Source organism: Arachis ipaensis, chromosome B02 (assembly GCF_000816755.2).
Source record: "Arachis ipaensis cultivar K30076 chromosome B02, Araip1.1, whole genome shotgun sequence".
Classification (NCBI taxonomy): Eukaryota; Viridiplantae; Streptophyta; class Magnoliopsida; order Fabales; family Fabaceae; genus Arachis; species Arachis ipaensis.
This window is the reverse complement of record NC_029786.2, coordinates 9,377,698-9,447,497: the sequence shown is the minus strand read 5'-3', so window position 1 is coordinate 9,447,497 and position 69,800 is coordinate 9,377,698. Positions and strand designations below refer to the sequence as shown.

General features: G+C 37.8%; 7 protein-coding genes and 1 long non-coding RNA gene across 17 annotated transcripts; 2 read left to right on the top strand and 6 right to left on the bottom strand.

Moving 5' to 3' along the window:
• On the bottom strand, window positions 13,634-16,416 carry LOC107624824. Of its 10 annotated transcripts, none has more exons than XR_001616975.2 (10): window positions 16,340-16,416; window positions 16,097-16,257; window positions 15,763-15,919; window positions 15,619-15,623; window positions 15,455-15,529; window positions 15,079-15,189; window positions 14,884-14,947; window positions 14,502-14,671; window positions 14,068-14,158; window positions 13,658-13,969 (listed from the first exon to the last, which is right to left on the bottom strand). It is a non-coding gene; the product is annotated as an uncharacterized LOC107624824 (long non-coding RNA). The 10 variants fall into 10 exon arrangements; XR_001616974.2 differs by having other exon boundaries at window positions 13,961-13,978; XR_002357044.1 differs by having other exon boundaries at window positions 13,634-13,969; window positions 14,068-14,671.
• On the bottom strand, window positions 20,399-23,470 carry LOC107626790. The gene is made up of 8 exons (XM_021116834.1): window positions 23,428-23,470; window positions 23,017-23,096; window positions 22,121-22,178; window positions 21,933-22,014; window positions 21,482-21,518; window positions 21,291-21,383; window positions 21,114-21,215; window positions 20,399-21,005 (listed from the first exon to the last, which is right to left on the bottom strand). Exons 1-8 carry the CDS (start codon window positions 23,468-23,470, stop codon window positions 20,529-20,531), a joined length of 972 nt encoding a protein of 323 aa, XP_020972493.1. The 3' UTR covers window positions 20,399-20,528.
• Window positions 27,764-28,611, bottom strand: LOC107626789 (uncharacterized mitochondrial protein AtMg00810-like). Its single transcript, XM_016329689.1, has 2 exons — window positions 28,508-28,611; window positions 27,764-28,403 (listed from the first exon to the last, which is right to left on the bottom strand). The coding sequence occupies exons 1-2, from the start codon at window positions 28,609-28,611 to the stop codon at window positions 27,764-27,766; spliced, it is 744 nt and encodes a 247-aa protein (XP_016185175.1).
• LOC107626788 lies at window positions 39,360-40,037 on the top strand. Its single transcript, XM_016329688.1, has one exon. It carries the CDS (start codon window positions 39,360-39,362, stop codon window positions 40,035-40,037), a length of 678 nt encoding a protein of 225 aa, XP_016185174.1.
• LOC107626787 (putative F-box protein At1g67623) lies at window positions 41,510-42,241 on the top strand. The gene has a single exon (XM_016329687.1). It carries the CDS (start codon window positions 41,510-41,512, stop codon window positions 42,239-42,241), a length of 732 nt encoding a protein of 243 aa, XP_016185173.1.
• Window positions 47,242-47,961, bottom strand: LOC107626786. The gene has a single exon (XM_016329686.1). It carries the CDS (start codon window positions 47,959-47,961, stop codon window positions 47,242-47,244), a length of 720 nt encoding a protein of 239 aa, XP_016185172.1.
• LOC107626785 lies at window positions 48,604-50,856 on the bottom strand. The gene is made up of 2 exons (XM_016329684.1): window positions 50,473-50,856; window positions 48,604-48,966 (listed from the first exon to the last, which is right to left on the bottom strand). Exons 1-2 carry the CDS (start codon window positions 50,854-50,856, stop codon window positions 48,604-48,606), a joined length of 747 nt encoding a protein of 248 aa, XP_016185170.1.
• LOC110267447 (protein FAR1-RELATED SEQUENCE 9-like) lies at window positions 55,317-56,662 on the bottom strand. The gene is made up of 2 exons (XM_021113029.1): window positions 55,677-56,662; window positions 55,317-55,590 (listed from the first exon to the last, which is right to left on the bottom strand). Exons 1-2 carry the CDS (start codon window positions 56,649-56,651, stop codon window positions 55,444-55,446), a joined length of 1,122 nt encoding a protein of 373 aa, XP_020968688.1. The 5' UTR covers window positions 56,652-56,662; the 3' UTR covers window positions 55,317-55,443.

Genomic DNA, 69,800 nt, shown 5'->3' with positions numbered 1-69,800 from the left:
CTCTATGTATATAAAAATATAATTAGATATTAGCATAAAAACTTATACTGATAGTTATAAAATTAACTCAAAATTAATTTTTTTTAAAAACAATTGAATCTTGATTTTAACTTTTAATCATAACATTAGCATTCTCTCTAAATTATATGTAATAAATATTTGAAAGAAGAGAAGTGAAAATATATATATTAGAAAGATAAGCAGTAAAAATTTAAATCTAAATAAAAATAAAAAATAAAAATGTGTATATAATAATATATTTTTTATGTGAATAATATTATGAAATTTTTTTAATTATATTTAATTATAAATTTAATATTTTTTATAATTTTATGAATTTATTTGAATTATATTATTTTATTAATTTTATTTATTTCTTTAGATAAAAAATGAAAATAGAGATAGAGAATGAGAAAGAAGAGAGAGAGAGAGAAAGATAATGAAGAAGAAGGAGAGAGAGAGTTTGCTAATTTTGGAGGAAAAGATTTTATTTTAATTGTAATGAAAGAAAATCTCGTCACACATTTTGATTTATCAAATTAGTAATATAAATTATAAGTTATATATAGAGTGTGAATGGTAAAGAAAAATAGAGGAGGGGAGAGAGGTAGATACTAGATAAGAGGGTGGATGAAGAGAGTTTATTAACTTTGGAGAGAAATATTTCATCTCAATTTAGTGTCAAGTGACATAGTTTAGTTGTTAAATTTGTAATATAATATAGTTATATTTTAGTTTCAACTTTAATTTAATTTTGTTCCGGCCGAACTCAATAAGGGTCGGAGGTCCATATTACGGACTATTGACCCGACGGGTCCATGACCCATGCATGAAAAGGTGACCCGCGCGCCACCTTGGCCCTCAATGAGGACCTGGATAGTTGGCCGAAGCTTTCAGAGAGGCGGGCCCACCTGAAGTACAAGGTATAAATGGGGAGGGACATATCCCTCCCTAGAAGTATGTCATCTTTATCCTAATTAACCGCCTCATCATACGGACACTAACTTTAGCATTGGAGTGTCCTTATAGGTGGCCCCACCCACCAATCCACCGACGAGCGGGACAACCTTGCTTCTACAGGAGCACATGCTCAGGTCCAGCTTCCCTCTCATTCACCTGTTGCTCTCGACTCGTCAACCATCTGATCCACCATTCTAGCGAGCAACCAAATATTGGTGCTGTCTGTGGGGACCTGACGCGGCTATAGAATTCTTCCCTCGTACGGATGAGGTATGAGAGGAGGGAGGAGCCTACTTGCGAAGCAGGATTTTCTGATAACATAATGAATACTGTTATGGATACTCAAAGAACAAAAGACAATGAAAAGGCAAGGTTAGACATAGCTGTACTTTTTAGGCGACCGGATTTGAATTTGGTGGAGGTACGTGAAGGTCATTGGGCAAAAGCCTAAGGGTAACTATGTCTTGACACTCTAACAACGAAAAAATATTTGTAAATGGGTACAAAAGTTGAAAATGTCAGATGGATATGTTTCAAATTTACAAAGGTGTGTCGATGTCAGGGGAGGAAAATTGTTTGGGATGAAAACTCATGATTGTCATGTATTTATGGAGTGTTTGCTTCCGTTAGCTTTCAAAGATTTGCCGGACCACGTGTGAAAACTGTTGACCGAAATAAGTCAATATTTTAGGGACCTTTGTTCATCTACTCTTCGGGTTAACGATCTTGTACAAATGGAAGCTAATGTTCCTGTTATTTTGTGCAAGTTAGAAAGAATTTTTCCTCCTGCTTTTTTTTGACGTAATGGAGCATCTACCAATTCATTTGGCATATGAGGCACGTGTTTGTGGACCAGCTCAGTATAGGTGGATGTATCTATTTGAGCGTAAAATAGGCACGTATAAGAGATCAGTGAACAGGCTACGCTTTTTTGCTGGGTGCCCTTTTATAAGAGAATAGGAAATACTATTGAGGCATCACTTCAAAAGTGTCTCCTTAGATATTTTAAATATCACTTATAAAGCATAACCGTATCTGAATAGCTATAGAGACACTTTTTACACCAAAGGAAACACTTTTAAAAAGTAACCCATTATGTTTTGAGTGCACTTCTAAAGCGTTGCCTAATCTATGTAAGACTACTAAATCCCTCAACACTTAGTAATTTTTTTTCATTTTCACCAAATACTATCACCAACACAAAATGTAACTTCAGAAGTGCTTCACTCGAGAACCCCAACTCGTCACCACCAACACTTCGTCACCTATCTCATCAAACCCCAAATACGTTCTGCCGTCGCACCATCCACTCGAGAACCATCGGTGTCGCCACTCCTCTTCCACACTCACTGCTCCTCTTCCCCACTCGACGCTAACCACTCGAGAGCCATCAATCGTCTTTGCAACGTGCTCACATCGGTCATCAGCATCGTCCTCTGATCCCGTCGCTCACCATCGTGGTGGAGAAGGTATGTATTTTCACCCCCATTTTGTTCTGAAATTTCAGAGGGTTAGGGTTCCGATTTTAAGGTTTTCAATTTGGGGGTTTGGGTATGTTGCGACGTGAGTGAACTCTCGTACCTTCATTTCTCCTTTTAAGAATTTTATTGTAACTTCTATGATGATTGATACTCTTGGTACCAAATGTTCAGAAACTAATGACGGGAGAAGACCATCATTAAGAGCTAAGATTGCAGGAAGTAATCACAAGAACAAGAACAAGAATAAAGCTAAGGTGGGGTTAGCAAGACGAAGCAATCACAAGAACAATTCTTTTGAAAAATGTTTCATCCATCTCAGGTAATGTTCCTGAAACCTAAACTAGAAGCTTTGTAAAAACAGAAACAAGCTTTCCTTTAAAGCTTTCGTGCCTTGGTGTGATATAAGATTTTTTGATAAATGCTCATAAATAAGACAGTTCTTCAAAATATTATATTCTTCATAAATGAGGTTAAATAACCAGCAACAGTAAGAACTGAAATGTGTCGGCTGTACAGATAGGGAAGAAGATTCTAACAAGCAAAGAGATTAAGATAATAATGCATTCTGTAGTAAAAACACTAAAGATACAATCGATAAACTGATGAAATTGAAAATAGACTGAAAATTAGGTAGCTGACTAGTAGATATGCATCAATGTGTTTCTCAAGATCAAATGTACTCTCCTTGTTTTCTCCTTTATCTTCACCATTTAGGACAATCTCTTTTAATTCAGCTAGTTCTTTGGCCACTGAATGGTTCTGTGAAAGATCATAATTCAAGATGAATAATATGAACTTAGCTATTCTTCAATTGGAACAAGGTTTGAAGGCTTATGCTTATATCTTGAGTGCTATCCATTTCTATAAACACGGCCTGCAGATTCCCATAGATTTCTGATTTGCTGGCTTTCTGCTTTAGGCTTTCTTTGGCACTTTTAACCATCTTTCTTCTTAGCAACTACAATTAAAAATTTTAATATCAAATCTCATATTCATTAATAAGACTTGCTGCTACCGATTCCAAATTCCAATACTCATTTACCTACCTATTTCTTGAGAACAGCCAGGCTCTTGGTGTGTAAGAGTAAAGAAAATTCCTTAGTGAACTAATAAAGCCACTAAATCAAACTTTGGGCCTTCTTAATTAGTAATAATAGGAGTATTTTTCACGCGGTTAATGAGATCAGTTTGAAATTATAAACCACCATGAGAAGCATGAGTTTCTTGCCAAACTTAAACCCTTCATAATTTAAATTTTTTTTTATCATTTTATTAGTTTGTATACCCAATTTTAGTTTTCTATATATCCAAATAATTACTATCTTTTTATTCTGCTTTACTCAATGTCTATTAAAGAGAACAAATATTGTACTACTTAATTTGATGTCACTCTATCTAAGAATGTATAAGTAGCAGTTGCGTGTGGGGTCCAGTACCTTAGAAGGAAGGAAGGTGGGATATGGGTCCATAGCTTTGGATCTTCAAACGTATATAAACAATTTGGGAGCTTCTAAGTTTCACCACCTTCCTTCACCAACCATAGTTAAAGCCTCTCAATCTAAAAAAAAATGGAAAAAGAAACAACTTTTCAAGTTTTGTTTTTAGTTTAAATATGTTGATAAGAGAAGAGAAAATGGAGAGTTTGGTAATGAGTGGGAAGAAGCTTTGTGTGATGGTGTTATATTTGTACTAGGTTCATGCAGTGACAGCTTCTGTTACATATGATCACAAAGCAATTGTTGTTAATGGATAGAGAAAGATTTTGTTTTCTGGTTCTATACACTACCCCAGAAGCACATCTCAAGTACTTTCTTTCTTAATTATGTTTTTCTTTTATTAATCATTCTTTTTAATTGTATGATGTCTTTGGGTTCTTTGTATGATGTCTTTTCCTCAACTTTTACTCAACGCGAAAATCCATGACGAGCACCCTATGTTGTGTTGTCAAACTCTCTCCCGGGATAATTTTACAGTTAATGCAAAATTCCGGTCGACTCTCCTCAACAAGAAGAAGTCGATTTGAGAGCTTGTCATGCCACTCTTATAGGTTATAATATGTTCGTCTCTCTTTTTAAAACATGTATTTGCGATGAGAAGATCAAAAGTTGAGAAAAAGTCCAAAATAGTTTTACCTTCGGCATTGATCACCCCAAAATCATGACCTCCGTGAATACTCCCATATCCAGTCACTTCTCTCCCAACATGGCCATTTAAATCTTCTCCTAAGAAAATTTTATCTCCCAAGTTCTTGACATCCACTACGTCCTTCTTCCACTGCTTATCCACAATTATTCCAACCCCATTCCTATTCTTCACCTTTCATGTATACCAAAGTTTGAAACCAGAAGTATCCAACTCCCTAGCCTTTGCACCAACCCATTTCATTTCTTGTAGGCACATAATGTTAATCTTTCTCCTTGTCATGGTGTCCACCACCTCCATGGACTTTCCTGTTAGAGTGCCTATGTTCCATGTCCCAAATCTCAACTTTCTGTCGCTTCGACCTTTACCTTTTACTTTGTGAACTAGCTTATTTACCCTCGTCCGTTCACGAAAATGAGAGAACCCTTGCTCATTTAACACTACATCCAGGCACCGATGCAGTGGCTCTTGCTTTGACACCGTACTCAAGCCATACGGCGCGTTGCTTCCGGGCAACGACCTAGCTTTTGCGCAATAATGTCTTTGATTCATGTCATGGGGTTCGGCTATATTTTTATGTTGGTTGCCGAAGACCTAACACAACCCTCCTCCTTTATCAGGGCTTGGGACCGGCTATGTACCGCAAGTGTAACATAGGCGGAGTTAGAAAAAGTAATTCACTTTCCAAAAAAAATTGCAGGGTTTTTATTCTTTCATTTGTAAAAGAACTGGAAAGAAATTAAAACTAATATACTTTTGCTTACAAAATATTTCAGTATTATTTCGAGGATAGGTACAACTTATTAGTTAAGTTCATCAAGGTAGTGCAGCAAGCTGGACTTTATGCTAATCTCCGAATTAGTCCCTACATATGTTCTGAATGGAACTTTGGGTAATGATCTTCATAATTTGGCTTATAATTCAATATAATATTAGGAGTGAAAGGAGATTATTCTAATGCTTATTGCTAAGTCAACACTTCTCTTACAAGGTAACTTTGCAGCCATCTTGAAGGCAATGTATTCTTTTAGTGTTGAATCAGAAAAGGAGTTGAGCTTTTCAAATGGTGATTTCATTGTTGTGCGAAAGGTTTGTTTTCTCAGTTAATGTCATTGTACTGTTATACTTTGTTTTCTTGTGAATATCCTCAAACATGCCAGGTGGCTAGCTACTAAATGAGTTTGGTATTCTCTTAGCGACTACATAATGAAATATAAATTATCCATTTCTCATTTTGTGAGATTAAATCTCTACTATTGTCAACAATTGCTTCCTACTACTTTCATAATGAAATTTGTTTTAGTAAATGAATTTAAATCTCTCACTTATGCTAATTTAATGGGATTATTAGTGATTACACTTAGTTACTTCCTTCACTTGAATTTAGTTACTGTTAAGAGATTAACTTGATATCATTTTAGAACATTGTCAAGCATGGGTTTAGAAGATGAGCTTTATCACAAAGGAAGAGTTATCACATTGTTAAGAGCTTTTATTCAACTGATGTACACTTTTATTTATTAGATAGTTCTGATTCATGAGTTTTTATTCAATTCTATAATTATCTATTATTCAATAATTAGTTTTTTGGTTTGAGTGTTTAAGTATTTAAGTATTAGATTTTGATATCATTATGAATAAAAATTATATGTTTTGTTTCTGAATATCACTTGTGGCAATGGCTTCTCAGCTTTCCGAGGCAAAGGAATGAGATTGGGCCTTTATGAATAGGGGACGCTGGAATCAGTTGCGCTCAATGGGAAAAGCCAAGAATTTGCTTCAATATATGTTCAATTCGGTCATGCTAGGTGCTCTATTTGATGTCAACAGTTTTTTCTCTGATATCAAAAGATTTATGACTTTTATTAGAAGATAATTATGTAGGATACAATATTTTAGTTTTTCGTAGTTTATTAGTAGTAAATTCTAAATGGTCTAATGTATATTTTGATATGGACATGCTTAATTTAGTGTGAGATGTATAAATACAACAATGAGGAACTTAAGGCTACACTTATATAGAGTAGCTATGGTATACAATGTGGCTACGCTTTACAGGTGATGCAGTAGCGTTGAAAAGTCTAGCCTATTCTGGTAAAAATGGAAGCTGAAAGCGTAGCCTTTGGTCCTGGATAGCATTACTTGAAAAGCGCACCTTATTCCCAAACGCCAAAAGCGTAGCCTTTGGTGCAGAAAAGCGTAGCCTTTGAGAATAGGAAACGGCCGAATAGGCATCTCCCACTAAAGCATCTCCGTAGCCCGAAAAGCGTAGCCTTCGCCTAAGGCATCATTTTTTTTCACTTTTGGCTACACTTTTCAAGTGTACCTGAATGAGTATTTTTCTTGTAGTGCAATTTTCCCACAAAGGGTTTACTAACCGAATCTAAGAGGTTATAGAATCTCTTAGCATCTCGATTTGGTTCCTCCACTGCTGGTTACATGTACATGTGAAACTCAAGTTGCAAAGTATCAACAACCATCTCATGATAACGATCAAAATTTTCTTTCCATGTAACACCACCTAATGCAGAGCTACTTTCAATGTCTTCATCTATCCTAATCTGATTCTCTGTGGTTATCTCCTCTCCATGCTCTGTCCAAACCCAATAATTAGGTTTAAACCCATAAGTATATAGATCAATCTTAATATTGATCAACTGTTTAAATTTTTCACATTGACATCTGGCACATGGACACCTAACTAAACCTCCTCTGAGAAATTTATGAGTTCTAGTACACACATCTACAAATTCATTTACTCCTTTAACAAAACTGGGCTTAAGACCTCGCCTTTGGTCATACGTTCTATCATACATCCAACTTCGGTTCTAGTTTTTCATTATTAATGATTTTAATTTCCTACATATCAAATGGATAATAATATTCAATTTTTTATTTTTTATTCAACGAGAAACCACAACAAATAAAAGTCTTTTCATAAATATAATTTATACTTTCACCATGAATAGTTTACCCTACCAAAGACAAAGATAAATAAATAACAAAGTAGAAGGTTAAACCTTAAATAATTTCTCTGGGAGTCTTAAACTCTACCAATACTTGAGATACTGTAAATGGATGCCACTGTAACTTTGATAATACTTGTGACTATATGTTAACCCTACCAAAAAATATATATATATAGGCACACCAACACTAAAAACAATACATAAAAATCTTATCATAAAAATCTTATAGTTTGCAAAATATAAAATTAATTTCTTAAACTCAATAGAAAAATAGCTAAACAAATACAATAGTATCTATTGAATCTAGTATATACTAAAATCAATCAATAATATAAATATATATATTAAAAATAAATTAAACTATAAATATACTTAATTTTATAAGAATACAACTTATTACTAATGGATAAGAAATTAAGAGAAAAAAAAACTAATTTAATTTCATATTACATGAAGACTGAAGACTGTGTGCGTAAAACAAAGTTGATTTTAATGATTAAAATGAAACTTCTATAACATGCATTGTACAATGATTTGAAGAAGCAAGAATCCAAAGCCTGATTTAAAGAAATGTGAATCCATAGCCTAATATTAACACATATTAGTGCTTTGGTAATAAGAAATTGTAGTAACAGTAATAACAAGACATTGTATTCATCAGGTTTATTATATAATTTATATTGCAGCATTATTATAGTACTAATGAACTAAGAAACCAAGATGGATACCTTTCTTTGTTTGAACATAGAGAAAGCAAACCAGAAAATAACAGATCCTAAAAATCCAATTAAAATATCACCAGTTTCAGAATTATTAGAGGCTGCCTTTGTAAGCAATGCCTTGTAAACAACATAAGGAGAGAAAAAAAACAAACAAAAAAATATTAATATTGAAATGCTATTAATAAAAAAGAACAGCATAAGTTAAGGAATTGACAGAAAAAAATCATGCTGTGTATGAGAGAGAGAAAAAAAATAGGTGATTTGAAATTATTTTCCCACTACAAGAAAAACACCCATTCAGGTACACTTGAAAAGTGTAGCCAAAAGTGAAAAAAAATGATGCCTTAGGCTACGGCTACGCTTTTTGGGCTACGGCTATGCTTTTTGGGGTGATTCCTATTCGGCCGTTGCCTATTCTCAAAGGCTACGCTTTTCTGCACCAAAGGCTACACTTTTGGCGTTTGGGAATAGGCTACGCTTTTCAAGTGATGCTGTCCAGGATCAAAAGCTACGCTTTTCAGCTTTCATTTTTTCAGAATAGGCTACGCTTTTCAACGCTACTGCATCACTTGTAAAGCGTAGCCACATTGTATACCATAGCTACTTTTTATAAGTGTAGCTTTAGGGGCACTACTGTGCCAGGTTTAACCAATAATTCCTTAAATTCATCACTGCTAAGTCTCAAGCTCTCTATTTCTTCCACTGGCCATTGAAGCAAATTAGTTCCAGTCTTCTTGTCATACAATACTGTTCACGAAATAGTCTGATTCCAGCAGCCAAAACACAAACATTTGTAGATTAGAGATTCTTACTAATTAAAGTAATTTACCCATCAATATATAAGATCAAATTACAATGTGTCAAACTTTTAAAGTTGACTCTTTGTGCTACTAAAGTACTTGTTTTCTATTTTCTTTCTTTTCCTTTTGAATTCAGGAATTATCATATTGAAATTGGTACAGTAGGTCAGTAGCACATATTTGAAAGTGCCATTTGAAACTTGAAGTAGATTCACAAAAACCAGGACTGAGAATTATTAGATAAACATTACCAATCAAGAACACATAACACAACATAAGAGGCGAGACACGAGCGGCGGGCTCCAGGCCGGCGGTGGCGGCTCGCGAGGACGACGACAACGAAGCGGCGATGGCCAGTGGCGCCGGCGCAACCTTCCTCTTCTCTTCTTCCCCCTCGGTTCTCTTTTTCTCTCCGCTATCCCTTTTCCCTCTTTTCCTTTTACTGCTGCTGTGTCTTAGGTTGAATTAGGAAGAAAGGAAAACTGCTGCTGTGTATTGGTCAGAGAAGGGAAACATTGGCGGTGGCTAGGTTAGAAGGGGTTAGGGCTTTTTGGGGATTAATTTAGGAATTAAGGTATAATTTGGGACAAAAGTGAAATTAAAAATTTCGGATAAATTGGGGTTTGGTCAATTTTAATAAAATTAAAGTATATTATAAAAAATTAAAATCTAATTTGCTCTTTTAAAATTATTTTAAAAATACTACTTAATTATCAATTTACTAATCAGTTTTTAATCAAATATTCTAATTTTAAAATTAGAAATATAATTTATTTTCTGTTTATAAAAATTAAAGTATTAAATTTCAAAATCTCAATTATTTAACTAAATCGTATAAAATTCTTATTCTTTTACAACTGTTAAGTTGTATAATTTAAATATATAAAATTATTCAATAATTATAAGATTAAGTAAAATTTTCAATTTAATTATCAAAACTTGATTTAATTACTTTTAATAAAATAATTTCTAAAAATAAAATTTTTAATGAATATATAAGTTGAAATTAACTCATAGTAATATTTTTCGAAAATTTTGAATCTTACATCTTTTTTGATGGTGAGAGGGTTTCTGAAGGCTACTAAGTGTGAGTTTTGAAGGGACAAAAATTTGACTAAGTGTGTGAGTTTGCTTTTGAGAAAGTGAGGAAAAAAATTTATCAAGTGTAAGCTTTTGACTTTAGATACATTAGACATCACTTTTAAAGTGCACCCAAAACTTAATAAATAGACTACCCTTTAAAAGCACTCTCTTTAATACAAAAAGTGAACTCATAGATATCAATATACGGCTACGCTTTATAAGTGATTTTCCGGCAGTTCCGTCTGCACCGCGGCAGTTCCATCTGTGCTTCCTTCCGTTAGCGGCAGTTCCGTCTGCACTCGTTTTAGAGACTTTATGTATTTTTTTTATTTCGTTGTTCTAAATAAGTTTCAAACTCAAGTTGTCACTTGAGTTTGAGGGGGATGTTAGAATATAATTAGGATCAATTAGAATCAATTAGCATTATTTAGTATATCTGAATATTTATTATAGGAGATTACGTCTTTATTATTACGATTCTCTTAGTATCTATAAATACCTTTTTATATTGTATCATTTCAGACAACTTGTATATACAACTTTAGACAACTTAATTACACTCAATAATACATAAATCCTTCCTCCAGTTTAGTCTCTTGTTTATAACAAGAAGGATAAATCATAAATGGAAGTCCATAACTTTCACTAGATACAGTGGATGAAGCCTTAATAGAGTATGTGTTGAGTGTGAATGTGTGTAAATTATATGACTAAGAAAAAAATAGATTAATGTCAAATAATTTTATTTATCAAAGTAATTAAATAATATTTCATAAAGTCACTTATTGATGCACCCACAGAAGAGAATGTTGAACATATGTACTACAACTCATAGGGGTTCATCACTTTCTTCTGACATCTCGTCAGTTAGTGATTCAAAGGAATAGAAATAATCTGTCTAGGCTCTAATTTGATATATTAGTATTTCTTATGTATATGATCACACTAAATTAGTGTATTATGCACTAATCAATTTGATATCTATTCAGTTAGTTGCATGTTGTGTATCTAGCTAGTTTATGTATATTAGTATTTCTTATGTATATGATAACACTAAATTCGTTCCTATGTGGTCTATATATACTTTTTCATCAACTTAGATAATATATATGTGAACGATAATATTATAAAAAATAAGAGTAACATTATTATTTTTTAATAATTATGGTGAATTCTCTTATCTATTAATGTATAAAAAATTGGTTTTACACTCTTTAGTCCACAATTTGATTAAACTAATTAACAATCAAAAGCCACCATCCAAAAATTGATTACTATGATAAATGAATGAGTGAGAAATGGTCTTCATCTTCCTAATTTTTTATGATCATGACTTCAACTATTTTCTAAGTGTCAAAACTCAATAGAATGCAAACACTGAAACATAAATTCAAGAATCCGGTGTGAGCAAACATAAAACAAAGAGAAGAAGACAGAATTGGGCGATTGTTGGTCCTTTGGAAGCATTGGCGTTCCCACTCAGCCGTAAATCAAGTCACTTGTAGAAAAAAATAGTAGTCTTATGTTCAAATCTATAATCAAACTTAATTTATAAGTTATATAAGCAAATATGATTCATGTTTATAAACAAATATCATAAATAATATAACCAAAGTGTAAAAAATCCAAGTATTTGTAGAGAATGTTATTTTTTTTAATGCTAACTATAAATTATAATCAGTCTTATCTAGTTTATTGATTAACACATCCATTTACACAAAAATACACACATGAAAATAGTAAAGAATTCCGTTAGTGAGCCAATGGAGTATTTGTACAATATGTACAATGGGCTATTTATTTGGCCTAATATGAGTTAAAAAATGAACATCCAGAGTAAAATACTATTAATTATTTCTCAAACACAATACATCTATACTATCCAGAATAATTATCCAAATACCAGGAATAATAAACATATGATATCCTACTGAATCGAATATCACTAAACCTCAATTATACATATTATACATATATTTTATTGACTTCTTATACTTCCTCTAAATGAAATCACGCGTAATCATGGCGGAGGCATTATTTACCTTTGAAACCTTCAAGTAGTAACATACAGAGATTAAAGATACAATACTCTCTGTTGGTTATTGCATCAATTATTTGTGTCCATTAGTCACATGGATTGGCTACTTTTCAGTTTTCACAACTTTAACCAAGCTAAAAATATGATTGTGAAAATCGCCATTAAAAACGTGACCACTCTTGGCAGCTGATTAAACCATCAGAATTATCAAAAAAAATTTAGTTAATGTGTCTTAAAAACATACGATAAAATTATTATTAATAAAATATTTTAAATATTTTTATTTAATAAATAAAAAATAAATATATTAAAATTAAAATTTTGTGTTGTAAAAAAAATTAATTTATTATCTTAACATATATCTTTAAAACACATATTAAATAAATTCTATTAAAAATGGTAACAGTTATATTAACTTTCATATAATATCAGTGTTATATGTCATTTTAATCAAATTTTTTTTTGTAGCATATGTTGCTACTCATGATCGGTGGACAATTTTAGAGGCTATATAAAATATAAAAAACAAAAGGATAATAGTGAGGCAAACAAATCTTTTAGAACAAAAATTTATTATTTTTAGTTATTATTTTTAGTTATTAATTTAATTTTTTAATCTAATAAATTAATATATTTTTAGTCAATATTTTTAAATATTATTAACTAATTATTAGTCAAAAATATAAATTATAATATTCTTCTAACATTTTTCTTTTTAAATAAATAGAACAAATGATCCTGGACAGATAATTTACGATAATAGTGTATGTAAAAAAAATAGAAAAAGAATTAAAGTGAAAATATCCTGAACTCATATTTGTATGCTTCATCTTCTTCAAAACTACTTATCAAAATTGGAAAAGAAAAAGTGAAAATATCATTAGCTTTTAAAGTTATCTTTCTAACAAATTTAAATATAGGATTAATGCAATGTCGCTTTAATTCAAGCAATGTTACTAAAAGTGTCTCTAAAAGTGTCTGTGTGTGAAAATAGGAAAGTGAATGAAAGTTGTCTGTGTAACTTCTATCAGTATAAGGTTTTGTTTTGTTGACTTGTGTGGAAAAGACAAAAAGGTGAATTGGTTATTGCCTAAAAATGATATAGTAATTTATTATTGGGGAATGTTAGGTAAACAATAACTATCTTAAATAACATGAATAACTACTAATTAAATAAAAATACACTGGCAGTTTCAAAAACCCCCCAAAATTGGAGGTGCCACGAGCTCCTTTGTGGCGGTTTTTCACAACCCCTACAATTCCATTCAGTGGCGGTTTTTTATTCCTTTTGTGGGGGTTCTGTGCTAGCGTTTTGTGGCAATTCTTGGTTAATTATTGTGGCGGTTTAGAACTCCCATAAAAAAAATTTCCAATTAAAAAAAAAGAAACATTCATGTGGGGTTTCAACCTCCATAAATATGTCAATATTATTCTTAAACAATTAATCTGAATACTAGAATTACATTATTATACTACTAATCAATTATCATTTAAAAGAAATCTTTAAATAAGACATTAAAAATTTAGAAGGAAATTAAAATATTACATATTTGAACAAAATTTAACACAAAAATACTTTGAAATATAAAACAAGACACTTGGGTCTGTCAATAAAGCATGTAATGATGAATAAATTCAATAAAGTTCAATAAAACATAAAAATAAAATCAAAGTTTAAAAAGCTAACAAATAAAATATGGAGGGTATGCAGATGAGTTCAAACTATCTTGAAATGCTTTTCCATAATCATCATTGTCTGTCCCCCAATTATATCCTTCATGTGCTAACAATAAAATCAAAGTTTAAAAAGCTATGGTCAGAAGGATCATGATAGCATGGAACTAAACATTTCTTTGAAAATTAAGTACCTACCATTTGGTCGCTTTAAATCTTCTGCTGAAGATCGTGACATTGCATGGTTGAGATCATCTTTCTCCCTGTTATGAGCTCTAGAACCATCATCCTAGTTACATCAACAGTATTATTCAAGATATTCTCTTGTCCTTAATAAAGCATGTAATAGTGAATAAATTCAATAAAGTTCTTCATCAAAGCAATTGATAGTTGGAAGTGAATAATAATTTTCGGTTTCACAAAGCTGAATAATCAATCTAGAAGGCATCATTATATGACATATGCTTAAAAGAATTGTTCAGAAAGAGCAAATATGACTTATCAATAAAGGATGCACATGATTCATAAATCATAAGAAATCCATAAATTTCTTGTGCACAAGATACAAAGTAGGATTTATGACATTGAATGAAATGTCATCACTTGGGTTTGGATATGAAATCTATTAGTACAGTTGTAGGGAAGCATGATGATGACATTCAAATTTGTTTGGCAGCATCCCCCAGAGTTGTCTTCAGATCTGTACATTGCATTGCCTTCTTCGAAACTTCCCAAACCATTAAGCAGAAACCTTTGTTCTTGGCTCTTGATTTGTTCATCTTCTGATAAAGCCATCTGACCCCTAATAAACAGAGCAAGATGTCAATTAATGTGAAAACCGAAGTAGACTGGCTAAGCTTACATTCCACATTTCAGAATAAAAGTAATGCCAGTATATAAAATTGTTGTTGAAAGCAAAAGGGCATGTTGTCGCTTCAAGGATAAAACTCAAACAGAAACATAACTTTTAAACCAAAAGACTAACCAAGATCAAGCATTACAGGAAACAATTACCTCCATAAGGAGTCTATAATCTCTCCTTTCACAATATGCTGTTGAAGTAATGAAGGTACATCATCTGGAGTAACATATCAAATTACTTAATGGTTTGGCACTTTATATAGTTTAATTTATTCAATTTGAGCAATACACATTATATAATTTGAGCAATACATATTATATAGTTTAATTGGCACTTTATCAAATTACCTCCATAAGCAATCTAGATTGAGCACTCACTAAACACTTCATCTAGCAAGCATTTGAAATTGAATGGTAACTTGGCACTAGAGTAGCTCCTTCTACCAGATTCACCACCCACTGCTTCAAGGAAAATCAAATTACTTAATTTTCCCAAACAACAACAAAATCAAGGAACAAAGTTTAGCGGGAAGCATGATGATGACATTCAAATTTTCCCATCTAAGAGTTAAAATTTTCCATTTTTTTCACTGAAATCAATGAAACTGTTCTGTTGTTAAAAATACATATAGAGCATAAATTCCTCTTTAAATATCCTCAATAAGATATGTATTTATTGATATTCACACACACCAATATGTTGCTCAATAAGAAGATTACTTACCACATCAAAATGAATGCAAAATCAATCTGATAATGACTCTACAGCACCAAATGCCCAACAAGAACCACAATGATCCTGAACAATCAGCACAAGAATTATCTAAGTACCTCTTGAACCTTGATATTGTTTAGCGTTAAAATGTAGAAAAGAAAAGAAAAAATTACCTGATCTTCAATGCAGAAATTGATTCACCAATCCATGTTATTGTGAATATGAGGGGGGAAAGAAAAAGATTCAGCACCTCCTTTCAAACAAACTATTTGATTAATAAATTAAACTTAACAATGGAGAAGGATCAAGCAAATGACCTATAATTGTTCCAATGGTACTACACTGAGACCATTGAGTCCTTGTATCAAACTCCTTTGGCAATTTCAATGATTTTGGATGAGTCACAATGGGTGCACCTATCAGTTCCTTCTTAAGAGTTGGTTTAGCACCAAGCAGGCACTTAAATTCTCCAACCTGCAATCAAGCACAATATAGATTCTAAAAATGATAAAATTATAAAAAAATTTGCCATGTTTTCAGCAAGATGTGGGACCTTTTTTTTAATTAGCAGTGCAATAACAACAGGATCTGCTTCAGTGACATGAACAAGAACAAATTTAAGTTCCGTACTAAACAAGAACAAATTCTCACCGTAATGACTTAGAACGACATGAGAATTAGTTCCACGAGATCTGATAGCTTCGAATGCAGCTTCAATCGAAGCTTCTAGAGACTCCAGTTTGCTTACCTTCCAGATCTGCTTAGCCAGTGCCACCGAGTCCACGAAGAAACCGCGCTCTGAGTGCTTCAAGCTGCCGGAGCAAAATCAGATTCAGAACCAGGGAACGAAGCCGCCGTCAAAGACGACGCAGAAACAGAATATGGAAGCATTACCTCAACGATTTGAATGGAATCGTCCCTGAAATACTATCTCGAGAGGCGAGAGCTCCACGAATTGAGAGGCTTCTCTTATATAGTTTTCATATATTATAATAACTATATATAGCTCGAGCTATTTTTTGCAGGTACTCTTTCTGTACTCTTTCTGCTAGGATTTAGGTATGAGTGACGGAGTGAGCGGGGGGTTCACGAAGAGGGTGACACACATTGAGGTAACCAGTAATGCCGGCGGTAGAGCTAAGGGGGAGAGCGTCGGGGGGTTTGTATCTGGTGAGAAGGAGGAGGGTACTAGGGTTTCTAAGGAAGAACATGGCTTTCAAAAGGTTTTCTTCCGCGACATGGTGACTGGACAGAAGTCTCCGTCTCTTATGCTTTGGAATGAGGCTTTAGATGGAGAGAGGCTAGCCAAGGTGATCAAAGGGAACCACGGGGATTCGCATCCTCCTCGGGTCATCTTCTCAGAAGAAGGGCTGGCGGCGTTATCTGTACCATGTAAGGAAGCGATCGTCGTCAAAGTCTTGGGCAAGCATATGAGTTACACGGCAATGGTGCATAAGCTGGGTATGGTGTGGAGATTGAAGGGTGGGTTTCAAGTTCTGGATGTAGGAAATGGTTATTTTCTGGTGAAGTTTGATGCTTTCGAAGATCGGGAGAGGGTATTACTTGGTGGTCCTTAGATGATATCTGGGTTCTATCTTGCTGTAAAACCATGGTCACCTGAGTTCTATTCAGAGGAGGAGGTTTTTGGATCCACCATGGTATGGGTACGCTTTTACGGCTTAGGGATTCGTTACTACCATGAGAAGGCTATGTTGAGGATCGCCGCTGCAGTGGGAAAGCCAGTGAAAGTCGATGTAGCAACTAAGATGGCAGCAAGAGGGAAGTATGCGAGGGCTTGTGTGGAGATTGATTTAGGCGTTCCCATTACTCGTAGTGTTGAGGTGGATGGGAGGGTTTTGGATGTTGAATATGAAAGCCTTGAGTTGGTCTGCAATACGTGTGGTTGTTATGGGCATGTTGGTGTGGACTGTAAATTGATTAGTTCAATTTCAGCGAACATTGATAAAACAGGGGTGAATGAAGACAAGGAACAAGATCATGAGAAGATAGATCAGGTGCCATTTTCTTCTAATATTGAGAAGCCTTTTATTTTTGGTAGTACTACAATTGGGATAGATAAAAATAAGGATAAGGAAGTGCATGTAATGGAAGGAGCACATGCAGGGGATACAACATGGACCAAAGTGGAAAGAAAGGCAAAGGGCAAGAAGGTCTTTTTGGGTAGGCATGACCAGGATAAGTCCAAAAAAGTTTATGTGGATAAAAATTTTCATCCGTACGTTTTTATCATTTTAGAGACTCATTGTGCTTTCCAAAAGATGGCTGTCTTTTGGAACAGATTAGGTTATACTCCTATTCATATTGAAGAAGCTCAGGGGCATGGTGGAGGTATTTGGGTGCTCTCTGCATGGCCCGGAGTATCTTGCAATGTCGTGGCAGCGAGTTCGCAAGTGGTGTGTGTTGAGTTTTCGAATGGCAGTTTTTCTTGGGTCTGTGCAGCAATTTATGCAAGTCCCGTTCCTAGCAAAAGGGAAGAAGCTTGGAGGGTTTTGACAGATTTTTCTAGAAATTATTCAGGTCCTTTATTAGCTATTGGGGATTTTAATGAGATCCTTCTTTCATCTGAGGTTAAAGGTGGGAACTTTGTCTCTCGAAGGGCAGAGCGGTTTGGAGCCCTCCTAGATGAGTGTGGTTTGATTGATTTGGGAGCCCATGTATCTTTGTACACTTGGTTCAGACATATGCAGGGCAATTGGTTCATCTCGAAGAGGCTGGATAGGGCTGTGGCTACTGATGCTTGGTGTTTTCGTTTTCCGGAAAGATATGTGGAGAATTTGGCGAGGATGCATTCTGACTACTATCCCATTATGATACGATGTCAAGGTAATGATAGAAGAGTCGGGGTAAAACCTTTCCGTTTTCAAGTAGCTTGGTCTTATCACCCAAGTTTTTTGTCGGTGGTCAGGGGTGCTTGGGACAAGGATAGACCCAATCCTATTTGTTGCCTTTCTCAGGTCAGAGATGATGCTTTGGCCTTTAACCGAGATGTCTTCGTGATTTGGGTTGGAGTTAAGAGCACACTCTTTACTCTTCTAAACAAGGATATTTATGGTTAATTCAGAATAAGTTGAATTGGGATAGGAATATCAATTGGCTTTGGCTTTGGAAGGCGCGGGTCCCTGAAAAGTTGAGGCTCCTAGTGTGGCTTTGCCTTCATGATGCTGTACCAACTCAATATCTGCGTTTTCAGCGACATCTCTCCTCATCATCCTTATGTACACGTTGCAATCAACTTCCGGAGACAATTCTTCATTGTTTTCGGGATTGTGAAGTGGTGCGATCAGTTTGGGTTTCTCTAGGTTTTTCTGATGTGTATTTCTTTGGCTCTCACGAGGTGCATGATTGGTTCAAGCATGGCCTCCTCAATGAAGGTTGTTCCAAATTTGCAGCTATAATATGGTCAATTTGGCAAGACAGAAATATGGGTAATTTTCAGGGAATTTTTGGATCTGCCGGGTCAATTGCATACAAGGCTCGCAGGTGCATGGTGGATTTTGAATATACAACTCAGAATCGAGTGTGTTGCATCCAGGGATTAAAATCTCTGTCTTGGTCTCCGCCAGAACCTGGTGCTTGGAAGTTAAATTGTGATGGGAGTGTGAACTTGGGAGATAATTGTGCTGGTTTTGGATGGGTAATTCGCGATAGCTCCAGTCAATGGGTAATGGGATGCTCAGGAAATTCCTTTGGATCTAGTGTCATCAAGATGGAGTTGTGGAGTATATGGAAAGGTTTGGCTTGGGCTTGAGAGGCGGGTCTTAAGCTTGTTGTCTGTGAGACAGATTGCGCATCAGCTTTTGAGCTAGTGACTAGTTGGCAAGTTCCACTCTGGCATCTTGAAAAAGAAGTGATACAACTGATCTTTGACTTGAAGTTAAGAAGGGATTGGGATATTCGTTTTGAGCTTATCCCGAGAGAAGCTAATGTCGTGGCAGATCGATTGGCAAAGATGGGATCTGGAGGTAGCGGAGCTAATGAGGTTCACCTTTGGCACCAGCCGCCAGAGGTGGTTTGTCCTCTCTTGCTGTTAAGAACCTAATTTCTTTTCTTTTTCTTTTCTGCTCTTTTGTTTTTTCTCTTGGTTGTTCACCAAAAAAATAACTATATATAGCTAATTTTTAGGGGATTAGCCATAAATGCTAACTAAAATTAGTTAGGCACCCCGTTGCAAACTTTAATGATCAAACAATTAATAAGTCTGAGTGTTGATAGAAAATTGGAAAACGGTAATTCTGAGAAGAAAATAAAATAATAATTTAAAGTTATTTTATTTAATTTAATATCTATAATTTTATGTATATAATATTCATAGTTTTATATATTTTTTATATATAATATTATTCAATTATTTAAATAATGATTAAAGAATGCAAAATAAATAACTTTATAAACCACTACAAGGGAAACGGGAAATAGCGGCGGTTTCTGGAATGATTTGCGGCAGTTTTAAACCGCTGCGAAACGAAATTCAAGCGATTTGTTAAGCGTCGCCTATTAGGGTGTGGTTATATGATTTTCCGGCGGTTCTCAGGAACTGCTGGCACAACCGCCGCGATATGGAAATCTGTGATCGACACGAAATGTTCGGCGGTTTGAAACCGCCGCTGTTTAATGGCCACGGTTTAAAGACTAATGCATTTACCGGCGGTTTGAAAACGTCACGGTTTAATGGCCAATGTTTTTTGAAATGTAACTGGCGGCGGTTTTAAACCGCCGCTATCTCCTAACCTGAATTTTCAAATTTCTAACGGCTAGTTCGCAACCGCCACTATTTTCCGGTTAAATGGCTGCAAAAATACTATTTTGTACACTGGCAATCCACGCTATTTTTTATTTCAATGTACATTTTTTTTCGTTTTTTTAAATCGTTCTTAATATTAGTAAGTTAAATTATTTAAAATCCCGAAAAATAAATTGCAGGGTAAACGACAATAGCAAAACCATTAATTTAATAAATATAATTATCCGAATATCAACAAAGTGTACTCCTTACTAAGAGTTGCATAATCAACAAAATAAAAGTGTATATCTAAAAGAAGAAAAGGTTCCACAATCCTAAGATCTACTTTCTATTTTGTCCCTCCAACGCACTCATCCATGTGGCGACGTCTGATGGCAGCTTCCTACCTTGCCCTTGAAGTAGACATAACAAAGCACTCTCCATTGCCTGCATCCTGACCTTCCCAGCTGCTACTTCATCCTCCACTGCATGTCTTTTGGTCTTCTCAGCTGCTACTTCATCCTCCATTGCCTGTCTTTTGGTCTTCTCGGCTGCTACTTCATCCTCCACTACCTTCTTTTTCAATTTCTCTGCTGCCAACTCTGCTTGTAGTTTAAGCAGCACCCTTTGGGTCTCCTCCCTTTCAAAACCATTGCTCGGCTGATGGGAATTCATACCGAAGACTTGACTAGAAGTCGGCCCCAACCCCATGCCACGCACCCTACCCGAGTGCTCTTTTCCGAGAGCTTGAGCAAGCGAATCATTCTGGGATAACAGTCTAGAAGATTCATCGCCTTGCTCAATAGCCTCAATTCTTTCCTACACACATAGATAAGCAATTAAGAGCATTTATTAGCTAGTCGCTAACCGCACAGACTTCCAATAAAATTTTAAAAACTAAAACATAGGATTGAACACATTACTTACTCCAATAGCGCGAGCTGCATCATGGATATAGGAGCCATTGGTTCTTTTGTGCGTTAAGAGATACAACTCTCCTCTACTAACTATCCTCCCTTGTCGTTCCGACTGTACCAATAATAATGACAAAGTGAATAAGGTAGAGGAACAGATAGTTCAAAAACATTCCCAAAATTAGATTACCTCTTCTTCTCCGAGCCTTGCCAAGCTTTTCGATCCGCCGGTGTGGGTGTAAAGCTGCTTTGATCGATTCTCCGCATTTTTCTTACACTTCTCCTGTCATGCCATCAAATTAAGAGTTATTAGACACTAGCTCTGACGAACTAAATGAAGCATAAATGGACTTTGTCTGTTATGAAACAAAACTATATTACCTGTGTCTCTTCGCTATTGCGATAATCGAGAAACTTTCTTCAATGGTCCGCAGTAATTCCATCTGGGCGGTTTTCAATATTTGCTGCAAGTGAAAGTTCGGGGTCATAGCAGTGATGGTATAATCTGTTTCTCATTTCCTTCCAAGCCCTTCCTAGCATTTTGAATATTATACACTTTATAATTCCTCTACTATCTTCTTCAAAATGGAACATTTCATGCAACATTAAAATTAAGCTGTGAGTAGTGTTCAAAGTATGAGTTTGGAATGGTACGAAGAAATAAAAATAACATTTTACCTTTACTATTTCATTATAGACCTTGTCCCTGGTGCGAACCTTTCTCCAGTCCCTCTCGCAGATTGGGAATTTGGTGTAGTCAGATCCTAGCAGTCCCATAACGCCGCTCAGTAGACCTGCTTCATCCCCAACTGGTTGCAGTGCACTGTTAAACCTGAGTACGACCTTTCTTCCGTTAGGTGGCTTCATAGCTTCCTTCACATTCAGTTTGATCTGTTTGATTGTGCCATCGGATTCTGTAAAACATATTAATTCTTAGTTAGCTACCATTGGAGTCAAGCTGCGAATACATCATAAAAAAATAGGGCAATGAAAAGTAGAATTAAATAAGTTCTCTTATACCAATTGTTTTAACATCCCAAAATTCAGTGGTCTTGCGTCCCTTGCACTTCTGAGCATCCTGTGCAGCAAAAATGTGAAATTAGTATAGCATTAAAATATACTGTATGAGTTGGCAAAGTCACTAATATAGAAATGGAAAGGGGTAAATCAAAATGGTAAACAACCATTCATCAACCAATTGAGTTGCGTATATAATGTGGTCAACAAGACAACAGCAAATGTTTCTTGATCATTACTCACTCAAGTCTAATGAAGACATACACAAGATTTTAATAGCTCATCTAAATTAAAATGATACTGCAGCATTATCACATGAGTTCTAATTAAAAAGTCACTCTCATTGTATTTTTGGTCATGAGTCATTATCATATATACATACACACAGTCGAAAGAGACTGAAGTAGCTTTTTCTCATTTGGTATGGAATCATAATGTTTAAAAAAAATGTTGCATTAGAGAAAGAAACAAAGAAGCTAAGGTGAATGCATTCAGTTGCAATCAATTAGTTATAGTTGTTCTGTTTGAAAATCTCAAATTGACACTATTAGGGTGTATTTGTTTGTTTTTTATTTTTTATTTTTTTATTTTTAGAATTTTATAAAGAAAAAAAAGTAAAAACAATAAAATTATATTTGTTTTCCTATGCTTCTAAATGAACCATTAAATCACCTGGATCCTGATTCTAAATTACCATAAAAATTAAACCCTCTTTAATATAGTAATATCTATTTCTCCATCTTTAACATGATCACAAAATTATTTTTTTAAAAATATTTACTCAAGAGTCGCTTTTTAAGCTTTGAAGCATGAATAATTTTTTATTTGTTTTGTATTTAATTTTTTTAAATAATGATCAAATTTCAGATTTACTTAAAGGGTGATAACTAATAACTGACCTGCTTGTCTGCTCTTTTAGTTCTAAGTTCTTCCACAACCTCTAAAGCACGAATGTTGAGATCTGTCTTGCCTTCAAAATCTGCATCCAAAATCATTTGCATGGTGAAAAGATAAATAAAGACTTAAGTTTTCATCATGGAATACACGTATCAAATAATAACATCTCATATAAATCCATGCTCATCAAAAGAGGGAAATATAAAAATATCAAGCGTACACAAATGTTCAAATCCTAAACACTGTAAATGTTTTTAAAGTCTCATAATTAACCAGTTTTGGTGAAAGGTGTAAACCCTTTCAACTGATGCGGTTTTACATGTAATTAAAATTGAAAATATATGTTATGAATAGATGTAGGCTGCATAGCCATATTACACAGGATGAAGGTAAATAAAGATTCATTAACAAACCTCCTAAATATACCACCAAGAATGAAATGGCAAATGACACCATTGCAATAAAATAAACCTGTTTCGTCTAATAACTAAGTGGAATTACTAAAAGTAATTCAATTAGGCAAACCTGGGAAGAAGAAAAGCTACCACAGGGAGGCCAGGTACGAGTAAGATCACTAACACAAAACAAAACAGTAAATTGGTACCAAATCAAGAAGAAAATGATTAAAGTGGACCAATTTGAATTACAACCTCACTAATGAGTCAATCACTAAAAATATCACTAACGAGTCAATCACTAAGAATATAACGTCTTACAATAACTCCGTGCTCATCAAAATAATGAAGACAGGGCATCTTCCTCAGTGTCAATTGAACCTTTCAATGTTATTATTTCAGTCTTAAGTAACGAAATACCATATTCATCCCTACCAAGTTCAATCACTAAGATTACATTTATAATAATAATGCAGAATTAATTTTACTGAATCAGGTTGGTAGAATATCTTAAATAATAGAACAAATAGATATGTGGAGTGGTTTGCCATTAATTTATAAGTCTTTAGATTAAAAATGAATACTTAATAAATTCTCGAAAAGACTTTGTGCAAGACTTATTGGTTCTACTCCATTGATAATACCTGTCACAGTTGCAGGTACAGGAATACACCCCAAGTAAATTATTCAAGAGCTCCGATATACCCACTCGTCAGAGAACCTGATTCAATACAAACAAATTAAGTTCAGAGAAAGTCAGAATTTAACTCCGAGAATTAGAGGAAACATTGAACAATGGTAACCAAGATATTGATAAGCTGATGAGAGATCTTGAGATTAAAACCATGGAAAATAAACATTCAAAACAGATCACAGAGGAAGGAGAATGCTTGTTTCTTTGGAATCTAGAGGAAGCCATGGATGTTCTTCTTGTTCATAGACATAGTTACAGTCTCTGGTAAGAAGACAAGTTAATTGAAAAAGCGAAAGAATATGACAGCAACGGAAGTTATAGAGGATTAAGTGCTAGTGGTAGTTAAAAATGGTTTTATCTTTAAGGTATCAATAAGGTTCTTAAATTTTGAAAAGACTCAAAAATTATGTTAAAAAAATTCTTAACTTGGGTAAACATTATATTCATAAAAGTTGTAATCAAAGAGCTACAACTTTCCAGCTTAGTTCAATGAAGCTAAATCCCCAAATGTGTTCATGTCAGTTTATTTATTTATTTTTGAACTGCTGGCTGCATTTTTCAATTAACCATAATATTAGCCAATGGGTAACACACTTGAAAAAACAGAATGCCCCCCTTTTTTTCTCAAAAAAAAACCACATCTTTGGACACATCAACCAGCCAAAATTATAAAATGGAACTGCAAACCATAAGTACAAGATTACAAGAAACAACTACAACCAAGCCTTTTCTCACTAAATGGGGGTAGGATTACCAAGTGTAATCGTTGCAATGATTGCGGGATGAAAAAGGTGTACATGGGCTCCGTCATTTTTACTAGTGAGCCCTCACTCCCACAAGCAAAGAAAAACTTCCAATGTATATCACCCAGGAGATTAAACAGACGCATTACACAATTATTGTACAATTCCAAAAGAAGACATTACAGCTATGGAGAAAGATGAAAACAAAAACATTTTCCATTCTGCTCGACAACTTCCCAATTTAAGCTAAAGTAAATCATTCAATCCATCAAAAAACAAAGTACAACCACCGCTCTAGCAAGGAAACCGAACTTGAAATGATGCCCACGGAGGTTCCAACACCAATGAACCAAAACGAAACCAATAATAATTATAACAAATAACAAGAAACTTGAAGCTTTGGAAACTTGACAGTGACAAACTTCATAAAACTATAGAGCTAAAGGCATGAGAGAGAGAGAGAGAGAGGGGTCAGCCCAACAACAAAGGCACATTAAAACATTTAAACAAATACCTGGTGCGCAAAACTAGAAACATACATAGTAAAACCCACACAAGCAAACGGAAGGGAAAATGCAACAACCCATGTACTCAACACAACCTTAGCTGCAAAACCTAATCGAAGCAGCTATTGAACTACCACACCGAACAACAAACGCAAAAAGAGCAATGAACTCACCAGAAGCCGTCGCCACACAAATTCAACTTCGACCCAGAAAAGATTGAGAAATATAAATGGAAAAAATTAAAGGATTGTAAAATAAATTCAGATAGAAAGTGCATGGGTCTTGATAAAAAAGAAAGCAATCACAGGTTCTATGCAAAGCAAGCAGGTTTTTTCAGCATTTAATTAGGAAATCAACTAACTCCTAAAAACACATCAAGACTCAGGGGTTCAGATATTGGGGAAAAATTCAATCTAAGTGTTAAATTGAAGAAAAATTTGGCCAAAATTAATCAAAATACGTTGTTCAAACCAAAATTTAGAAAGCATAAAGATTAAATTGATGCAAGAATAGTTTTCTGAAGAGCCCTAAAACTTAAATTGGGATGAGGGAGAGGAACATACCACTGAGAGGGAAGTCTATTGCAATCGAGAACGCGAAGCACCGCCAAAGGGGAGAAGGCTGCCAAGGATGACATAGGGACGGATGGATTGGGATGATGCCGACGATGTCACACACATGCACGGCAGAAGGAGAAAACTCGGACGACCTCTTCTACTTCACCTTCGTGCACGGGAGCTACACGGCTGAGGGAGGAGCCTGTTGACCTACACAGAACGATGAAGCGGACTCAGTTGGATCTGACAGAGGGAAGGGTAAGGACGGCGGGGAAGGAGACCAATGATTGCTATACCTTGGCTCTGAGGAAGGGTTCTCGCGCCAAATACTTGAAGGTTATGGCGCAAAATTAAAGTGGTCTGGGTATTTCATTAGTGAGGCAAAACCCGTTTCTCCCATAGTTATTTGCTGCAGTGAGGGCCGATTACCGCCTCGGTTCAATTAATTTGGAGCGGCTCCAAATTTCGCAGCAGGATTCGCCACAAATAAGCCAATTTGGGGCGGTTGGGGACAACGGCCGGTCATTTGGGGCAACCATTTTGGATCTATTGGAGGCAGACCATCAAAACGCATGAAGAACTGCAACAGCTCACTCGAACAGCAACGCTCTGGAAAAAGGGCTGGTATTTTACCGCAGGTAACACCCGGTTCCCTTGTAGTGAACTATTTTAAGCTTATTTTATATTATCTGGCAGATAATTTTTTTTCTCTATTTCAGTCTCAATTTACATATTCTCAATTAAATGCATTCGACGTATTTACCTTTCTGCATGGGACATTGGGTATTTGGACATATAAAATAGCATGAGAGACTCTTTAAACTAAGTTATGTACGGATAATTGGATATCTAATCCAATTTAAAAGTAAAAAAATAAGGGCTATAATATTAATGTAGAAGTTACGTCAAAATTTAAATTAAAGATGATAAAATACAAGTCAATACAACAGATAATATCTTTCAATGCAAGATCAAATAAAATGTGCGTACGTACCATGTATAATATATGTCACAATGTATGCGTCAAAGAGAGACATAAATAGGTAATATATACAATCATATAATATATGGAACAAGAACTGCTGGTCAAGTTAATATATTTTATATACACATATTAGCAGCTTATTCAAACTGGGTTTCTTGACGGCATTATTAGAAACTCTAATGTTCACGTTAAATCCAGTCAATATTCCAGCATTGTATATAGCTAATGATGATGGTTCTTTGAATTTGACCATGCTTAAATTCTTTTTGAAGAAAATTTCATGCCCTAAGCTATTCAAGCTGTGATGTTGATGGCCAAAAGGGATTAAGAGAGGGAAAAGAATAAGTTGTTCTCATTTTGAAAAGAATGAAAAATTCTTTAAAAAATATTTGTTGAGTTATTACCCCTTATATACTATGTACTCCTTATGTACTCCCACTATATAAAAAAAATACAAATAAAAAAATAATTTAGGTAACACCCTCCCACAAGCTAGAATTGTATAAATCTAACAATCCTAGCTTGGAAACATTAGTAGAGAAGGGACCCGGTGGTAGAGCTTTGGTAAGAAAATCAGCAAGTTGGTCTTGGGACCGAACTGGCATAAGATGAATGAGACCAGATAGATGTTTTTCACGAACAATGTGACAGTCTACTTCAATGTGTTTGGTTCTTTCATGGAAGATGGGATTATTGGCAATATGAATAGTTGACTGGTTGTCACAGAATAGGGTGATAGATTTTTGAAGCGGCAAACCAAGAAAATCCATTAAGAAAGACAACCAGCAAGCTTCACAAGTGGCAGCTGCAAGAGATCTGTATTCAGCTTCTGCAGAGGACTTGGCAACAGTGGTTTGTTTCTTACTCTTCTAACTGACAAGAGAGCTTCCAAGCATGAAGCAATAACCAGAAATAGAGCGACGAGTATCGGCACAGGTAGCCCAGTCAGCATCGGCAAATCCAGTGAGATGCATATCAGAAGTAGAGGAGAAGAATAAACCAGTTGCAGGTCTACCTTTTAAGTATCGAAGCACACGGAAAGCAGCCTGCAGGTGAGAGGTGGTTGCACAGTCCAAAAACTGACTCAAACGCCCCACAGCATAGGAGATATCGGGTCTAGTATTTGTGAGGTAAAGGAGTCGGCCGATGAGTTGTCTGTAAGTAGTGTTGTCTGTTAAAATGGTACCCGACTCTTTCGAGAGTTTCTGACTATAATCAAATGGAGTGGAGAGAGGCTTGTAATCCAGATAACTAAAATCCTTGAGAAGGTCCATGGCATACTTCCGTTGATAAATGTGAATTCCCGAGTTGGAGCGTGCGACTTCCATTTCCAAGAAGTACTTGAGATCACCAAGGTCTTTTATTTTAAACTTGTAATCTAAAATCTGCTTGATGGAATTGATTTCACCAATGTTATCACCGGTTAAAACCAAATCATCCACATATACTAGGATGGCAGTAAAGCCTTCAGAAGATTTCTTGATGAAGAGGGAGTGATCATAAAAAAAACTGCTTATAACCAACATCAACAAGAGTCTGAGTGAGCTTAATATTCCATTGCCTGCTGACTTGCTTAAGTCCATATAGAGACTTTTGTAATTTGCAGACCAAACCTGGTTGTGACACATCCAAACCGGGCGGTATCTGCATGTAAACTTCCTTGTCCAAATCTCCATGAAGGAAGCCAGTGTTGACGTCCAACTGTTTCAAATGTCATTTCTTTGCCGCTGCCAATGCCAATATTACTCGTAGAGTAGTCATTTTGACAACTAGACTAAATGTATCACCATAATCCACTCCTTGCACTTGAGTGAATCCTTTTGCAACTAGCCTGGCTTTGTGCCTTTTTATGGTGCCATCGGGATTGAATTTTACCCGAAAAATCCATTTGTAACCCACAGCTTTCTTGCCTTTTGGGAGTTCAGTGAGACACCAAGTTCTATTCTGATCCAGAGCTGCTAATTCAGCTTGTATTGCCTTTCTCCAGCATTCATGTGCAGCCGCTTCCTCATAGGTGCTAGGTTCTGGATTTGAGGTGATAGCTAGAGAAAAGAGACTTATATTCTGGGTTTAGTTTATCATATGACAAATATTGTGAGATAGGATATAAAGTGCTAGAGTTGGCAAAGTTGCTAGGATGCGTTGTGTGGGTTATCATACAATGGTAGTCCTTCAAATAAGCAGGCGATCTCTTGACCTTTTCAGATTTTTTAGTGATGCAGTCATGCGGGATGATGTAGTTTTGTGATGCAGGTGCAGTGTTGGTGTGTGGGGTGCTAGTGGGTGCAATGGTATGTGAGAAAATAGGTAAATGCATTGAGCTTGAGAGATCTGCAGTTGAATCTGTGAGTGTGGTATGTGTAGGTGATGGTAAATGATGTATGGATGGTGTATCATATTGAAAAATGTCAATGCATTGTGGAAGAAGAGTGGGTGTCGTAGTTTCAGTGCTTATGGAATGTGAAAATGGAAAATGAGTTTCATAGAAAGTTACATTTCTAGATATGAAAATTTCTTTTGACTTCAAATCAATAAGTCGAAAACCCTTTGTTCCAAATTTAAAACCGAAAAATGCTGCTTTTCTGGATCTTGGGTCTAACTTTGTTCTTGAATTTGTTAACGTGGAGGCATATGCAAGAGAACCAAATACTCTTAAATCTGAAAGATTGGGTAATGTACCATACAAAACCTTATAAGGACTGACATTATCTAATTTAATACTGGGCAGCCTATTAATTAGGTGAATAGCGTGAACAAATGCGTATTGCCAAAAACAAAGTGAAATTCCTGATTGAAATAACAGTGCTCGAGCAACACCTAAAATGTGCTGGTGTTTTCTCTCTACAATTCCATTTTGCTCTGGTGTTTCTACACAAGAAGTTTGGTGTAGAATGCCAGTTGATGCAAAATAGGACTTTAGAATGAATTCTGGTCCATTGTCAGTTCTTATACACTTAACTTATTTTTCAAATTGTACTTTGACAAAATTTACAAAGTTAATAACCAATTGTGATGCCTCAGATTTTGTTTTCATAAAAAAGTCCAAGTAAATATACTCTTGCCATCCACCACAGTAAAAAAATATCTATGTCCTTCATTGAAAGGGACAGAAATAGGACCCCAGATATCCATATGAACTAAATCAAAATAATTCTTTATTTCAGTTGTGCTAAGATCAAAAGATAGCTTCTTTTGTTTTGCAAAATGACATGAGTCACAAGGAAATGTTGAAGCAGTGCAATCTATAAAAAGATAATCTTTTTTCATTAAAATCAGTCTATGCATAGGTATATTTCCTAATCTAAGATGCCAAATCTTGTTATGCTCAGTTTGTGAAGATGCTATGTTATGAGTAGTGGTAGAATCTGCTGCCAATGAAGCTTGCTTTATTGAAGGGGGTTGAAGGTGAAAGCATTCTGTTTCTCTACTCATTGTATATAGCTCATCTCCACACTTAGCAATGCCAATCGTCTTCGATGTGGATTGATCCTGTATCTCACAACACTTATCATTGATTAACATTTGACAATGTAAATTTGAGGTTAATTTTGACGCATAAATCAATTTGAAATCAAAAGAGGGAATGTACAAAACATTTTTGAAAAATTTTTTTTTAGAAAATATGATTGTGTCAACAATGGTGCTCACAGTTTTGGTTTCATTTGGAAATATCACATTTATTGGAGCAATATTTTGAAAACTTGCAAAATCTTTTAAGTCAAAAGTCACATGATCTGTCGCACCAGAGTCAATGACCCATAGTGTAGATTTTGGAGTTATAATACTCATAATTCTTGTATTAAATTGTAATACAATGATTTTACCTGGAGTGGAGGTCTGAATAGAATTAACCTGGTTTGCATTATGAGGTTGTTGCTGCACACTTTTACCTTTGATAAGCTCCAACAAGGCAAATTTTTGTTCTGGAGTGAATTTAGAGCTTGACATTCCAGTGTTCTCTTGGAGGCAATTGAGTTGGGGGTGTTTATCATTGTGTACATTAGCATGCTCCTCAGTGATCATTTGATTGATTGTGGTGGGATGTTGCTGCCGCTGCTGGAAATGGGAGGAGTACCCATGTTTCTTATAGCACACATCTTCTGTGTGGCCAAGCTTGTTGCAATAAGAGCATACTATCTTAGCTCCACGACCTCTACCACCTTGACTTGATCTCCTTCGCCCTCTTCCTCTGCCTCTATTAGATGAGGAATTGAGCACTTGTGATGCAGTTGTATTTTGAGTGGAATTGAACAAAATTTTATTGTTGTCCATGTTGGTCAACTGTCTCTCTTACTGTGTTAGCATAGAAAATACTGTGTTTAGGTCTGGTAGAGGTGACATGAGCATGATTTGTGATCTGACGGTAGAGTATTGTTCGTTCAACCCTCTCAAAAGTCTGACTACTTGATCTTCATCTCTGTATCCTCTTATTTTTGATAATCCGCAAGAGTATGACTCTGCACATCTGACACAGTTTGGAATGGATCTGAAATTGTTGAGCTCCTCCCAGATCTGTTTGAGCCTTGTGTAATAATCAGTGATGGTCAGATCACCTTGCTTGATGGCAAAAAGTTCCTCCTGGAGTTCTGCAATTCTGAACCTGTCCCCTTGGTAGTACCTATGCTTAAGTTCCTCCCACAAATCAACAGCAACATTGTTCCATATAATACTATCACGAATTCCAGGACTTAATGAAAGATTGATCCAAGAAACAATCAAATTATTGCATCTTTCCCATGCCTCAGATTCAACATTATTATTCTCAGGTTTTCTTATGGTACCATCAATAAATTTCAATTTATTCTTCGAAATCAGTGCTCTAATCATAGCATGACTCCAACTACCATAATTGTTAGGTGTTAACACGATTGAAATAATCAGTGTACCTGGATTTTCTCCCGAATGGATAAAATAAGGGCTTGATTGATCTTGAATTGGACTTGTGTTGTTCTTCAAAATTTGAGACTGAAGAGTAGTGAGTTGATGGAGGAGATTGGCTAGTGCGTTTACATCCATCTGTACTGCGTTGCTCTGGTTGTCAGCCATTGTTGAGAAATCAATGAATCACAGAATAATGGGGATCCAGATCTTCTTTCTTCCAACTCGTTGATCGGAACAGCTATGTTCAACAAGAAAGAATCTTGTGAAATAGCCTCTCATCAAACTCTATTGGGTGAGTTTGAAGGAAGAGGTAAGAAAAGGAAAAAGAAAATTTTGAAAGAAAAATTAGGAAAAGAAAGAAAATGGCAAAATTAGCAACTAGATTCACAGCTTGATTGCTTTCCACATGTTGATGGACAGAAGGGATTAAGAGAGGAAAAAGAATAAGTTGTTCTCATTTCGAAAAGAATGAAAAATCCCTTAAAAAATATTTGTTGAGTTATTACCCCTTATATATTATGTACTCCTTATGTACTCCCACTATATAAAAAAATACAAATAAAAAATAAAAAAATAATCTAGGTAACACTTTTGCTGATGCTCGGTATATAAAGTGAATGTTATAGTATTACACGACAGGAAGTTTCCTTAGTGGAAACATGGAACAATTAATTATTTAATTATGAATGTTTGTTTGTTGTTGGATATTGTTCCTGTCTAGTAATCTGAACCGAGGTACAACTCCTTCTTCTGTGTGTATGAGCTTTCTGTCCTAACAGCACAAACACCGAACTATACTTCAGCCGTCAAGGAACACCGGAGGAGGTTGGGACCTGCAAAGAGACTCCAACGCTCAAGTTAGTAAGAGTAAAAGATGAATATCAAATGACTCAGAATGAATAGTGTTGTGTACCTAAGATTGGGGTGGATGTATTTATAGAATTGTTGTGGTACGATTACTATGTGATAACTGCTCTTTAGCGAGCTTGTTTAGAGAGATTTGCGGAGAGATTCCTGTGCCATCTGGGTTGGCACATAGTTATTTGATTGTATAGGATAAGTTCGTTAGGAGAGCAAAATACGTACTCTCCACGTACTCCTGCACATGTATATTTAGTTTTAACCAGATTGATTCTAATTTATAATTTTAGTTTTACCTGAGCCGAATTATAGCCAACGGACGGATCAGATATAATTATTTTATCATTAATTTCACTGTACCAAAGTAGTTAGTTGAACGTATTTACAAAGGAGTTCACAGGTCAATTTCCAAAAAAGAATTTCTTTCTTTAAAAGTTTAATCATGTATGCCATAGACTATGGGGTTGTTTAATTTACTATCCGAAAACAAAATTCTTGTTCTGTTTCATGTATAAATTCTCCTTGCTTTCAGATTTGATATTGACGTGTCAGTGTTTTTGCTTGAACAAAACATTAGATTCAGAATTCATGTTCGAAAAAAAAAAGGACAAAATAATGCTAAAAAAACCTTAGGCATAAGATTATTTTGTAAAGGTCCTTGATCAATACCAAACACAAACAGGCCAAGTAGCTAGTAAAGGTGAGTTTCAATTAAAATTCGGAAAAAATAGTAGGCTCCACATTTTATATGATCCGTAGGAGTGCTAATTTAGGAAAATAGTTAATAAAACTCAATTAATTTTAATCCGTAGGAGTGCTAGGGTAATTTTATATGATCATTAAGATAATAAAAGAAATTAATTTTTAGAAGTAATTAACTTTTATAATAAGATAATTCTGAGATATTGTTATGCTATATAATGATGAAATGAAATCATATTTTGCATTAAATAGTTCCAATGTACTATACTATTGCTATTAAACATAACATTTTGCCTTATTGGAGAAAAATGAACACATTATAGTATTGATATAAGTCTTTTCCTTTTTCGTAGCAGCAAAGAAGCTACCGGATTGACACTAAATAAGCCCAAAAGGATCAGGGTTTGAATAATAGAGATGCTATAGTTATGTGGGCTCCACACATTTTTATCTGTCTTTATGTAATTTACTCTTATTAAACATTATATTATCTATCTATCTATCTATCTATCTAATTAACTAAAATTAGATTTTCTCCCGACTAATGGAAGTGAGGTGTCGATTCCTCATTAATTCATTTTCTCGCCAAAATGAATGCACTATTTTCTCTTCTAAATTTATTTTATAAAAATATCTTTATTATAATTATACTATAATTAGCATTTAAATAATAATACATAATTATTATTAATAACCAATTTATATTTCTCTAAATAAATTTATTTTAGAAAAATATCTTTATTATAATTATATTACAATATTACAATTAATATTTAATGAATAATACATAATTATACTAATTTAAGAAAATATCTTTATTATCTATCTATTCTATTATCTTTATTCTTCTTTCCTTTTTTTTTTAATTTTATAAGTTGGAGTATAGTTAATCAAGACATCTAATAAAAGGCAGGAATATATAAAATTAGTACAAAATTATCATTTCAGTGACCAAATATAAAAGAGTTTCAGAACTTCAAAAGAAAATATTCAAGAGCTCCGACTGCACCGTCGCATTTGACCTTTTTCATCAGTATTGAACAACAATGAACATGAACATGCATGTGTCCTCAATATTTTACAACTTTTTACCTTTCTTACATGTTAGTCGGGGATGGATTTGGTGTGTCGAAATTCTTTGGCACACCAGTGCACATGATGTTTATGTTTGGCTGATCGGTGCACCATTTGAGGTTGGCCGTCGGATCTCTCTGCTTTTTTAATCCAATGGTAGAGATTACTCTTTCTCTTTCCTCCTATGATTGGTTAGTGGTTTAGGTGTGTCAGAGGGGTTAGTTTGCAAATTTCACTTTGTAGCTGGTTATTTTTGTTACAATAAAAAATTATTTGGGTTTATGTAGAATTAGTTTATCATGTTTTAAGAAATAAATTAATGGCTGTTAGTGATTCTGTTTAACGCTAAATCAGACATGATAGAGGAGGGCTGGGAGGGAAGGAAAAGCGCCGTGGACGTCGTTTGACGCATACAAGATAAGCTGCGATGGATACGTATCCGTCACTGACCCGTCAATGGAGTAATGGAGTTGCAGGAAGCTTTCTCCCGCGGAGTCACACTGCAGAGCTGCCTGCTCTCCGAAGTGCAGCCTCTGTCGCGACTCATTGGTTCGGAGGATGAAGATTTGCATAGTGTCCTCGCGGAGCTGGATTCGATCACCGTCGGATAACAATGAGTGATGTTTCGGATAGATCCATGGCTTTGCCGGAGACGTCCAACAAGGAAGGATCGAAGCGGCACGGGGATGGTAGGCGAGAGGATGACGAAGGAGAGGCCGATGGTGTTACGGGTCGGGCGGGTTAGGTTAGAACACAGTTGGTTGAACTTGGGTCAATCGTGATGGGCCTCTGGACTAATTTTTTTTCCTGAGATGCACATTTTTTCTGAAACCAATGCTGGGCTCAAGTGTTGGGCTATTAAAAGTGTTGTTAAAACTAGATAAATGGTCTAGTATGGTCCTTTTCACTGCACGAGTTGGTGCGGTGTCGAAAGAGGCAAAGAAAGGAAACGGTGAAGGGGGTGAAGAGGTGCGGTCTTTGTCGCCAGACAGGGCATAATCGAGTTTCCTACCACTTAAATCCCAACAGCAGAATGAACACACAAGAGGGTGCATCATACTTTGGTGGTGAGGGCGAAGGTGAAACTGGCACAAGGGAGGACTCGTCTGAGGAGGATGAGGTAAGACTTTGTCAACAAATTTGTTTAACTGTATGAATTGAAATTGCAAATTAGTGTAGAGAGCATCCATGGTGCTGTGTGAATTGGAATTGTAAAGTAATCTAAGGAACACTGATATTTTGAAAACTTCTTAGTTACACCGGTCATAAGATTGTATCATGTACAAAAAGATTTAAGTCTAGCAGTTGCAACACATCAACAATTAGAGCACAAAAATAGTTGTTGCCAAATCAGAAAAGGCAATCCAAAATAACATGGTTAGCTAGTTCATCAACCCAATTGGATTCATTCAAAATCAACAAATTGGACCAACAGCTCCACGTCCGGGTTGGTCCTAGAGATCTCAAAGACAGCCAGCTTCTCCACAGTTATGTTGCACTTGCGCAAGAAATCAGCCCACCCTCCGCCGATGGTGCCACAATTGCGGCTTCTATTGCCCCTGTATTTGGCGTAGTCCGCCCGGACGGAAATCTCCCCCGCTCTCAGAGTGACCATGACATCATCGCTGACGTCGTCTCCAAAGTGTGGCACATTTGGCTGGGCAAACCAAAAAACGAGAAGGAGATGTACTTAAAGTTAAAGGCATGTGTAACATGAATGCAACGTGCATGAAGCCAAGAAAATGAAAAGGAAACTATTGATGATGGCATTATGAACAGTTAGCATGCAATTGGGTGCTTGTTTCACAAAACATTGGATATTGAAAAACAGCATACGAGGCATTACCAACAAATTTGTGTAATTAATTTCAAGTCAACCACTGCTCTACCAGATAGCCAACCATTAAAAATTAAGCAATAGCACAACACAGAAGACGTGGACCACTAACGACGGCACAGAGGCCAACAAAATAAGGACCAGGAAAACAACAACACTTACTGTGGACCAGCTAGGCCGCCACATTACTTTCAATAGAGGGAACAGCAGGGGAACAAAACAGATAATGTGGACCCCAAATACTGCCAACGTAAAAGGTGTATATATAGTGGAGAGGGAAAACCATTACCAGGAAGTGGACATGCAACAGCCTTTCTGTGATGTGCATAATGAAGTAAGGGTGCTCGGACTGAAATGTCTGCTCCACCTCAGCTGCAGCTGCGCTCCTGGGAACATTGATGCACCCCGTTCGACGGCGGGGCTTTTGAGGAGCGCGTGGACGGTTCGTTGGGACCTGGGGGTGTGAGGTCGCCGGAGTCATCACCAGACGCAGCATACGTCCTCTCCACACCCGGTGCCTGAAATATGCGAACGCTGAAGTCGTCTCTGCCCTTGTGCTTGAACAGCAGAATGTTAAAGGGTTGTAGCTTGTAGTCATGATAAAACCTTTGCCATCCCCTCCCGAGAGTGATCTCTTTCAACCCCTTGGGGCTGCATGCAATCTTGTAAGTACGGTCTGACCCGTCGGCGACCGTGATGTAGATATGGTTGCTACCCTTGGGGAGGAGACCACTGGGTAATGGTAGACGCTGCAGATATGGGCATATCAAGACACAACGTAAGAGATAGAACAAAATGCAGAGAGGAGATTCAGAAATAATGGAAAGAACAGAAGAGCAAGCTTTAACCTACCATCGGTCGTGACGGCTCTCCTGCCGCTTTGATAACCCTAACGACGTCACCTTTCGCGTGTTCTTCGGCCATTTTCTCGTCCAGGCACCAACAGAGAAGAGGGGAATATTCTGAGTTAGGAGAACACCAACAGAGTAGGCAGCGTGTGAATCGAGCAGATATGAAGGGTGAATCCAATCTAATTAATTAATTTAGTCAGAGTTCCACCCCTTAGGATTGTGTGCCATCACCCTTCCATGAAGTCTTCTTCTACAAGCCAAAAAGTTTCGTGCCTCATGGGTCAGATGGGAATTTTTTTTTTTTTTTGTGCTTGTGTTAAGCGAGACTTTGGATTTTAAAACAATTTTGTCCTGGATCCGTCTCCATTAAAAGGCCATAACCAATCGTTACGCACAAAAAAACTCATGGAACCGTACATTGTGGGCATAAAGGAGGATATGAGTACGTAGTTGTTAGTGGGCTCAGGTTATTGCGTTGGCCTGGCCCATCAAAGCGTAAATCATCCCCTGGCGTTTAGTATGTTCCTTTTCACTGCACGAAAAAAAAAATCCTCACACGGCTGCGCAAGGAAGAGGAACACCAAGATAGTTATCGCATGTATAATAAGTTGTTGAACCGTTTAACAGCAATATTAATTTTCTGTATGATATTAATTGTCTGTATGATACGGTAAATGAAAAAAAATCCGAATGTTTATTCCGGTGTTGTAAAACTGATTTGCAAGGACATAACGCACCCGTAAATAGTTGCCAAAAATGTTCTGGGATCATGATTTGGAAACGTTAAATGCTAACGGCGCAATACGATTCCCTAATTTTGTTTAAACCGCTCAAACGACTTGTTTTATTTGGATGATTTATAGGCAGAGGGGCTGAGTTATCAGTAACTCCAAACAATTCACGATAAGTAGAGAACGAACCGATGAAAGTAGATATAATAATCGCTACAGACTTTTAACTAGCATTTCATAAGATCAAAAGGACGACCAAACAAACAAACTAGATAGATCATTCAGGGCTTCTGGCCTCGGCAAAAAACCAAAACAACATAAAGATATCACCCATGTGCACCGGGTCAAATACCTCCGTCACTGTGTTCAATCTGCACCGGTTGAATGCCTGCCTGGGGGCCAAAGATTTCTCCTTGGCCTCCAAAACATCGACGACCCTTTGAGCCAGGTCACGCCATTTTGAGCTTTCCGCCATCATCTCGTTTGCTTTGTCATACATTCGGCGAACGGTCGCTTCACAATGTTGCTGCTCCCTGCGCAACAACTTCTCCTCCCGACGGCGTGCCTTCTCCTCTTCCTCCAGTTGATCCTCCTTTTTCTTCAACTTGACCATTAAGTTCACCCTCTCGGACCCGGCCTCGAAGAGTTCATTTGAGATTTTTCGAAGCCTAGCCTCCCAAATTTCCTCCCTCCTGACAAGTTCGGCCTCAACGAGGTCACAATCCGCGGACTTCTCATATGTACGGACGATGTCGATCAAAGTGGAGATTGGGTGTTCTGTGAGGTCGACGGGACTAACGGCGTGGTCGGTGACGGTCTCCTTCGACGTTTTTTTGATAGTACACAGAGGAGAGAGCAGTGGATGGTGGCAGAAATAAGGAGGGGGATAAGGATAGACGGAGAGGTTAGAGAAGGAGTTACGGCAGAGAAGAACTGGGAAAGAAGCGATAGGAGAGATAGGGTTTGTCATTAAAGGGCACGTATACATATATAGTGTAAATTGGGAATCTGCTTCGAATACCTTTTTTTTTTTAGAAAATGAGTAATACTTCCTTTTTTTGGGAAAATAAATGATTTATATTTAAGGTAAAAGAAGAGATAACAAATTTAATGTAGTTTTAAATTTAAATTTAAAATTATTTTTCAGTGTTCAGGTTTTAAAATTACGTTTACGATGACTTCGATTCCCGTGCGAAACCCAAAAACGAAGTATCAGTTACAGTGGGCGTAAATGAAGGCGTACGTGGCACGGTACCTGACTTATCTGGTGAGCCATTTTGCAGTATATAAGTTCACTACCCAGCTTTCCTTCATCGTGTCTGGTGATCCATACTAACGACGGTCCTCCTGTAACCTTCCCCTTCCACCACCTATTCAATAAATTTAAATCAAATAGGATGAGATCTGGTGCAACTTCCGAGAAAGGCAGAATGGGAAAGAAGGCCGGATATGGGAGAAGGAAAGGGAAAGGGAAAGGGAAAGGGGTGCCCCCACGCGTCTGTCCGCTGACTCTTCTGCCTCGCGAAATATGGGAGAGAATTGCAGCAAGGGTTGCGTGGCCTCGATCGAAATATGGGAGAGAATTGCAGCAAGGGTTGCGTCGGCCTCGATCCAGGATCTGTTTAACATGCAGGCGACCTGCAAGGTGTTTTTGGACGCAGCCCGCTCATCTGCGGTGTACAAGGTGGCCTCCATGGCGGAGCTACCCGTCGCGTTCGGTTATGACGACAAGGACCATCCTGAGGATGGGTTCTTTTATAGAAGCGCGCGTACTGGAAATCCGGCCGCTATATTCCATGTAGGGATGAGAGAATTCTACTGGATGGGCCGACACGTCGCTGGGGTCGGCACCCTGCTTGAGGCCGCCGATGCGGGTGACGTCCAAGCCCGCTACATGTGTGCGATGCTGCTATTGACGCCAGGAGTTGGGGACGAGGCAGACGCTGGCAGGGCGGTTGAAATGTATGCCAACGTACTGGCTGCTGGAAAAATCGAATTGTGCAGAGACTTCTTCGGGCAGTTGTTCGCAAATCCGCTGATTGGGGTGCACCCGTCGTATCCAGGGAAGCCCGTCGTCTGCCGGTCAAGCGTTTGCCCGACCCGCGGGACCATGGGAGCCGCCAACAATTCCTCGAGTGTGTTGTGCGTCCACTGCCTTGCCGAGTTCGAGGTGTTACATTTCTTTAGTCTGTTTACTTTCAGATGAAGTTTCGTTGTAACTAAAGTTGAATGTATTTCATTGTTAATGATTCGGGTGTTTGAGTTAGGTGGCCTTGTAAATCCCCGCTTTCGTGGATCAGATAAGTGACATATTCGAACCGATGCATATCACCGTGTTTAAACATTTAAACGGTCACACGCATAACCTTCGATAGAAGCACTATTTCATAACTTCATTAGCTAATAGGACAAGCGGAATATAAAAAAAAAACAAACACACCAGAACAGTTCAATATTAGCGTTGTGCCTAAACAGTACAATACTAGTCCTAAACATACATTGCCGGGGAGGGGAGGGGTCGGTTTACGGTGTCTCCATCCCGTTGTTGCACTGACCCCTAAGACCCGGGACTTCACCTGTCCAGCAAAACGTTGGCCAGCTGCCGTATGATTTCTGCCAGTTGAGTCCTGAGTTCCTGTCTCTCTCTCTCCATCTGGGATATACGGTACTCGATCGACGCAACAGCCCATTGTATGTCCTCAATCGATTGGCTGGCTGCAAGTAATGTAACTTTGTTAGCAACGTATTGATACCGACGCAGGTGACTACACGTGGGGTGTCGCAAGAACACATTTTTCGCTTACCCGATGCACCTGGTTCTACCGCGGGACTATTTCTCACCGTCGTATCATGCCGTTCACCTTGAACGACGAATCGATTGCACTCATACGGTGGCGGGAGCTCGCTGCCCAGACCCGGAATAGGCGGAGTCGTCGTCACCGTCGAATCGTGCCGTCCGCCGCGAACGAGTCGAGTGAACCCTGACGACGGCGGGAGCTCGCTGCCCATCTCCGTAACAGGCGATGCATTCACCTGGAAGTAGTCGTTCCAGGCGTTCACAGCCTCTTGGTAACACCGGTAACGAAGAAGCAGGTTCCGTGGAAATCCATCCACCTGAGCCGCTGCCGTCTCGCTGTCGGGGTATATTCCGGGTATCCTCCCTCTAAAGACGACGTACCAGATACCTTCTGTGCGCATTGCCATGAGACTGTTAGAGGAGATCTGGTACACCCTTAAGAGGGAGAGGTGGTTAGGGTTGATGGTAGAATATACAGTTTATGGGTTTTTCTCTCACCTGGAGGCTAAGAAATGGAAGAGTCAACAAATAAAGCAACTAGGCGAATAGTGGTGTACTTGCACCAGCAAAGAACAACTAAATAACATTTGTCTTATTCACCAATATTAAGGCTCCTTTAAATTCCTTCATTCTTGAGAATATTAGCCCCACCTAGGAAATGGAAATCCAGTTAATTACGATAAATGCTTCTTTAATCAATATAATTATTATACTATATGAACGCATCGGTAAACGAAAACATATAGGGAAACGTATGCGGTACTGAACCACGGGCAACCCCCCTCCCGCTATACCCCAACGGCAGTATATTAAAAGCAAAATGCCTCAAGGGCATCTACAAATTCATCCATCCTCCTTTTGTAATCTCCAATAATCCATCCATGAAGTCCCTCCAAATGGCCGGAAGTTCCCAAAAGGATAAAACGAAACTGGACGTATTCATTCAGCACGAGTGTCTGGCGAATCTTCTTCCGCTCGAAATATGGTCGATTATAGCCCTGATGGTTGCATCGAATTCGATTGAGGATCTGTTCAACATGCAGGCGACTTGCAGGTTATTTGCATCTGCATGCAATTCCGATGCCGTGTACAGGCATGCCTTGGTGTCGGTGTTGCCGATCGCTTGCTTCCTGGACTACTCTGGGACGCCTGCAATGACCTTTCTGCGTCGATGCGCCAGAGCGCGGAATCCGGCCGCTATGCTCCGCGTTAGGATGTCTCATTTATTCTGGTGTGGCCATCGCAGAGGTGGCATACGGACCCTGACCGAGGCAGCAGAGTTGGGTGATGTGGAGGCCTGCTACATCTCTGCAATGCTGCTTCTGTCGCTTGGTGACAAAACAGATGATGAGATCCGCCGTGGATTCGAATTTTTTTGCGTGGTTCGTGAGTCCGGTGCAGTCAAAAGGTGCAGGGAGGTCTTTACGCAGATGTTCGCCGGCCCGTGGTCCGATATACCCCCGGCGGACCCAAAAGAGCCCGTGTCATGCCGTTCTGGTAGTTTCCGTACCCGTGGGACCATTGGTGATGAGAGCGATTTGTCCAGTGTGGCGTGTGTGCAATGCCTGGCCGAGTACGAGGTGCGGAAGTGCTTGGGGACTTATTGCGTTTAAGTAGTTTTGTAAACCCCACGATGGAGATGCCGATCATGCTAATTGCTATGCGTACTGATGGTGTATTTTATTTTATTTTTGTAAATTTTTTTTATGCTAAAGTACAGTCTTTTCGATCAATTATCATGTGGAGTACACAGACGACGTAATTAATGCATATCTTGGCCATAACTTAGTCTGAATAATTCTTTCTTCTTGACTGGGATATGATCTGGACCTTGCACAATTGAATTGACGTTTGAATGGACAAAAGACTGTTTAGTCAATCAACCTTTTACACCATTGGAAGGTTTTTTTCTGGGGCTAGGTATTTAGACGGCGACAGTGAATTTATGCAAAACTGGTAACTTGGATAGGCAATAGGGAGTGACACCGTGACCGAAAGGAGTCATGTAAAAAATGGGTACGGGATAAATTTTTTATGAGCAATGATGATAATTGACGATGGTGTATAAAATCTGTACAGAGGTTGAACAATGATCATGCGGGTATGCTCAACTTGAACCACGTGTTTGTATTCGCATAATATAACAGTCCTTTAATGAACAAAATTTGCTTCAATGTTTTAAAGAGTTTTTTACTATGTAATTGCACTAAATGTATGTTTAGGGTTTTTTATACAACACGACAGAGAACTAATTTGAATTTTGTTTCGATAAATGGCTTCGTATTTTTTGTTCGTCCAAGCAATCTATTTTAAAAGAAGTGTTTCCTAGGATATAAAAAAAGGACACAGAGATTAAAGTATGCATAATTATATTATCAGGGTTTAAGTTCCACTGCAGAAGATCAAATGGGCGACAGAACAAACATAGGAAATAAAAGGATCATACAGGCCTCGACGGAGAACATGACATTCAGATATCTTGCATGTGCAGCAGGTCAAATTACTCCGGCCCCGTCTTCATTTTTACCGGCTGGATGACGACCCCGACGGAGCAAAAAGTTATGTTTTTCCTCCAAAACGTTGATCCTGCGTTCCAGGTCCCGCCACGGTAGAGCCTCCACCTGTTCCCGTTCACGGCGCTTGGCAACTTCTGCCTTTAATTCCTTTTCTATGACATCCAACTGGTGAAGGAGCAAATCATTTTTTCGCTGCTCTATTTTCAAATCCCTTTTAAGCCGTTGCCTTTGTTGTACCTCTTCATCCAGTTCATCCTTCTTTGCCTCGAAAATGAACTTGGCGGCCATCATCTCCACCTTCGCCTGCCTCAGTTCTGCGCCGGTCGTTACGAGTGCAGCCTTCAACCTCTCCTCCCTCCTGACCAGTGCGGCTTCAACGAGGTCATAATCTGCGAACTTTTCATCTACGCGGATGATGTCGATAAGTGCGTCGATCGAGAGATCCGCTAGGTCGTCTGGACTAATGGCGTGGTCGGTGACGGGTTCCTCCGACATTTTCTTGGGGGAAGAGGACGACATATGGCAGTAATAACGGAGAAGGGTGGACAGAGAGTTGAGAGGAGGAGTTACGACATGGAAGAAGTGAAGAATGGTTGGTACTTAGTACGGTTAGGGTTTGTCAATAACAGCCACGTATATTTATATTTATATATTATATTATGATGTAGGAAAAAAGTTGTTTGGTATCTTTTTTCCCGTAACTAATGTGTCCACATGTCAATAATGGGGCTTTATTTTCAGTAAAATAAAACATTAAATTAAATTACTTCGATGGATAAAAAAAGAAAGAAAACATAACATTTATTCAGCGAGTAATTAAGGTGGGCAACTAAAGCTGACATAAATATAACACGAATTTCGAATAGTGAACATTAAATTCTTGCGTTGTAAAATGAGTATTTCGTTCCTCCCCTGCTTATTAATTATCTTGTCTTTTCTATAACAATCGGTAAAGAAACGTACCACGCACTGAACCATTTTTTAAAAAATTCTAAAGATATAATAATAGCACAGAACGTTTCTTTAGTTGCCATGTGTCGTTTTGTTATTTTCCATAATCCCTGGCCCAAGTTGATTGCAAAATGGCTGGAGGTCCCGTGAAGATCTTAGTTAGTTTGACTTGGTAAAGGTTGATGGTGTAAATTGGTTTAGGGGTTTTCCCTCGCCTGGATGCTCAGAAGTGGAAAAGTAGAGGTGTACTGTCACGCGGACCCCACGTTCAGGATTAAGCGTGTACTTCAAGCCGAAGTAATCCAGAAGCAGGTGTGTAGGGATACCAGAGTCAGGGGTAGAGGTAGGTGTACTGCGTCCCACTTAGATAGAAAGAAAAAAGATTTGTTCTGTCAATCAACATGTTACATTGAATCCAAATAAATGGAAATAAAAAATTTTTCCTTTAATTCGAAGGTGATCTTTCACGGTTTTTTAATTGTTTCATCTGATGCTTCTCGATATTTAACCATTATCGATGAGCTTCATTAAAATTGCAAACAACAAAAATGTCTTTCACGTTTCCCATTTCCCATTTCCAAATATCGAGGCAAACATGAAAACGAGACTGCCCACCGCCGTTTGGCAGCCCAAGAAAGACACTTCTTCTTATACGTATATATAAATATGGGTATAAGTACATATATTAAATGTATTAATTATCCGGTATTATCCATAACGTTGGCCAACGAAACGACTGACGCGCTGAGTCGTAATAATTAATTATTGTCAGTATATAAAATAGGTATAATATATTATATACATATATATTTATAGATAAATTAACTTTTATATACATATATATTAACGTTTTGGAAATTGGTATTATCGCGATAAGTTAATAATTTCCGATTATCCTTCAACAACCACCCTCCTGCCTCTGTCGAGCCCTTGCAAATGGCTGGATCTTCCAAGACAAACAGAAAGGAAGGGAACGTGCGCGTCGAGCATGAATGTCCGCTGAATCTTCTTACTCGCGATATATGGGTGAAGATTGCCACTAAGGTTGCATCGAATTCGATTCATGATCTGTTCAACATGCAGGCGAGCTGCAAAGTTTTTCTGGATGCAGCGAGTTCCGAAGCTGTGTACCAACACGTGACGATGCGTGTTATACCGTTAGTGTCCTTTTTATTTTACCTTGACCGGCCGGAGAGGAGGTTCATCGATCGCTGCGTTGAGGCAGGAAATGCGGATGCTATACTCCGACAGGGGTTGACGGAGTATTTCTGGATTGCCGGCCGTGGCATTGGGATGGAACTGCTTTCTAGGGCCTGGACGGAGGGCTGCGTCGAAGCAGGTTACCTGTATGCCATGTTGCTACTGTGTGATCACGGGAAAGAAAAAGAAATGCAAAGGGGTGTTGAAATGTTAGAGTCTGTCCGTACTTTCAGAGACGTCGAAAGCTGTAGGTAGTTCTTCGCGGACATTTTCTGGGAGCGCTGGGTTAACGAGAGGCCATCGGATCCGGGAGATGCCGTGGCTTGTCGGTCCACCACTTGCACTACCCGCGGCAACATGGCTTGTGTGAATGATGTGTCCCATGTCTCGTGTGTGCACTGCCTGGCGGATTACGAGGTCAGGGTTTTCCTAGGGATGTTTAGATTTTAGTGAACGTGGTTGTTTATCAACGCTTGTCAATCTGCCCCCGAATGAATTGTTGTGGGGTTAGCGTTATGCAATCCGCCAAAACAATTACTAGCAACTGGCAAATTGTTAAGAATCTATTTCCTGGTTGAAAAAATGGTATTTTGATCCAATAAATTAACATAATTACGTCGCATTGTTGTTCACGAATTACTAATTAGCTTCACCCGAAAATAGAAAAAAAAAGGGTAACCACAAATGCTGCGGAAATTAGATGTGATTAAGAAAACCAAGTTTCGCGTAGGGGTTACAGAACATCAAAAGAACAGCTAAAGAAACAAAGCAAATAAATATTTGCAAATAGATTCCGTAGGTCATATATCCCCGACATCGTCTCCATTCTGCCCGGCGGTTTCCTGATAGTTTGAGCCGTGTGCCGTTGCCGGAGCTTGACCATACAATTGGCGGACCAATAACCCTAGCTTGATCTCCACAGCCTCGAGCCTGCCTTCCATTTCACGCCACGGTGCCATCTGTTGCTGTTCCCTTTGACGAAGATCGGAAACTTCCATTTTCAACGCGTTTGCTTTGTCTTCGAGTTCGCGAATGGTGGTTTGATGTTGTTCCACCTCCGTGCGCAACTTCTTTTCTAACCGGCGGCATTCATCCAGTTCATGCTTCCTTACACGATCCCTGACTTTCGCCGTGATTGCCTCCATCCTCGCCGTCCTTGCTTGGTCTTGTGTACTTTGAAGATTATCACTTAAAAACCTCATCCTCCGTTGGAGGGTGTCGATCAGATCTGCGGTCGGAGGTTCCTCGAGGTCGCCGGGACTAATGGCGTGGTCGTTGAGGGATTCCTGCAACATTTTCTCGGATGAAGACGGGGAGGTCTGCTAGACGACGAAAGCCCTTCAAGCAATGATTTTTTCTCCCGGCAGAGAGGTTAGAGATAAAGGTAAGTATAATAGGAACTGACGAATGGTTATGACTTGTGACGGACTTGTGCATTGATATACATTAATCAAAATCAAAATTTAAGTTACGAATAAATAAATTAATACATTTTAATGTGGTTAATTAATGTACGTCTGCTATTCCTTGAAAAGTGAAGATAATAATGCCCCTGGTGGTTTTCTCGATAAGGAAAGGGAAGAAAAACCCTGGGGAATCGTGTGCTGCATCGCTTGCGCAGAATTTGCAATAAATGCAAATCTTCGTAATTTGACGTTAGATTAGACACGACGGGCTGAAGGGCTATAGACTGCTATGAATAACGTGGCAGACGGGACTGGCGGTGAGTTTATTAAAAAAATGATTACTTGGCTAGCCAATGGGGAGTCACCGAATGGGAGGTCAGTAACGGAAACAATTGTATTTTCCATAAATAAAATTTTGTATACGAAACAGAAAACACATAAATAAAACGAGTCATCCAGCGGCAAAAATCATTACATACTACATAATACATATATTAGATAGGATAACCAAAAAAATATTGAGAACACAATCCTATCCTATTAGTCAAAGAGGTGGACAAACAGGATCAACTCATAATCTGCCCGACAATGCACGCACGGAATATGAGCAGCACCTCCATTACCGTCGTTTACGTCCCACCCTCTACCATAGCGTTGATGGCGGTAAATAGCACCCATGTTTCCACGACATGGACATGCATGCGAAGAACAGACTAAATTCTCTGCGTTTAGCATTGGCAGGCGACGCAGGTGTGTCCACGTCCCCTGGATAACGCCGCGGAACACCAATTTGCAGATTGTTAAGGCACCAGCCGCCTCAAGCACACGAAATATTTGTAAGCCCTTGTTCTTTGACTCGAAGTCATCGCGTAGCATCAGTATCATCGACACCGTGTACTGTGCTACCGAATGGCCCTGGGCTGCGACAACGTGCATCGTTTTCATCCCCGCAAGACGACTCCCGCCGAGGAAAAGGTCAGACACAGCAGACCGAAACATAACTTCCAGGTTCCCGCTCTGCCTGCATCGCGCTAAGAAGTTTCTTCCCACCTGGTGCATGGGACTCAAACTCCACCACCGTTGGTCCCAAATTGGAATCGAGGCGAATCGGTAAACGATATCCTCCTCCCTTGTGTTGCGTGCAGCGGTGCACGACATCCTGAGACTGCACAAGTCCCTGACGGACTGTGCTGCGGTCCTCCCGGCAATTAAGGTCCAAACATCGTGGGGGAGGTTGGCGGGGCCTGTCGGACGATACATCTCCTTTTCTTGTATTGAATGCATGAGACAATTGATGAATGGGCCGTTATGTGTAAGCAGTGGACAACACAAAGGCTCCAAGCAGTTATCGCAAAGGCTGTTGTTTACGGTGTCCGACTGTCCGTCTTTATAGTCACCCGGTGCCGTTTGCGATCGAATCCCATCGGTTGTGTACCGTGCTTCTACACCAACTCAGCCACACTCACATCGATTAGGGAGCCTGCCGCTTCATTCCCATCGCCTCGCACACGGCTTCCTTAGCAAACACGTCCCTTGTATTCAGAGTTCTTTTTGTTGATTTTTTTTTAAACTTTCCGGTCATTAACTTTATGACTTTCGTTTTGTCCATTTTGTCGCTTGGGGATTCCCAATTTATTTTTTTTCTCTATATGTTTTGTAGTACCCTGTCAATATATCCCATAATAAGTATCGGTTTAACCAAAGAACAGTTTGCCTGTTATCCGTAGGGATTTATAAACGAGTAATCGGGTAGATAATATAAATCTGTCAAATTCTTACATCATGGATATATAAAAAACAAACCATTCATTAAACAATATGTCAATACTAAACCTAATATTATGCGTCAATACTAAGCCAAAATATTATACGTCAATACTAAACCTAATATGCATGACAATCCTAAACCCTAGGAATGTCTACGTATCGTTCCACCTCGTAGTCGGCGCGACAGCGAATGTACCGAATATGGTCGGCGCCTCCGACACCGTAGACGGAGCCCCGCTCTGCCGCCCTCCGGCGGTAGTCATAGAGAAGACCCATATGGCCTCGGGTCATGCATCTGGTCGAGTCACAGACCGTATGTTCTTCTCCCCTTTTCGGCATATGGACTTCATCCGGCCAAGAAATTATGAGGACCACGAAGCAACTCGAGTAACATGCGGGGAGTAAGTCACCCGCTTCGAGCGTGCAAAATAGTTCCAAACCTTCTTTTTTGGCCTCGCAGTCGTCCATTCGGATGAGCAACTCCATTGAAAGTGCGTACTGACGATTGGATTTTTGACGGTTTAGAATTTCACAAATGAAATCTCGTTGCAAGTATAGTTTCTAAACCAATCACTAATCCTTTCATACAAAAAGTTGTTTGTCACTAGTACAAACCCCTAAAATTTATAAACCGAAGTATTGGACCTCGGGTCGTTCTCCCTAGGAATTACAATAAAGTGTCTTGTTATTGGTTATGAGTTATTTTGGGGTTTTGGATAAGAAGCATGAAAAGTAAATGGCAATGAAAATAAACTAAAAACTATAAAAGTCTCTTGGAAAGGTGTGAGAACTAGAAGTCCTATCCTAGTTATCCTTTTCAATTGTGATGAGAATTGTTCATTGCTACCACTTAGTTAACTCTTACTAATTAAAGGAAAGTCAAGTGGATGAATTGACTTGAGCCACAAGTCCTAGCCAACTCCCAAGGAAAGACTAGCTTTAGTGCACTCCAAACCAATTAGCAATTTCTCCAATTATCAATCAACAAAGGAATTAGATAACTCAAGTGTCACTAATTACTCTACCTAGGCCAAGAGGAGCAAAATCTATACTAAAATCCAACCAAGCATTTCATCAAACACTTGGAAGGCACAAAAGAAAAGTATAGTCAATCACAACAAGAATGAATTCTAACTACAATTGAATACAAAGGATCAACAACAACAACCAAGAAAATCACAATTATCATGAATTACCTCAAATTGCATTATTAAAAGGAAATAAAGAGAACAAGAGTATCTCGATTACAAAATCTAGAAACAAAATAAGAGAAATTACAACAAGAGAATAGGGAGAGAGAGAAGAACCAAAGTGTATCAATCATCAATTGAAGGTAGAAGTAGAAGGAGACTTGAATTAAACCTAGAACTATGAGATCCTAATCTAACCCTAATTCCTAATCCTAATTCTAGAGAGAAGAGAGAGCTTCTCTCTCTAAAACTCTAAACTAAAAGTGATTATTGGTCCAAAAGTGATGATAATAATGATCATGATGCCTTCCCCTTAATCCTTCATCCTTTTATTCCTTTCCCTTAGCAATTTGGCGCCAAAAATGGGTTCAGAAACCCTCTCAAATCGCCAGGCACGTGTTGCATTTAATGAGGTCATGTGCCATCATCGACGCGTGCGCACACGGTACGCGTGCGCACACGGTACGCGTGCGCGTCCCTGGCTAATTCTGTGATGTGCGCGCGAGCGCCTTGTGCGCGTGCGCGTGCATGGCTGACTTTGCTTCTTTGACTTTTTATGTTTCTCTCCACTTGTATGCTTCCTTCCTTGCTTCCTTTGATCCATGCCTAGCCTATTTCAGTCCTGGAGTTACTAGCAAACACATCAAGGCATCTTATGGAATCAAAGAAGAACTAGAATTCATCAAAATAAGGCTTAAAGAGCATGTTTTTACACTTAAGCACAAATATGGGAGAGATAACAAAATCATGCTAATTCCTAGGCTAAATGTGACAAAAGGTTATCAAAATACTCTAAATTCAATGCAAAACAAACCGTCAAATTGGGGTTTGTCACGTACTTGGCAGCGTCCACCCCATTGCTTGCTGCATTCTGCAGCATTTCCCATCCGATGGCGTGGTTACGTCGTATGTAGAGCTCCCGCAGCGCCTCCCGAAACAGAAGCTCCGGGTGACCAATCTCAATGCACCTCTCAAAAAATCTTCGCCCTACAGGGTCCCGTATCCACAACCAATTCATCTCATGCGGGGGTGGTATGGCAACCATCCTGAGCACAGTATCCCCGTCGCCTACATCACGCGCAACGCAACACGTCATACGGAACCTGCACAGGTCCACAATGGAGTTCGTCACGACTTTAATGGCTATGGCTAACCAAACGTCGCGGGGTAGTTCGAAGGCGGTAGACAAACGCTCCATTGTAACTTCACGTTGGACGAGAGACTGGCAGTGTATATGCTTAAGACGGTGTTATCCAGTGGTGTTGAGAATAGGCATGCTAGTATATTTATGGTTGAGGATCGCCCTTTGGAATCTAGTTCCCTCAGACTTAATCGACGCATCTTTTGCTTGGCGAAATCCATTATCGTTTTTCCAAAAAAAAATAAAATAAAATAAAAAAACCTTCTATGCCCTTGCGTTGTCAACAGAAATAACATTATTAATTGAGGGCATTTATTAGATTTGTTGTTACGCGCCGGTGCAGATTTACTCGATGGTTAGGAGGGTTAAAATAAAATCTAATTAAAATATATTTTAACTAATCGTCATCGCATTCATTCATATGTATATATATAATTAACGAAGATTAGTCTTGGAAACTTCAACAGACATCCATGCAGGAAATACCAAACATGAAAGGAAAGGCCGTAAACACACAAAGTCTTAATTTGCGAGTATGATGAACTTAAATTGGCACGCATGCTCGCAGTGAACCCAAATAAAAAACTAGAGAAGGAAGCAACCTAATACTAACTTGGCCATGGGGACATAGGCGTCATAGCTGGCTGAACCATGTATCCTACGCAGTACCAGGCGGTCGACTCAGGTGTTCTTCTTTGATTTCGTCCGCCATAACTCTGCCTTGCTCAATACACGATCCCTGAGTTTGTTGAATGGTGTGCTGGTCAGGTTCACCGCAGTTGTCGCCCTGATCTCGTTCTCCCGTAACTGCAAACGGTAAACGATCGGATTTAATGTGTCCCTATGATATAATAGTCGTAATCTACGTTTTTATTTGAGCATACTTACAATCCCGTCCATGATCGGGTTGAATTTCTCCCCCATGTTGAGCCACCCAATGACCCATATCCCGGAGTTCATGCTAAATGTTGGTCGGACGAATAGACAGTAACCATCAGTATGTATTCCGGAAAAAAAAAATGCTTCACTCTCATACATGCATGTTTCACTTTGTGATAACGTACCTCTGCCCATAATTTGGTATCCCTACGGGGCTCTTTATCTGGAAATCTCTGAAGTTGCTTGGTAAGTTCATTAAGTGCTTCTCGTAAACTGCCTGTGTCACATTGTATAAGACCCTTGCCTGCACGAACCGCGAAACATGGGTCAGAAGGCTATTATGCACGTCATGTTCCATGCTATGCCAAATTAAATTAAAGACTACAATCAAAATGGTTGCATGGTATGCCAAATTAAAGTAAAGACGAAAATCAAAGTTGTCTGGTAACCGTTTTCCAGAGCCGGTCTTCCCGGTAAGGCGTCTCGAACTGGTTCGGCGATGAATCGAGGTTGTAAATTGCCCGGTCTTTGAAAGACACGAGCATCAGAAACCAATGGCCCAAGGCGTCCTGCATGGGGACATAAATCTGCACAAAATAAAAATGTATAGTTAATCCACTTAAGACACTTGTTCGTGGTTTAGGTTTCGATTAACAAATGGTACTCCGTCAACAGACAAATTCAAGGAATCGGGATGGCCTCATCCATTTCTCCATGTAACGATTGAGCATTAGCTCCGTCGTCTCCCCGTTCAGAATATCATCCTACAAAGACAACATTGACGAATAAAATAAGTCGTGTTCTATAAGTATCAGAGCGCGAACGACTGTTAATGAGCGTTAATGGCGCAATGATTCATTTCGAGTACCAACAGTAGATAGAGTTAAGTTACCGAGACACACGGCGGAAGGCACCAGTACGATGGGGATGTGGCAAGGATCTCAGCACCGGTCATTGTCATGGCAACCATATGTATGATCTGGTAACAAATAGCAGCAAAAAAAAAACCCGATGAAGTATCGCGGTACGTTATGCGTGTTGTTTCACCTATTTAACGCGCGTATGTTTCTCATGTACCAAAAAAAATAAAAAAACGCAAAATTTTCGAAGAAGGGAACCCATTTTTGGAGACTCAAAAACTCCCGCCAGTAAAGAACCGGAAACCATCAAAGAAATCACAGGCGAGGTATGACAATGCCGACAATCGCTGATTGCCGCTTCTTCAGATTCATAATCCCCAACACGGAGAATCAATTTGTAAGTTTTCAGTTGTTTTTGTTCTACTACTCTATCCCCAGGCCCCGCATGCAAGCCCACATCAATATCGATTTCTTACTCGTGCAGAGAATGCCGGCGCCCTTCTCCAACGCTGCCCGGGAGAACATGAGCAACCCCGTCGAGATAAGCACCACAAATGGTCAGTCGTGGAGCATCTACTGGATTGTCGAGGAGGAGCATCCGCATCGAATCGTCTTCACCGGAGGGTGGCGAGCCTTTTACGAACACTACCATCTTCGAATCGATAACACAATGCTATTTTCGTATCACCAACCAAAGTTTTTCTACGTCGCCATCCATGACGCAAGATACTGCGAGATCAACTATGGAAGGTAACAAGATTATTCTAGCGGGTTTTCTGTATGCACTCGGCTAAGTCGTTTGTTTTATGCTGTTTTACGTTGTACTAGAAACTTGCGTAACGGAAGTCTTCCAGCAATCCCCGCACATGGCAACTATACAGTCCAGTTCTTCGCGATAATCCCAGTGAACGACCCTGATACACTGGTATAGACGCCAATTTCAATTCCTTTACTACCTGCAATCATCGATCCATCCATGTGTGACACATTGTAAACCTTTTTTTTTCCACCGTCTGCTACAGATGCTCCCGCTACGGTTCTCGCGGGATTATGGCCGGTCCCTACCGCGACCCCTGACCCTAACCACACCTACAGGACATCATCATCGCGTGGCCTGGAATATGGAACCTAATGGAAGGATCGTGCTTCATGGAGGATGGGACGCTGTCCGGGAACACTACGGCCTAAAGGATCAGTGGCTGGTGCTGTTCCGTTATCACGAAGCTCAAAACACCATGTATGTCATGTTCTTCAACGGTCATACAATGGAAATCAACTACTTGGCCCATGCCAAGCCGGGGACGGACTCCACTTGTATAAGCTACCCGACGGCCCCCAAGTCAAGGCACATAGCCGATGGGTTCAGATCGACCAATCCCTTTTTTGTTAGTCCAATCGTGCACAGACTGGCAACCCGTTTTCTCGTAAGTCTCTCGACAGTTATTTTTAAAGGCAACTATTTCCGGTGCTATTGTTCTATTCAAATATTTTGTTGCTCTCACCATAAAAAATATGTCCTCGTTTCCAGCCGAATGTCCCCCCTTTGCCGGGAGTATACGAGGATAGCCCAATTTCGATTACCAACGAGAGGGGCGCGTGGACCGTTCAGTATACGCACTATGTCGGGAGGACGACCAGATGTTTTGGAATGGGCTGGTGTGCCTTAGCAACAGCATGTCAACTAAGACACGGCCATGTGTGTGTCTTCGAGCGGCTGGCACCGCAGGACTACCGGCTGCATATATATTGAGAACTCCTGTATCCTAAACCCCCCCTCCAGACGCCGCCCCCCAACCCAATCAAAGTAACTCGATCGGTCCATGATGTTTTCTTGCCTCAGTTTGTCAAATACAATGATGCAACCTGCATGTCCATACATCTGTATCTTTAATCTACATTATATTTCCAAGCATACAATTCTACCTTGCCCTCATTAACTTATGCTTTAGATGATAAACACGATAATCGTTTCTGTTGTTAATGTGTGCATAGCATTGCAAATAGACTGATCTCCCAATATTAGAAATGTATGTCAATTAGTGCCTGTGAAGTTTGAATGTAATTTTATGATGTGAAGCTTGAATGTAATTCGATTCACTTCACCTACGTTTTGTGTGTTTGAATTTTGAAACTTCACACTGATTTGTTAATACCCTAAAAATGAGAATTAGTAGTGGTTGTTTATTGATTCAGATTTCTTGCCGTGCTTCATTTAGTATTGATTCAGATTTGTTGTCGTGCTTCATTTAGTGCATTTTATTCATCACGTCCGGTGTTTTAAGCGTGTGTTTTAAATTACATCCAGAAGCCATGTTCCCTTACAAAGAATTTCAAAACCGCGATTGAACCACATGCATTTTCCAACTAGCACACAAGGTAGTACAAGACGTAACTACTTCCGAATGTCTGCTGCAAAGAGGCGGACGAAGGGAGTTTTTTTAGGAGACGTCCATCTGAATATCCACTGAACGTTACAACCAAAATATCCACATAAACGTTACATACAAAATATTCACTTACCATACATACAAAATATCAACTACATATAGAATCGCTATAAAGATGCCCCTAACTAACATGTCCAGTTCAACAAAAGGGTCGACAACGAGCGATTAATAATACATCAGGTTTGACAATGGATTTGCAGCTATTCGCATGACACAACTTAACACCTCAACTTCTTCAATCCCGATTAAAACCTGTTCTATCTAGAGCACAACCACATACCAACGAAAGCCAACATAGCAAAAACTTATTTTAACGTCGACGACATATAGACGGTTCTGTACCCAGATGAAATGCAGACAATATTCTGTGTACGGCTACAGCCTACCGGAGAATGTGAAAGGATTCGACCAACCTACCGTTGCAACACACAGTCGTGATGACTGTAGGCCCCCTTTGCTCAATCGGCGAGAGACATGACAGGCCCGGACGTGTTGGTCCCAGCGAAGTCGCTGTTAGCAAACCCAGCCTGCGTGTCACTATCGAAGCATTGGAACGAATGAATCTCGGCGGTCGCATACAGATCGCCGGATAGGTTATCATAGAGCTGACACCAATGTGAAAAACAAACGATTAGAACCATTTAACAGGGCAAAAAACTTAACTAGATCATTTATAAAGCGACTAACCCACCATGTCAGTGTCCATCGAATCCATGTCATCTGCAACTGCGCTGGATGACTCCATTGTGCGGCGTTCCGGACACGTCGTCCTGTTGTGTCCCACCTCCCGGCAGAAACGACATCGTTGGGTTTTCTTTCCACCATGAGCACCGTTACCCTTTGTATTGCGCCTGGGTGGATTCTGCGCCGGGCCCCTTCCACCTTCAGTAGGTGGCCCCTCGGGTGGAAAACTGGTGTCCCCTGCATCTTCGTTCTCAAAGTGCTTCAGCATCAGCATGGCAGTGTCTCTTGCAAACTGGAACTTTTCAGTGCTGTGACATGCAATCTTGCACACTTTTTGGTACCAATCCATCAGGCACCAGTGTTGCGTCAGTTGTACAGAATCCCAAATCACGCCCATCGACTGCACCGCCACAAGTTTTGCATCCTTGGTCCATCTCGGCAATATCAGGGACCTCGGGATCTCATGAACATTGTTAAGAACAAGCACCGCAATTATATGTTCGCAGAGGACCCCGAAACATTCCATTCTCATGCACGTGCATCGGACCTCCCTCGTATCAGATGTTGCAACAACACGCCAATCCTTCCCCGGAGTGCCGTATCGAGAGACGGTGTGGATAAAATAGGAACCGTTGTCTTCAGAGTCAACCACCCTCATTGCACAGGCCCTGTCAAGAATGGGAACAAACAAATAGAATATTGCACGAGTGTAGTTCTCGGCTGCACTCCGCTCCAGCTGTTTCAGGTTGGTGGTCATAACAGGGTCGCCCTTTGCACACTCGAAATCAGCCTCCACCTCCTTTGCACGCACGAACATCAAGCATCGATGGAAATGACGTAAAAACTCAGTGTAGCTGTATCGAGACTTAACATACCGTGATATCACAGCATGCAAGCCCTCGCACCTTGACGTTGTTCGAAATCCGGTAAAGAACTTTCCCCGTATGTGTGCTGTGGCCCAACTGTGCCTTCTCTCGTACATGTCCTGTACCCATCTTTTATCGGCGACACCAAATTTCTCAACCATCTCAAACCACTTTCTCTGGAATGTTCGGACCCCGTAGTCGCCAAGCATGCAATTCCTAAACATCCTGGTGAATTTGGGCTTTCCGATGTTGCTCGTGGCGTTTCGGAGTAGATGCCAAGCGCAGAGTCGATGGTGAGCCTCCAGAAAAACTTGCTCGATCGCAGACTTCATTTGCCTGTCACCGTCGGTTATTATGGACACGGGAGCCTTCCCTTTCATTGAAGTTTGCAACTGTTGAAGCAGCCAGCATAGGTCTCTTCTTTCTCGTCTGCCACCAGTGCAGCGGCAAAGACAACCGTTTGGTTGTGGTGATTCACACCGGAGAATACTACAAGAGGTGAAAGATAAACGTTTTTCTTGTACATTGCATCAAAATGCAACCACGTCTCCAAACACCTGGTAATCAATTTGGCTGGTGCCGTCACACCAAAACAAATATTGCAACACGCCTTCACCGTCAACAACTTCCTTGTAGTACAGTGCTGGATCATTTGTCTTGCACTCTCGGAGATACCTTAGGCACGATTCCGCATCTAGGCCACCCTCCCTTCGTTGCTTCGCATTTACATTGTGCATGTCCCTTGTTGTGTACGGGACATTATGATACCCGCCGGCTAGGCTCGCCATAAAACCGTGGATTCGAGATACGCCAATGCCCCCTTTGCGCATGTCGTTCATCTGCTCGATGTCCGCTTCGCTCATCCTCCGATGGCCTGGAAGCATGGAAGAAAATCGCAACTCAAGAACGTGGTGGTTATGCGCGTCTGAAAAGTACACAACGAGCCAACGTCCTGATTCATCGTCCATGCGGAGTAGCATCCTTGCAGGGCATCCACAACGTGTCTCGGCCCTCGGCCTCTTTTGCCGGTTAGGCATCGAGTAGAACTTCGGGGATCGGTACCCTTGTCGGTGGCACACGAACTCCTGCCGTATCCTTACTTCGCCGCGTTTTTCGCTTCTGGAACGTCTCGCCCCGAAGCCATGGTGCTTTGCATATTGCTGGTAGAACTCAAATGCAATGTCAACGTCTGCGAAATTAAACCGGAAAACATCCTCCTCGCTCAAGTTCAAAAAATCAATCCAACCTATCGACTCCACGGAATCAACAGCGTAAAACTCGTCTTCCGCATAATTGTCAGACATACCTCCGGCGCCGTCCAAACTGTCTTCCAATTCAACCGCATCCCCATTGTCGACATCGGCCTCTGCATGATGGTCGTGTTCTGTTTCATCTTCCTGAAAGTCGTACTCGTCTGACTGCATCCCTGCAAAGCCTTCACCCTCAAACGATCCAACTCCGTGCTCTGCTCCGTCAGACATTTCTGGTTCATCGGCGACGTGCACGCCCCTAGTGGTATCTTCATCCCCGGCAACCCTGTGCCAAACAGCAACAATGCGGTAATTTAGCGAAACACGCAAAATTGGGGGATGTCCTCCAAAGAAAATTGCAATCCTATGACGAAGAAAAAGGGGGATATTTGTAAATCAAGTGAAGGGTGATAATACAACGGGTACCTTCTTTCCATTGATGGAGACGGCGAAGCCATCAACTGCCGAAGATAACCGTCGTCGTCAGAGGTGAGGCTGTTTGTGTGCTTGGAACCGCCTGAACAGACTCGTTAACACTGAGTGGGGGTGGGAGAAGAAGTTAGCTCAGTGTGAAGGTTTCAGTCGTTGTCGGTGGTGGAGATAAGAAGAGACGGTGCGATTGGGTCAGAGGGGGAGAGGAGGAAGAGGGTGCGATTGCGACGGCGGGGAAAGGGGAGGAAGAGGGTGCGATTGAGACGGAGGGAAAAGGGGAGGGGAAGGGGAGGAAGAGAACCTGGGCTGGAGGAGGAACTTAGCGGCAGTAATAGTTGTTAACCAAATGCTGATTGTCTACCTAATTCTAACCATTAAGTTAAATGTATTCATTTTAAAAATTCTAAAAGTACCTCTAACTTATACGAAATTGTAGAAAAGTCTCACCAAAACAATACATTTTTATTCTTACCTCCTTCGGCTGATCGGTGCGCCAAACAACAAAATGGCATTTCGATGCGCTATGTATAGCGGCGTACCGAATCCGTGCCCATGTTAGTCGTCCTGCATTGTTATTAATTCTACTATGGATTTATCTTTCTTTTACGATGACAATATATATTATGTAATCATATGAAATAAAACAAGATAATTAAAATAAAATAGTTTTCATTTTATATGATTAATTAATGCGGAAAAATAGAAACCAATATAATAATTAGGTACCACCGTACCAGTGTAGGAAGGCACCTGTTTCATTGAGTTATCCAATAATAATACTAAGCCAGTTGCAATTATTTATATCATAATAAATTTCAATCACAGTGAATATTGCACGAAAGGGGGAGGTTTCACCATGATACGCCGCTGTTGGTTCATTTTAGGTTGTGCCGTGAATACAGCTCTGTTATGTCATTATGTGAACGTGATCGTCAAGTTCCGTGCGATTCCGTTCCGTATAATGGTATTCATTATTCAATATAAAAAGGAAACAAATTAGAATCATTTTCTTACAAATAAAGCTGATATTGATTCCATTTATTCAACTACTTAAATATTTTTATGAGTTTACTCCATGTCTCATTAATTTGGCGGCGGTTCCTGGAGCCGTTTAACGGCAGTTTCATGAAGATAGAGCGCGGCAAAACGGATAGCGGCGGTTTTGCTCAACCACTGGAATAACCGCCGCAACATGCAATTTGGATTTGGCGGCGGTTAATGGCTTAATGCAGTATGTGAAGGAAAATTTCTATTACCCAATTTGCGGCGGTTACAACCGCCGCTAAATGTCGTACAGGAAGAAACATATTATAGTTTTGCGGCGGTTTCAAAACCGCTGCCAAATTCAAATTTTTCATTAAAATTTTAGATTTTCTATTATTTTGCTTATTCTGACAAAGAATGTTTATCAAACTTTAATTTTTTTTTTACTTTTTAACTAATTTAAACAAATTTAAATCAAGTAAAACAGCTTAATTAACATAACAAACAAAATTAAACATATGCAAACATAACATATATAACGAAATTGTCATAACATCATCCAAAATAAAGTAAGAATGCTCAAGTTGAATAAAATAAGCCTAACGTACTAAACCAACTTAAATGTAAAAGGTATCCAAGACCATTAATTGAAATTCAAAATTTTTGTTGCGGGTCGTAATTTCCAGATGAAGATGGCCCTGCGCATGATGAGTTCGGTGTACCGCCCACAAAAGCCAGCTCTTCAGCAATCTCAACTGGCAAATTGCCTCCTAACTGTTAGACTACATATCTCAATACCTTATGTATTGACTGTCTCTTCGCCCACTCTTTTTCTAGCTTAGCCGTCAATTCTGCAATCATCCTCTTATCCTCTGCATTGGACTCTGCAGAACCCGATGGTTGTCTAGCAGCGTTACCAAAGACTTGGGTGGGACATGGTCCAGCACCTAGGGCACGAACTCGTCCTGGGTGCTCCTTTCCGAGAACTTGTGCTAACAAGTCATTTTGTGAAAGGTGCTTAGAGGATCCATCCTGCCTCTCAACATTCATAATTGCTTCCTACAAACCTGATGAGAATATAGCGGCGGTTTAAGAAAAACCGCTGCTAAATGTCGGCCTGGTTGCAACCCCAACCTCTAACCGTCGCTATCTTAAGGAATTATTGTAGTGATTTCATCATTATATAGCATAACAATATCTCAGAATTATCTTGTTATAAAAGTTAATTACTTCTAAAAATTAATTTCTTTTATTATCTTAATGATTATATAAAATTACCCTAGCACTCCTACGAATTAAAATTAATTGAGTTTTATTAACTATTTTCCTAAAAATATTGGTTACAAATTTAAAATTATTTCAAATGCTAGAAAGATTGAATTTGTCACTATTGAGTATTGATGATCTAGAGCTTTCATCTTCTTAACCCAGAGATTTTATTTTAAAAATCTTAACTAATTTATTGTAGATTTATTATACGTTTTTGTATACTTTTTATGTTCTTTATTTCTTCAATTTGTTGAAAGAACTATCCAGTTTCAATGTACTTGAATTCAAGCCAAAGGGTAAAAGAAGCCAGATATTATTAATGAGGTTTTACTAGACAGGAAAACAGTCAAAGATTTTACTTTAATAACACCTTTCCATCACTTTGAAACCTCATTCCGACCACCAACCACACTATAACATTTTCAGGCTGAGGCAACATTTAAAAAGTGTTGCCTAAAAGCTGACAAAAAGTTACTTTTGATTTATGATAACACTTTTAGACCTAAGGCAACGTTTTTGGGCGGCGTTGCATATGCAGCCGTTGCCTTAGATCAAGGCAACACTTTTTTGTTTCAAAAGCAACGCTTTTGAGAGCAACACTTTTTTGCTTGCCTTTAGTTGAAAAACAACAACACTTCAAAAGTGTGTTTGAGACAACACTTTTGCAATGTTGTCTTTTCTCATATTTTGACCACTACTAAAAAATGTTACCTATTTGTAATAAAATACAACATTTTTATATGTTGCTTATAAGTTTGAATTTGTAATACTTTAAAGTGTTGCCTTATAGTTTTGAATATACAACTTTTTAAAGTATTGCCTTTTCTTTTGGATATACAACTTATACAAGTGTTGCCTTTTCTTTTGGATATGCAACCTATACAAGTGTTGCTTTTTCTTTTGGATATGCAACCATACAAGTGTTGTCTAATATACAAAATATGCAACTAATAGAAGGGTTGCCTTTTTGGTAAAAATAAATATTACTTTTGTAATAAAAATACAAAAAAATAAAATATACAATAAATTTTTTTGTTCATACATGTGTAATTATTTTAATTAATAAATAAATTTATGCACAATAAAAAAAATTATAAAAGAGACAAAATAACTAATAATAAAATTCTAATTAAAATATATATTAAAAGTTCAATTAGTATTTTAAATACATGATCTGTAAAAACAGTGATAGATACAGAATTATATATAGAATTAATTGATTGAAGTGAAGCATCAAGATACATAGAGTAAATTACAGAAAAATTGGTAGTAGTGGATGTCCCCCAATACTTTAATGCAGCCAAATCATAAGCCCTAGTTGCTTTATCTTCTTTATCATATCCACCTACATATATATATGCATACAAATTAAATAAACTAGAGTCTCCCTAAACACATAATAACAAGAAGGAATCAAAGAGAGACTCTTACCCAAATACACTGAAGGAAGAGAGAAGTTGCATTGCATTCATGAAAATCACAAGAGAAAAGTCATAAAAACCTTGATTGAATGTAAAAATAAAATAAAATAAAATAGTAGACACACACCTTGGCGACCTTTTCTCCTTCCCTTCTACAGCTATTATCCCAAAGATGAGCTTCATATCTTCCAGTCCATCTATGTCTATTTATTTATTTCTTTCATCAATTAATATATTGGAATATACAAGGCAGGAATTTCCAAATTAAACACAATAATGAAATTGAAACCTTGTTACGCCACGGTATATTGAAGTTCTCTGGCCAAAGGTATCTAGAGTTCTTCCATTAGAAGGTGGGGCTTCAATAATGCTGTTATTGTCACAGCTGGTTGTTGATGAATCCTTATTACTACCACTTCCCATGGACAATGTGAGTACTTGCAGATTATTATTTGTTTGAAACTGCTGCACACAATATAAAGTGGAGCACTAGGATGCATCAGTGGCCAAAATAACAACAAAAGAAAGCACTTAATATTAAGAACAATGAAGATTCTTAATTAACTAATTTTTTTAACATTTGCACAAAAAAATTTCATCAAATAACTAGAAAATCAATTACCTGTGTCCCAAATAGTAAGCTTTTTTATATGGTATATAGCAGCATTTCTGTATATAGCATATAGCAGCATCTGAAGTACCCCAAGTGCAAAATCCAACACATTTGGTAACTGACAATTAATTACTCAATTAATAAGTCAAGTCGCTTTCAAATTCTTTAACTTTATATTCAAACTGATAAAGTTGGTGTACTTATGGCAATACATATATCACTGAGAAATAAACCATATGCAAACCACATAACCGCACTTAATGTGAGGAAAAATGACAAATTGAATGGCATAAATTGAACACTCTTTGTTCTTATAACATGTGCCTGCATCACGTACAATAATAACTAATCACAAAGCTAATAACAAGTATGATATTAAGAAATTAATGAAATTAAATGATAATTAATCACTGACCACAATGCTTAGAGGTGCTGCAAAAACAGAGCAATCATGAATTAACAAAACACAAAGAAACTACTTATTCTTAATTAATAAGCCCTTTAATTTCTTGTCCGCCCTCATCACCACCCTCATTTATGGGTAATGCTAGGGAGACAAAAAAAAAAACAACCAAAACTTACCTTATTTAGTATTCATTAATTGTCGCAACAATTAATGAATGTTAAATAAGGCAAGTTATGGCTGTTTTTGGCTGATTTTCTTTGGTTACCAAACATTTCCGCTCATTTATATACCACCTGGGTTTCACTTTTCTTTTCCCTTCTCCACATACTCCTGAATCCTCCATTTTTTCTCTTCTACAAATTCATTGAATCAAAATCAGGTTCTTCTTTCTTTCTAGTTGAACAATAACCACGTACTTGAACCATTAATTTAGTCCTTACTCATATTCTTTCTTTCTTTCTTGACCAAAATCCATTGGCCTATAAGGCTATAAATCATAGTACAAATGCTACACATTTTCTAGGAAAGAGCCATTTCTTTTCCCTCTAAACAGTTTCCATTGGTGGGGTATGTATGCTACCTATTAATTAATGACGTGTTTTAATGTTCAAGATCTGAGAGAAGAAGAACACATTACACTGCATTCTCTTTACTAACATCTGAATCTGAATATGGATCTTGTAATGAGAAGACACATGATTTATGTGTCATTGTCAGAATCAGAATCTATTTATAATAACTAAGAAGCCATAACCAAGTTACCTTCATGTTTGTTATTGCCAAAACAGATTTCAAGTTGTGGTTGGCTTTTCCCAAGTCTATATTTCTGTAATGACCAGAAAAACAAAGAAAATATGTTGGTAAAAGAAAAGAAGTCCATGATATTTAGAATGAGTGAAAGCAAGAATAAAGGGAAATGCCTATAAATGGCTCTTGAGATGAATTTGCAAATATTATAGCTATGAAAGCAAACCTACAAAATTTTCAAAAAGAGAGAAGCAGAAAAAAAGAAGTGAACGTAATTGGAAACATGGCGAAAAACTTAGCGCTAACTCCATTGAACTGAAATATAGCCCAACAAAAAGAGAATTTCAATTCCAAACTCAATAAAGAAATAAAGACCATACCTCTGCCAAGATGGTAGGGTGAGCATTGTGTATGCGAGTTTGATCTTATTGGCAACTCCCGAAAGGGATTTAAAATTTGCAGCTGCCTTCCTTACGGCCAAGGATTCGACAGGGTGCTGCCAAGCCCATTCAAACTGCAATCCCCCAATCAAAATGTGTTAAAATCTGGCTATAATCCCCATTTTTTTTATTTCTTCATGTATCAATATAATATACCCTATTCATATAAAATTACTCATATGTCATATATTTAAATGTCCTAATATTTGTAACAGAATCCAATTTAGGACATTTGCATTATTTCATAACGAGCTATTTATTTTATTTTATTTGGGTAAATCAGAAGGTATATTATAGCTCTATCCTATTCTAACATTTTTCTCTTTTCCTTCACTCCTTAACTTCTCCTTTCTAGCTTCTCCTTTCTCTTTCATTAATCCTTCCACAATTATTTTCTATTTTAAATTCTTGGATTTCCAGCATACTTTCATATTCAGCAGAATCTAATTTTCTGTTTTCAAATCTTCAAGTGAAATATTTTCAGTTAGTACATTAACCAATGATCTTAATAACAGCCATCACAATGCCATGAATATCCAACAGAATGTTCATAACTGCCACCTAAATTCGTTAAGAGCACTAACTGATTTTGGTATATTCATTAGCAAAACCATTATCTTAATAAACAACAAAAGGCTTGGCGCTGAGCAAATCAAACCAAATCACGTTTGAGAAACAAAATTCTCAGCAACCAAAGTCCATCAAGATCTAAAAGAGAATAGCATTCTCACCCCCCTTAACACTGGTATGCAACAATAACTAGCTCCAAAATAGTGGAGAATAGAAAGTGAGATGAACAATGAAGAAGAATATGCAAACAAGAGTGTATACATAACATACCTTCCGGAGGTGAAGGACAAAAATCAGCTGAAGAAAGCTTCATTTTCAGCAAAATTTCAAAACTAGAAAAGATGAGCTTTATATCTTCCAGTCCATCTATGTCTATTTATTTATTTCTTTCATCAATTAATATATAGCAACGTACCTTGAAATTGCTTTTCCATCCTAAGAAATTGCTTGTTAAACACTCTAAAATTGAAAGATGTGTCACTGACCCACCATAGCTACAAAAAAGCACAAGATAGTTTTGGTTTACGCAACCGAAAGTCCTAAAGCATCAAAAAATGGATCTAAATGGAATTCTTTCATATATAGCAACATACCTTGAATGTTTCCCAACCTGAAGCAGAAGCTGAAGTACAGTTGGCAACAAGATCAGCTCCTCCTCCATTTTCTGCGGCGAGATATTTCTGGAACTTAGTGGCATTAGCTGCACTTGAGTTCCATCCTGAAATCATAAGGAGTTCTATTAAATTTGCAAATGAAGTGGACCTTAATAAAGAAAGAATCATAACAAGAGACCTTTGTTGGCATTTCCATCAAAGAGAGAAGGTTTCATCCATCCCTCAGCAAGCAACCAATTTCCTAGATTCACAGCTTTGTATGGCAAATTTTGTGCAACAAGAACAGAATGAGGAGGGTGTGAGAGGCATAAAGCCAACAAGAAGGCAAACAAGTATCTAAATGCCATTCTAAATTGTTTCGTGGATAAGATTGTAAAGAATCACAGAATTTATAGCCATGGTTTGTAAATCAATATCATACAATAAAGCACATTAAGTTTGTATTAAAAGAGGAAAGACAAATTGTAATGACTTGACCCAAGTGTTAACCAAATTCTGATATTCATATTATTAATTACTAATTAGACACCGGTATCATAGGCACTAATAGAGCCACTACCATAGTCAAATGTGGATATAATCACATCTAAATGCATAACGAGTGAGAAAGAATATCAGGAAGAATCAACCCATAGAAATATTTTACGAGGTTATGACGCAACAATTTGCTATATACACACAATTTGCACTTAGTGTTCACCAAAGATCCATAATTTTTTTTATCAATCTCCTTCAAGATAAAAACAAAAGCCAAACACCAAGCACAGGGGATAGAGACAAACTCAGGGCATAAATTAATAGTATGAACACTTTAATTATCTTATATGAGACAAAAGACACTAAAACAGGGACTGGCGACAAACTCAGGACATAAATTAACAAATTGAGGAACGACAGCCTACCTGGAGGACTACAGCAACAAGCACAGAGGCAAAGATGGTGACAAACACAGAGCAGTAGTTAAGAGGCAAAAAGGCAACAACAACGGCAGAGAAATAAACATTTATGAGACTTGTAATCCAATTTGTGTTTGTTATATGGTCTTAGAACATGAAGTATCTAAAATGATAATAATTAAATAAGCTATCAATTCAGATCATGAAGTATTTATTAGCGGACCTAGCTAGCTAAACCAAAATTACTTTAATTTCAGGATGATAACCGTAAATACATATAGAATTAGCTATAAAATATGCAGTTATATCATTATGATCCAATAAACAAGTTTATATAATAGAACTCATACAACAATTGCTAAGGGAACATTGCAAGTCAACCAAGAGTAAAAGTTCAATTTACCAAATAAGAAAGAATACTAAAATGCTGAAGTTAAAGTTCACAATTCCACATTTCATAATCACAAAATCTGACCAAACCCTTAAATTTACACAATAACGTTCAATATTAAATTCTACAAAGAGATTTCAATCCAAATAAATACAGTGAGAGTAGAACCAATTACTTTTAGTTTGTAGCTACACACCGTGAGAGTAGCTACCTCAAAACTAACGTGCACAAGTTTCATATAACCAAAAATTAGGATTCAAAACCAAAAAAATGCTAAAATAGAAAAGAAAAATAGAGGCAGAATCATCAATACCTGCAGAATAGTGACTGGCAATGGTGAATACTAGCAGAAGAACGCTGGCAAATTGGAAGAAATCAGAGATAAAGGGCGAGCAGTAATGATCGAACATGAGAATCTCAAAATAGAGAAGCTCAAAGCACGAGCAGAAATGCGAGCACTGATAATCGAGCATGGCGATGGCGATTAAATATCAGATTTTGTGTTTGTGTTTCGATAAAGAGAGGAACACGAGGTAAACTGTGTTGAAAACAGAAATGAATGAAAAAATAGCTTAGCAGAAAAAGAAAAACTCAACTAAAAAATATACTAGCTGAATTGATGCAAGCTAACAAGGCGAGAGCAGGAACGCGAGCAAAACAAGGCGAAGAGAAGAACCTGACTAGCATGACGAACCGCGAGTAGAGAGGAACACGAAGAGAGCGCAACAAGGCCAGTAGGGACAAACACGACAAACTGCGACTAGGGAGGAACACAGAGAGGGAATGCTTCTCCGCGAGTAGAGAAGGAATCGCGAATTGCATTGATTAGGGGTTAGGGTTACCAGTAGCATTTTGTTTCAACATTTTGTTTGGAATTGAATGTGAAGATGATGAATGAATAAAAGTTTCTGTATTTCAATCATTTGGTTTTCTATTGATATATTTAGCGAAAAAATTGAAATTTTAACAAAAAAAATACTTATATATTTTAGACAACACTTATAATGAGAAGCTTATTAAAACTTTTAAAGCAATTCTAAAAAAGTGTAATTTATGTACATGGTAAGCGTTGCATGTGTATTTCGCTGAAGCAATGCCTTTCACGTGTTGTCTATCTAATCAAAGGGAACACTTATGTAGTGTTAGTTAAAAAAGTGTGGCGATAGCAATATTTAATTGCAACAAATATTAAGCATTGTTTTTGATAATTTTAAACAACACTTTTTAGGTGTTGCTTACCTTACATGTTGCAATAGGTCAAAAATGTTGTAGTGCCACCACATTTAGAATTGCCTCCTGCTGATTTAATTAACGCATGAAATATAGAATAGCTAGTGAGATAATGTGCACTTAAGTAATTCTTTTCTTTTTTTTTTTTTAATAATAAAAAATGAAAAACCTAAACCAAACTAGTGCGATAGACGATTGCTTATATTTTATAACAAAAACACATGCATTGTGTGAATGGTTGTGTTATGTAATATTTTCTTGAATTCATTATTATTAATAAGAAGCAAGTTTAAGAGTATGTAAAAATAACCAATTTTGATGATTATCTTATATTCTAAGAAGATTTTATAAAAAATGTTATAAAAATAATGGTAATTTTTCATCAATTAACATAGTACCTAATTCATTTTATAAATTTAATGGTTACATTATAACTATTCTCTTTTTAAAAGAGGAGGTTACAATGCAATATTGATTATATATGTATCCAAAAAAATATGATTCAATATATATATGATGAAATATTAAATATTAAGTATCTTATGAAAAATCAAAAAGTATCTTATTAAAATGATAGCTGATGAAAAGGGCAACTTACATTAAAAGAAGTTTATAATATTATAACCTCATAATGTATGCATTATTTTAAATACGTGCATTTAAATATAATTTTTATCTTAATTCTTCTTACGATTTATGCTAATTTAGGTGTTGGAGTATTTGCAGGTACACCGCGTCACCATTAAGAATGACGTACTCGAAGTATTGAAATTAAAACTCAAAATGAGAGGATAGTATTAACATTGTATCTCTAACCTACTCTCCATAATTTTATTTAAGTAATTTCTAAACTTAAAAGAATGAAAATACTTTTGAATAATTTGTAATTTGTGTGAACGTATATAGATAAAATTATAATATGATCAGAAATTATAGGTTGTATAACTATTAAGGCATTTTTTATCTCATCTCTTTTAATTAGTTTGTAATTTCATATACATATAAAAAAATAGCGAATTAATTCTATGTTTCGTTAAGAATAATATTAGAGAACTAATTTTTTTTAATCAATATTAGTCAATTTTTAAAATTATTTTATTTATTTTAAATTTTAGATTTTAAATTATAAACTTTTAACTTTAATTCTAATTATAAACGATAAATCCTAAATGCTTCAAAAAGTGAAAATTTTTAAAATTAACTAATATTAACTAACTACAAATTAGTTTTCTATATTTTTCTTTAAAAATATATACGTATTGTTCGAACAAGAAGTACATGAAATAATATTTATATTTTTCCTTGAAATGAGTCATTAATTACGTCTATTTAATCTAATATATTTTATTCTTTTCCGTTAATCATTAACTTAATTGGTTCGCTGATCATTTTAAGTTTTAGCTATACAGCATGTCCTTGATAACCGCCGTTATCTTTTTCCTCATTTGAAGTAATGCGCTAAACTATTTTGGTTGGTCGGATTGGTTAAAGAGAGTCAAATATGTTAACTAGCTTTTCCCAATTTTGTAGTAAGCACATCTTAACTAGCCATAAAACGTTGAAATAACGCATTCTTCCTAAGTTGAAGTTACTGGTGAACACCTTCAACTAAAAAAGAAATCACTAGTTAATTGTAATTGTAATAACGGAAGCTTGTGGATCATTCATGGGGATGCTTGAGGTGGCTTATTCATGTTTCTTAGAAGTGTCTTTTAGCAACATATAGGAGTGCCCAAGTTTTAGGAATAACAGTAATTCGCTCCTAAAAATTACAGTAAGTTTAAAAATACATTATAAATTTGAGATAGAAGACGGACAGAAAGATGAACGAGTTTAAAAAAATTATAAAGGAGGATGGAAACTAAGATGATATATAATAAAAAATATTATTTACACATAAAAAATTAATTATTAAATTAGTTATTATATATTTTTATATAAATATATTTTTTTATTTTTTTAATATGTATTTTATATTTTAATAATATATATTTTATACGAA

Coding starts and splice junctions, on each gene's coding strand:
- LOC107626790 (XM_021116834.1), bottom strand. CDS start 23,470: ATGGTGTCATTTGCCATTTCATTCTTGGTGGTATATTTAGGAG. Junction 22,015..22,120: donor TTGGGATGTTAAAACAATTG/GTATAAGAGAAC, acceptor TATGTTTTACAG/AATCCGATGGCACAATCAAA. Junction 21,384..21,481: donor GCAATAGCGAAGAGACACAG/GTAATATAGTTT, acceptor ATGGCATGACAG/GAGAAGTGTAAGAAAAATGC.
- LOC107626786 (XM_016329686.1), bottom strand. CDS start 47,961: ATGTATCGTCCGACAGGCCCCGCCAACCTCCCCCACGATGTTTGGACC.
- LOC107626788 (XM_016329688.1), top strand. CDS start 39,360: ATGGGAGAGAATTGCAGCAAGGGTTGCGTGGCCTCGATCGAAATATGG.
- LOC110267447 (XM_021113029.1), bottom strand. CDS start 56,651: ATGTACGAGAGAAGGCACAGTTGGGCCACAGCACACATACGGGGAAAG. Junction 55,591..55,676: donor ATTCGATGGACACTGACATG/GTGGGTTAGTCG, acceptor CATTGGTGTCAG/CTCTATGATAACCTATCCGG.
- LOC107626785 (XM_016329684.1), bottom strand. CDS start 50,856: ATGGAGCGTTTGTCTACCGCCTTCGAACTACCCCGCGACGTTTGGTTA. Junction 48,967..50,472: donor TGACAAACCCCAATTTGACG/GTTTGTTTTGCA, acceptor TCCAATCGTCAG/TACGCACTTTCAATGGAGTT.
- LOC107626789 (XM_016329689.1), bottom strand. CDS start 28,611: ATGACATTTGAAACAGTTGGACGTCAACACTGGCTTCCTTCATGGAGA. Junction 28,404..28,507: donor TTTGGATGTGTCACAACCAG/GTTTGGTCTGCA, acceptor GGTTATAAGCAG/TTTTTTTTATGATCACTCCC.
- LOC107626787 (XM_016329687.1), top strand. CDS start 41,510: ATGAAGTCCCTCCAAATGGCCGGAAGTTCCCAAAAGGATAAAACGAAA.